A 71,214-nucleotide genomic window follows, 5' to 3' on the forward strand; every position below is an offset into this window, starting at 1 on the left:
TAAAAATAAAAATTTACACCATGATTTAATCCTGTTTTTATCTAACGTTTAATTTATTATATGTGAGTCATTTCTCTCTCACTATATATATATATATATATATATATATATATATATATATATATATGGGTAAGGATATTGTGACTACCAAGTTGTGTTACTACCAAGTGACTACCAATCAATCTCACCGTTAGATCGATTATATTGATCAAACGGTTATATTTATTTCTATCTTTGTATGGTCATGATTCCTCATATAAAGATGGAAATAAATATAACCGTTGGATCAACATAATTGATCTAATGGTGAGATTGATTGGTAGTCACTTGGTAGTAACACAACTTGGTTGTCACAATATCCTTCCCCTATATATATATATATATATATATATATATATATATATATATATATATATATATATAAGTTACATTCTCTCTCAATTAAAAAAAACATATTTCTTTTGTATCACTCAAATAAAAAGGGTATACTTTAAAATTTAAAGCTAATTTAATATTTGATTTAAAAAATCAATAAAATAATATTGTTTTTTAAAGAAAAAATGTTAGAATTGATATATATATATATATATATATATATATATATATATATATGCTTATGATTTCTCAAGTTGTTTGAGATAACTTTATTTCTGTCTACTAAATCATAACTATACAAAGATAAATCGATAGTGATAAAGGAAGAGAGAGAAAAAGTGAATCACAAGATTCTTAACCATTCAAAGATGAATCAATTAATATAAATAAATAAATAAAATGAGGTAATTTTGGGTTCGACGAAGATAAATATATCTTAAGTTGCTTGAGAAATATTTTTCTCATATATATATATATATATATATGTATATATATTTCTCCCGCCAGTTGAGATAAGCTTATCTCAAGCTACCCCTTTTAATTATGTTTTGCCGGTAAGACATATTTATAACTAGGGGTGTTCGAGGTCTGGATTGGATTAATTTTGAAAGCAAAAATCATCTAATCCAATACCTTCGGTTTGATCATGCAATCATCCATTTAGTTTGATTTTTTTTTTCAAATCCAATCCGATCTAATCCAATTTTTTTCGGTTTGGATTGGATCGGTTTTCGATTTTTTAAAAATTCTAAAATTTGTTTCATGATTATTGTGCAAATAACTTCTTTGGTATATATTGACTTAGTAATTTATTTATTTTTTGAAATACTATCAGTAAACTATAATATAATTTTTTTTTGGACAATTAGATATGAAGCTCTACATAGATTAAATTTTGTTGATGAGATGTGACTAGATTTTTTCTTGGGTTTAGTTGATGGGTTAATAGGTCTTGGGTTTAGGAATTTTTGGGCTATGATTGGGGAAAGACCCAAGTAGGTAGAGAAAAATTAATATATTGGATCGGTTTTCATCAACCAATCAAATCCAATTAGAATTTGTGGATTTTTTTCGGTTTTTGATTTTTTGATTTTTGATTTTTCGGTTATCGATTTTTCGGTTCGGTCACCGCGGTTTGAATCGGTTGATGAACACTCCTAGTTATAACGTTAAAATTGTTTTCTCTCTCTCTCCACGTTAGCAGACAAGTTCTGAAAAGTGAATAAGGAGAGAAAAAAATAACTTTAACATTATAACTATGTCTTACAGTAAGATATATTTAAAAAGGGTAACTTGAGATAAGCTCATCTCAAGTGGCCGGAGAAATGTTAACCCCATTAAGGAAAAAGTATTTTTTCGGTCACTAGAGATAAACTTATCTCCAGTGAGCTCAAAACGACGTTGTTTTGGAGTTATAAGATTAAAAAATTATAACGATAAAGACTAATATAACGCTGTAATATATTAAAATTATAAAAATATTTTGATTTTTATCACAAAATGGCATCGTTTTAGGCTCATCGGATAACTTACCTCCATTGACTAGAGAAATCTTTTACCCATATATTAAATTAGAGTTTAATTACAAAAAACATTTCTTTAGCTATTACCTACTATATATGAAGCACCAACACTTCAAAAATCCTGACGTGTTGTGTCCACACTTTCCAACACTCTCTGATCCTCTGACACTCCAATACACGTTGTAGAAACTCAAAAAACGGTTCAAAGGTTGCGTTGCGTTTTTAGTTTCACCTATTAGATTCGTTGGATTACGATTATCATTTTATTGAGTTTAATATTAATATTTGAGATATCTTATGTTTCTTTGCAAAATTGATTGGTATTATAAGTTTAACATCATTTTTTTAAAAAAAAGTATTGAATATTAAATATAATATACACTAGATAAATTAAAAATATTATTTAATATCAAAACGTGTCCTAACATATCGAAATTTAACATTTTTTAGAATTAACGTGTCGGAGTGTCGTGTCATATCGTGTCACGTGTCCCGTGTCGGTATCGATGCTACATAGATTACCTAAATAATTTAAAATTTAAAATTAATTTAATAACTGATTTTTAAGAAATTAACAAAATATTTTTTTTTAGCAGAAGAAATCTATATTAAAATTAATTATGAATAAATTATCAAATATTATGTACATTCATTAATCACAGTTCAATTAAAGAAACATATTTCTGTAGTGTTACCTATATAAAAAGGGTAGTATTACTCTCATGTAACATGAGAGTAGAGTAGTTCTCTCATGTTACAGAGAGAATCTAAGTAGGGCCCGCTATTTAAAAGCAAAAAAGAAAAAGAAAAAAGGAGGGGCACGATTTTCGAAGTAAGAGAAAATGAGATAACTACCTCATGTAAAATGAGAGTAGTATTTTTCATATAAAAATGGCATATAAAAATGGCGTGCTATAAAATTGAAATCTAATTTAATAATTGATTTTTAAAAAAATCAATAAAATATTATTATTTTATAGCAAAGGAAATGTTAGAATTAATTATGAATCAACTATCATTATGAACAAGAAGTTATTTTTTTTTTCTTTTAGGCACCGAATAAGTTGGGCCAATAGGTTTATCGTTTCAAATCACAATCATTTAGATAGACCTTTCTTTCTCTTCGTCTCAGGTCGATCGATCTTCTCAATTGAAAGATCTCCTATATCGATAATACACATTCCAGTTGACCGAGCCTAATTCGAATTGTTTTGTTCCGAAGCAAAGAGATCCACAGGGCGGTTTGTCCTATTCAGATATTCACGACCAAGAAGTACTGAATTCTCTTTCTTTTCGGATAGGCCCTGAAAGGAGAAGGAAGGTTGGAATGGTAACAGCTGTCTATTATTGAATTCCCTCGACCCGAGAGTACAATACCCATTTGATTTTGGAAACGTCTTGTGCCAAAGTCATTGAATGGGTAAGTCGCCAATCCCTAAAACGGACTATGTAATGTACTTTATCCGCTGGGTTATGGGTAGGTGGGCATTTTACCGGAGGTTTCTTTTTTTTTTTTTTTGTGATTCCTGTATATTCCATAAATAGGGGTGTCTACATGGCATTCGTGCAATTAGAAAATTATCCTCCTTTATTGTATATTTAAATTTCATATGTTATACCACTAAGGTTAGCCTAGTGGTGTGGGTTGTGTGTGTAGTGTATGGAGTTGTGTTTAATTCCTTATAACCTAAAAATAAAAATAAAAATCATATGTTATATCTATGCATATATTCTAGAACGCTGAGTTGAAGGGCTTCTTCTAGTTTGAAAATATCGCGTCTCGGGAACCATTATTGGTTCTATTGTAATACCATATATATAAAGGAGACAATTTATCTAAAGTAGAGAACGCGTATTCTAAGATATATCTGTCCATTTATCTTGAATATTATATAGAGGATACAATTTATTTTAAGAGACAACGCGTTTTAGTTGGACTTGAATTATTAATTTTCTTATTCATATAACTAAGTGTAAAAAAGAAGAAGTGTAACATTCAGTTTTGACCTATCCAACAATTCAAATAACTAAAAATAAAGTCGTTAGATACAAAGAATATTAACGACTAAAATTTAGAATATAACTACATGAATGTAAAATAATCTTTATCCATATATATAAATATATTCAATTAGAGTTAAATTGAAAAACATATTTCCTTAGTCTTACCTATATAAAAACGGCGTACTTAACCGGTTGGTACGTGGTTGGGTCCATTATATATACTGACAGAGATTTGATCACTAGTTGTGTATATAAAAAATACTTTATTGGTAGAGAAAATCTACTTCGGTAATCTCTATGCTTGAAATGCATTAATTTTCAGCTATCAAGTAAAAATACCTTAAGGAAACTCAAAAAAAAAAAAGTGTACTTCAAAATTTAAAGTTAATTTAATAATGGATTTTTTTATAAAAAAAAAAACTATTTTTTTAGCAGAAAAAATTGTGAATTAATTATAAAAAGTATCATATCATATTATAATGTATATATATATATATATATATATATATATATATATGTAATTAGAGTTCAATTAAAAAAAAACATATTTCTCTAATGTTGACTATATAAAAATGGTATACTTTAAAATTTAAAGCTAATTTAATAATTGATTTTTAAAAAAATCAATAAAACAATATTATTTTTTAGCTGAAGAAATGTTAGAATTAATTATAAATTAATTATCATTATGAATAAGAATTTAAAAGAAAATTATCTTTTGCGTACCGAATAAGTGGGATCAAGAGGAATAACCTTTTTTTTTCGAAAAAAAAAAAGAGGAGTATCCTTTTAAATTGTAGTAATTTATACTTCATAAATATATAGGGGTGTCTGTGGGATTTATGCAATAAGAAAATTATCCTCCTTTATTGTAAATTTAAATTTCAAATGTCATATTTATATATATATATTCTAGAAAGAACGTGCATTCTAAAATATATATATCCATTTATCTTGAATACCATATAAAAGAAATAATTTATCTAAAGAAAAGAATGCGTATTTTAAAATATAAATATCCATTTATCTTAAATACCATATAAAGAAGAGAATTTATACAAAGAAGAGAAAACATATTTCACGCGTATATTTGTAAGATTTTTTTTTATAAGTGATGAAATAATTTATAAACACATATTTATTCCCTTTCATTATTTTTGCAACAAGAAATTTCATCGAAATAAACACAGCTTGGCAAGTCTTAATTTTGTATTTTTTGACGATCTCTATCTAATGTATAAAATTACAGTATCATATATTAATTGTTCTGTGTTCCTGACACTTGGTGAAATCAATAAAAATATTTCTTTGGTCACGGATAAAGTTATTTTCAGTAAACTCAAAACGATGTCGTTTTAAGGTTATAAAATTAAAAAATTATAATAATAAAGACTAATATAACCTTGCAATATATTATAATTACAAAAATACATTAATTTTTGTTCCAAAACAACATCGTTTTGAACTCAGCAGAAATAAATTATCTCCAATAATTAATTATAAGTTAATGTAGGGAAGTAAAGGCCTAAGAAAAAACAAGCCGCATGTCTCGTAGTGAAAAGGATTTCCACCAATCCAAGATTCCAAACAGCAACCATAGCTTCTTATAAACTAGATCGACTCATCACTCCTCACTCATTATAAAACGCCAACGTTACTAAGCAAACACCATCTATCTCTGTTTTCCTCTTGTTCTCTCAATCCATAACTATTCTATACTACATACACCCGCTTTTCCCCATGGCCTTCGCATCCTTTAATTCAGTTTTCAGAAACTCCATTTCATTGCCAACTATGGTTGTTTCTGATATGTCTGATAACGTCAGGAACGGGTTTTCATTTCCAAAAAAGACGTCCATTTATAAAGGACAGCGCAATCTTCAAGACTTGACCGTTGCGAATGTTGCAAGTCCATTGCCTGTGACTGCTCCACCGCCACCAACACCGCAGGAACCGTCAGGGACCACCGGCGGCCGCCAGCACCATGTTGCATGGACTAGTATCCCCCAAGAGAGATGGCAAGGAGAGTTACTTGTTCAAGGACAAATACCACTCTGGCTTGTAAGTCACCCTACACAAATTATTTGTCTTTCTCCAACACTCTCATGTTTTTCAGGAACAAATATCTTTACATGAGATGATAAAAAAGATAGGGTAAGATAATTTATCATATCTTACTTTCATTTCTTGTTTGGTGGATCGATAGGATATGATTAGCTCTCATTTTATTCTATCCAATACATGATTTCTTATTCTATGGGAAGAGGGCTGGATTAGAATTCAACAGATATTAAATATCCAATATATCCTCACGATACTCAGTATATTCCTACTCTACCCAGATTTCTTAACTTTTTTTTTTACCAATTAAACTATAGGCTTATAATTTCTCATGTTACATGAGAAATTCAAGTTTCTCTACAAAGACAGAAAGGGATGGAGTCCACCTTAAAGAAAATAATAATAATAATAATTGGTACCAACTCGAAGTGAGAGTGGTAGGAGAAGAGACTTCTCATGCAACATGAGAAGCCTTTTCCCCTTAAACTAATTATTTCAGCGTAGCCTAACTTATTAATTAACCCATTTATATCATAATTATAAAATATTAATAAGTAGCCTCTGATTAAATTTCACCTCAGGATTGACTCCCGTTGATATATACTTGACTTTCATAAAAAAACTAGAAAAACGCATACAAAGTGGGAAAAAAAGAAAGAAATCTTCTTTTGTTTAGGAGCTACAACGAACATGAATAATAATAATTATAATAATAAAGTCGCCGAATCTACACGTAATATAGATTTGTTGGTCCAGCAGAGCATATTTCTTTATATCATTAATTTAATGTTCGAATAATTAAATAATAAATATACATAATATCAAGTGATCTTTGAATAATGCATCCTCATCATTAATAATTATTTTATACATTATATGCGTATACGCAAACGTCATGATCAGGTCGATCATTTCGTTAACTACAACGATATAATATAATTTTTTTTGTTTTGTTATTTTTGTTTGCTATGACACGATTTATAAATTACATGTATACATCTACATAATTAATAACATGTATATATATAGTAAAGCTTTGTCTTATCCAAAAAAAAAGAAAAAAACAAAAGCTATATGTCGTTAGAGTAATTAATAAATATGAATAATAACATGCAGAAAGGAACGTACCTAAGGAATGGCCCAGGCATGTGGCACATAGGGGACTACAACTTCAGGCACCTCTTTGACGGGTACGCCACGGTGGTGAAGCTTCACTTCGAGAACGGCCGGTTAATCGCCGGCCACCGGCAACTCGAATCTCAAGCCTACAAAGCTGCAAAACAGAACCAGAAGATATGTTACCGTGAATTTTCTGAAGTGCCTAAGGCTGCAAATTTCTTGTCATACGTTGGGGAGCTTGCAAGCTTGTTCTCCGGCGCCTCGCTCACCGACAACGCAAACACCGGCGTGACGAAGCTCGGTGATGGCAGGGTGGTTTGCCTGACGGAGACTCAAAAAGGGTCCATAGTGATAGACCCTGAAACATTGGACACACTTGGAAAATTTGAGTATAGTGACTCTTTGGGGGGTCTTATTCACTCTGCACACCCCATTGTGACAGATAAAGAGTTTTTAACGTTGTTACCTGATCTAGTGAAACCAGGTTACCTTGTTGTGAGGATGGAACCTGGTACCAATGAGAGGAAGGTGATAGGTCGGGTCAATTGTCGGGGCGGGCCAGCACCCGGTTGGGTCCATTCTTTCCCTGTTACTGAGCATTATGTTATTGTGCCTGAAATGCCATTGAGGTATTGTGCTCAGAATTTGCTCAAGGCTGAACCAACACCATTGTACAAGTTTGAGTGGCACCCTGACTCCAAAGGTTTTATGCATGTTATGTGCAAGACTAGCGGAAACATTGTAAGTTATATATATATATAATCTCTGATATATATATATGTTATCATATGTGCTGTGTGTTTTAGTTTGACTAGTTAATTTTCAATCCATATTTTCTAATTACTGTGATTTCTAATTAAGGTGGCAAGTGTGGAAGTGCCTCTGTTTGTTACTTTCCATTTCATAAATGCATATGAAGAGGAAGATGAAGATGGGAGGGTGACGGCAGTTGTTGTTGACTGCTGTGAGCACAATTCAGATACTACCATTCTTGAAAAGCTTAGGTTAGAGAACCTTCGTTCATTTAATGGCGAAGATGTTCTACCTGATGCTAGGTAATTATTGATATATCTTACTTTTTTTTATCTTAGCCTTTCCTCAAAGGTGATATAACTTTTTTATGAATGAAAATAGTGGAAAGTCATAATTTATTGATTATTGATTAAAAGGGTTGGTCGGTTCAAAATACCACTGGATGGAAGTCCATATGGAACATTAGAGGCAGCATTAGACCCAAATGAACATGGGAAAGGCATGGACATGTGCAGCATAAACCCTAATAATTTAGGGAAGAAATACAGATATGCCTATGCTTGTGGAGCAGAGCGCCCTTGTAACTTTCCCAACACCCTCACCAAGGCAAATTTGCTTCATATTTCAGTTCTTAATTTCTCTCCCATTTATCTTTTTGGTTCCCTACATACTTAATTAGTTGAACGTGTTTTGATTTAATGTATATATGTAATATGCAGCTTGATTTTGAATTGAAAAAGGCTAAGAACTGGTATGAAGAAGGTGCTGTGCCCTCGGAACCATTCTTTGTGGCTCGACCAGGAGCAACAGAGGAAGATGATGGTAAGAAGACTCTTATATAATTCAAGCTTTGTGCTCTTTTTCATCCCCTTTTTGTTCTCCATTACAATTGGCATACAACTTCTAACCTATCTTTCTGTCATATGTCAGGCGTTGTAATCTCCATAATCAGTGAGAAAAATGGAGAAGGATATGCGTTGGTGTTAGATGGTTCCACCTTTGAAGAGATTGCTAGGGCTAAGTTCCCTTATGGACTTCCATATGGGCTGCATGGATGCTGGGTTCCAAAACAGTAAGGATATGCGTTGGTGTTGTAATCATATTTGGAAACCTGCTCGGAGAACACAATGACACAATGTGACCACTTGCAAGCATTAGTGCAAGCTTATAGCATTCCATAACGTATGCATGTGTATGATAAGGTTGCAGTTGTGGAATTCGTCTTCCCACAACATTTTCGCATTATGCATCATATATTATATTATCCCATTAAAATATCTCTATTTTTCTTGGTTCTGTGATTACCAATCCTTATTCGAAATAAAATCCTTTTACACAAGATCAAAAAGTATATCGTTAGAAATAATTAAGGTTACGCAATCATCTGACTGAATACCGTTGGTCAATGCATTCACTGGCTAGAGAATGATGATAGATGTTGGGATCACCCAAAAGAGATTTCTGGACTCGGATAAGGCATCTCTCAAAACTTGATGCTCGGATCCATCATCCATGATAGTCCAATTTGATACTAGCAATTAATTATACAAACATTCTAACCATTTCAGAGAAATATCTAGAGCTACGCCATATATAACTACGTACAAACCAACTCCTCTTTATGGTCTTCCCTCATGAGTATTTCAACAGCCAATTCCTATCTTGGTTGTTCAAACGTATCGCCAAAATCACTAGTGACATTATTATATATTCTGTTTCTTGGTTTACATGCAGATATGAATATTAATATAGTTCAATTGACTAGAAACTTCATGCGTAATATATTTCTTAAAAGACCAATCATGTAGACAGAAATCCAAGGAGATAGTTGCAAAGAAATCTCTCCCTGATCAAAGTACTTCGTCAATTTGTTAGTTAAGGCAATACATAATTTAAATATCCTCACTTTCGAATCAAATGAAATTCCCTTCCCAGAAAGCACGATTCTGGGAACCCTCGCAAGTAAAAAAAGGATCAGATTATGATATGAACTCCCAGTGTCGAAGATAAACCTTGTGCTGTTTGCTGAACAGCTTTTAAAGATATAAAAAATGACTATTTCTGGTCAGTATATACAGCATCAACGTCATCAAGCTCAAGTAATTTGCTCATAAGTTCCTTGTTCAAGTCCATAGCCTCATCGTCTACCTGAAAAATCAACAGTAAGTACTGACTCACGTTTTACCCAGCACCTTGTTTTCGTTTTTATTAAAAAAAAAAGGAATAGGCAATCCCTATTTTATGTAGAAAAATAGTAAAATTACATTCCAGAGTAGAATGCAGAAGTTAAATACCATTATAATCATCATCAATATACAATAAAGACACAAGCTCAAACAATTGATGGGAAGAACGATCTCATCCTTACAAAGTATGAAGTGGGTTTGAGGCTGCATTTAATTGCCTTGAGATTTGTCTATTCACATCAAGAGTTCAAGGCTACAATTAATGAATTCTTATTCTATAACTTAAGAAGAGAATGAGAATTGAGATTTCTCCAGTCTTGTCAGGGAAACGACTTCCATCTGATCGGTGAATAAAATTGTAGAAAAGAGAACTAATAACCCTCAACAAAGAAAACTACAACATGAACATAATGTTGGTATCCATGGAGTCAAGTGACGCAAGTTTCACATTACATATATATGTATTGACTATTGAGGACCATCATTGGGTATCAACCACTGTCCCCACCTTCCAAACAAAAATTAAACGGTAGAAATAGAATTGAATCTACTTCCCTTAATTGTTTAGGTCCATTAGTTAGTTAATTTACACATATGCCAGAAGTGCAAAGGCAGTGTCGTATGGAGCTAATTTAGAGGATAAGGAGTGGCGGCATTATACATCAACAGTACTTTTTATTTTCTCTGGACATACAGTTCTTTATTATTTTCAATTAAATTCGGAATTTCTCAGAACATGAAACTTTGGCTAATAATTTCCAACTCAAGAATGTGCCTCACCAATGCTCCATTTGGATTGAGGAAGGGAACACAAAAGGGAAAGGACTTTTTGAGAAACCAGACATTCTCACTTGGATGAAGACAAAATAATGGGAAAAAAAAATATGAATGTAAAAAGTTTTAAATTTCCTCCTCGATTTTCACTTCACTGTAATTTTTTAAAATTTTCTTTCCCTTTATCCCAACAGAATGGAAATGAAGACATAGGATAAGCATAACAGAGGTAGTTTATAACATGTAAATATGGCAAACAACTGTTGGAAAAACTAGATATACTCTCTAAGAAAGCTTCGGTAAAAAGGAAAAGTTTGTCTGGTAATGGAAAAAAAATAAAAAATTGGTGCAGTAATGGAAATATTTAAAACTTAACACCTTTAGGCTCGTTTGCTTGTTAACATTTGTATGCTATGGAGAAAAGAAAAATGAAACACCAAGATATGAATATGCAATAGTAATAGCAATAGCCAATAAAACAAACCTCAATCGTGGTATTTGGAAGAAGCTCAGAACCATTATCAGGCTCAAAATTTATGCCATCCTCTCGCAGCTTCGATAGTATAGATGAATAGTTCTCTGAAGAACCTACAATTTTATAATACCTGGCAAAGCGAATTAAAATCAATTCCTAGTAGGTCTATTGATGAAGATCCAAATCTTCTTGTTGTGAAGATATAACCAAATAGAACAGCGGAAGCTGGAACTTATTTTAGCCATTATTACAGTTACCAAAGCTACAGAGTAAGGAGACTAATTTAAGCGTGTGGGACTACAAAATTAACCAACCCCATAACAGATTATGTCATGGTGTAAGAAATGCTTGCCCTATATATGTATAGGATATCCTGGGCAGATAACCAATTCGACACAAATGTAAGTTTTGATACACTTAGTCACTTATACCATCCAATAACTTTTAAAAGAAAATGATTTTCATAAATCCAGCTGTTAAATTATAACTAATTCTCATGTTGATTTTGCTTGTCAGATTCAAGAAAAATTTAACAAAAATAAGCATCTATTCAAATTATTAACATTTTCTTTTATTTCAAAAACAAATTATTTGAATAAGAGAGACCAGTGTTTCCTCTATGCCATGCCAGCCCTCATAATTATGAGATGAGAATAACTGCAGATGGCACTTGGAAAATGACCACAGGCACTAGAGAAGTCTTCGCTTCAAATATTAGAAGCTAGGGTTTCAATGCAGATAATCATTCCACCTTTATCCATAAAGTTCACTACTCAAATCAAGGTATTCTAAAGCTAGGGTTGGTTTTGGGACACTCGGTCGTGGATAATGTGCTGCATGGATGTTGATTATTGATCACACATATGAAACCAATCTAAGATTCACGGACCTGTCAAAGTCAGCCACATTATGTAAAAGTAATGCTTTTATTCAGACTAGCCAATATATTCTTCACTCGTCAGTTAAAAAAAAAATCAGAGCATTACCTTTCTGACATATCCTCTTCAGTGTCATCTTCATAAGTTGGAGGTTCAATTACATCCTCAGCTCCAGCGTCTAAAGCAATGGCAAGCAGCTGATCTTTGTCAGCATTGCTGACTTTAATATTTACTACCCGAACCCGTCTAAACTTAAACATCACAGACCCAGAATCTGCCATCTTTCCTCCATAGTTCTTTACCACTTCTCTAATCTTTGCCACAGAACGATGTATCTTATCAGTTGATACCTCAACTACCATACTAGCTCCTCCATAACCATATACCTGAAGGGTAAAATATAGAAGGTGATGAGTTACAATAATAGTCCAGGAACCAAATTCCAAAAAATATAAACCACCAAGGGATAGTCATTGGTAGGTGGTGGATAGGGTACTATAGTAGCCGAGGCAAGGCCCAAACAGAAAAATGACCCGTTCCAACTGGGCCGGGGCCATACTCAATCTAGTAACCTAGACCCACTAACCCAATTGAGCCCAAACAGGGCTATTTTCCACTGCACCCAAACCTGTTTACCTTATTCCTGTTTAAAACTTATATCTAAGAATTGAACAAATAATAATAGCAAATAAAATTGTCCTAAAAATTGTTAAACATCTCAAACAGCCAAACATAATGCTTGTTTGGATAACTGGGATGAATCTATTTGAAGGGAAATGTATTTTAGAATAATTAATACTGAAGTAATTACTTTTGAAATTTGGATCAATAACTATTATGTTCAGGAATGTTTTCCAAAATTAATTTTGTAATATATATATGGGTCAGGATCATTTTACACCAGTGTAAGTTACACTCTTAATCTTCTCCGTTAATTTCACTTATATCTAAGGGCTCAAATTTTTTAGTAATGTGTGTCATTGGATACAAGTGGATCAATAGTCAAGATTGAGTGTAAGACTTCTAACTCTTACACCGGTGTAAGAATATCCTGCCCCATATATATATATATATAGTCAAGAAAGATCATTTTACACCAGTGTAAGTCATACACTCAATCTTGACCATTGATTCTATTTATATCTAACGGCTCTAATTTATTTGATATGTGAGCCGTTAGTTGTAAGCATATTAATGGTTAACATATATATATATATATATATATATATATATATATATATAGGGTATAGGCAGGTTATTCTTACGGCGGTATAAAAATAAGAAGTCTTTCACCTCCAATCTTAACCATTAATATACTTATATCTAAGGGCTCACATATCTAATAAATTAGAGACGTTAAATATAAATAGAATAAATGATCGAGATTGAGAGTGTAACTTATACTGGTGTAAAATAATCCTGACCCATATGTATGGCATCAGGTAAAATTTATTTTAGTAGCTAATTTAAAAAATATATATATTTTAAAGTATTTTTTTAATATTAAAAGTGAGGATGGGGTTGTAAATTAATTCTGCCCAAACAGATACTTGAGATGATGAAGGCACCAGAATTAATTATGGCAATGGCAACCAAATGTTAATTGCAATACCCATTATCCCAGAATGGATTTGGTTTCTTTCCTTTACCTTAAAAAGCCTGACAGTGTCATCTTACAAGAGAGGAAGAACAAACTACTTTTGTGTAAGATTGATAGACTCTGCGTAATGTTGTGTCCCTACACAAGAAAATTTATGCCTTTCTCTCTCAAAACATGACACTATCATATTCTTAAGAAAATGGAGATGATCCAAATCCGTGAAGAATGAAGTTCTTCAATGCAAATATCATCTTGACATTCTATGCAAACATGCTTATAATGGTTAAACAACAACTAAGTTCTTAAAAACCAACATAATGCTTATTTAATATATATTACACATTTGGTTATGAGATGAGGTGCATACTATACTACCTAACCCCAGAACTTGACCTACAAAATTACCCAGACCCATCTGCTTCCCCTTAGCAATCAAATCATGAGTAATGTTACACCAACCTCATAGATTTTCTCAATATAAGCCTCTTGTCCCTTCTCAGAAGCTTTCTTGATGTTGCGCTCAACAATATCTTTAGGCACATCAAGCTCTTTGGCTTTCTCAAGTACAGCAGCCAAAACTGAATTTGATGCCACATTTGAACCACCTTTCTTTACACTGTCATTCAGTAAGAAGAAAGTTATAATATGGTTCCTTAATCAATAAAGGAAAAGAGGATATTATATAACTCATCTAGTTGGAACCAATATGAATTACAGAATATATGATTAGGGAAAATAGGGCGCCAGTCCTGCACTAAAGAAAAACCTAAAGAAGATAAAAGGATGACTAAAGCCCGGGCATTGGCAGGGTGATTTGCTAAATACCTGTGTTGCCTTAAAATAACTTTGCCCAAGAATTACGGTGATATAACAAATGCACCATACTCTTAGCCTATGAAAAGCTACGGGTTAGTTGAAGAAACTTACGCAGACACAACTTCCTTTCCAATCCTTGAGTATAGTTTTGCTTTCTTTGCATCTTGGGCTTCCTGTATTTGTGGCAAGTATGAAAATTTGGATGTAGAATATTTCAAAGAATAGGAACCACAATAATTGGAAAATCGTTCGTATCAAACTGCAACCCAACTAAAAGCCAAAGAATGACGTTGAGCCTTACTCAAAAATAGTTGGAGAACTTTTCAAAAAATGGCCATAACCACATTTTATGGGTGAACAATCACAATAATTTACAGCTATATCACCTTCATATCATATCTGTCCAACCCTTCCCCAAGTATTTTTTCCTTTTAACGATTAATACAAATTCAGTTGAAGTTGACCTCAGAGGGGAAAAAAAAGATGCGTTACACTATTACAGTAATATCAGGGAGCAAGAGAGACAACAAGGACATCAACCCGGATCCACATACATTGTTGTCTCATTGATCAACATAAAATCAAAATGACACAAGGAAGATACTCATACAGTCATAATCATACTAATACTAGTTGGGATATTGAGAAATGGGGTTTGAAGTAAGGGCACGTGTGTTAAGTATTTTCATCAAATAGGTGGCATGCATACCCGAACTAACAACATAGAAGCAAACTCAATGATGAAGTAAAAGAGTGACCTTTCTACCAGCAATTTTGCTGGAACGCCTGCCCATACAAAGAGGAGTGGAAGTCCATATCTTTCTGACTCGAGAGTTATCAGTATAGGTTGCATTTGCATCCAACCATAATAAGCTTTTGTTCCGCAAACTATTCCCTGAATCACCAACGTCTCTGATTCAGGAATAATCATCATGTAATGAAAATGAATTGAAAATGCAAAGCTTAGACAGAGAGACTCAGAGAGTACCGTGAAGAAAGAGGGAGGAGGAGAAGTACGTAGAGGAAACCCGAATTGAGAAAGTGTGAAGCTGAAGCACCACTCTCAATGCTCTCATCCTAATTTTACAAGCTATACCATATCTTTCACAGTGCTGTGTCTGTCTTATTAGATTTCTTAGAAATTTCAATTCTACATATCTAAGTAATATATATATATTTATAGTTTGAAATTTTAATATGGTTTTAGTACTTTAATTATAATAAAAAAATATTATAATTACTTAAAAAAATACATAATTTATAATAATATAATAAAATTTACATACATTTACTTTCTAAAAGTATCTTTCTTTTAATAAGTTAAAATCATTTGATCTGATTTTATTTTCAAAACTCTACATGAGATTTTCTGGATCATGTTCCCATTTTACTATTTTAGACCATTTGAAGTAGTAAATCTATTTATTACAAGTCAAGTAAAATTATAAGTAATAATAAAAAAGCACAGACAGATAAAAGAATCATATGGGAGATAAGCTATAAAATAATTTATTTATTATAAAAGTGTAAAATAGATAAATTATATAATTTTTTAACGGCATTTATGAGCACTTAGACCCAAAAAAAAAAAACGAACTGGAAAGTATTTGAATTTTATTCTTTATAATTTACATGAGTTATAAGTATGCCTTTCATACAATTTTTTTATTTAATTAAATTTAAATTTTTTAAAATATAAGTTTAACTTGTTTTTTCAATAAGTTAGACTAAAATAGACTGAAAGTGAATTAGGTCAAATATTTTGATGTTAGAATATTTAATAATGAATGAGATGAGATAAAGTGGTACGAAATAAAATAAAATAATCGTGAGTATAACGGCTGGGTTTATAAATTAAGCATTGTGTTGTTGAACACTGTAAGCTTGTATTGTCTCTTTTTCTTTTATATTTGTAAAACAAGAAAATTATACGCTCTCTTTCTGGGCTTTTGTATCCGAATATTTTATTTTTCGAATAAGGAACAGGTCGTTGGTGGAAACCCAGACGAGAATCAGCCCACAAAATCTGAAAGTAAAAGCCCAACATTATGAAATTTATTTGATCCCTTCTTTCTATGTTTTAGACTTTGTACATTCACACTAAAAGATGAAAAGGCACAGTCTTCCAAATAAAGTTACTTGATATGACAAAAGATAAAAATAAAATCTTACATGATACACCTAAAGTTCAACTGTCAATTTAAGTAACAAAAACACAAATCCATGGTCGGGTGCTATATACATTAAAAGGAAAAGGTTATATTTATAAAAAAAAAATTTTACAAATCATATTCAATATGACCGATCAGACTTCAATTAATAGTATATGACCAGTCAGATACAGTACAGTTTGTAAACAAAAAATTTATAAATATAACATCTTCCGTAGACTAAAATATAATTATTACTTTTAAGAGTAAATAATCTCCTTTTCTACTATTTTTATCTATAACCCACATGATTTTACTATTCTTTAACACCTTTTCTTTAAATAAAAAAAATCATCAAATCTTTTTTTTTAAACACAAATCCATTGTACGGTGCTATATATATACTAAAATATTATTCTTAAATTTTCTCTTTTAAGTAAATTTTTCTTTATGAGTCTAAAATTAATATTTTTAATTTTTAATTTTATGTTAAAATTTTATTTTCTATCTTATAATTAAAATTAAGAAATTTAATATTTTTATATTAGAGTTTAATTTATTCTTTCTTTCTAAATTTGGTTGTTTTTTATAAAATAATAGAATACATGATGTCGAGAATGACTTGATTTTTTAATTTATCCATTTTTCAATAATGACATATATCATCATTTTTTTTCAGAATATTTTGTATTTTCATTTGCATCTTTGTGTTTCACCTAAATATAAAATACTGCTACTTTATCTATAGCCATGTGTATAATAATTATCAATGATATAGTTAGTCAATTAAATAATGAACTAATAAAGCTGTACATAATCATATGAAAAAAAAATTAAATTCATAAACAAATTTGTGTTTCAGTGGAATGGCAGCTGGTAGTTGGCGTGATTGAAGCAAACAATAATAAAGTAGTTAAAAAAAGCCACCAAGATATTTTTTGCCAGTTATGCAATAAATTATATATTCAATCATAATACTAACCATCAGCACCTAGTATGAACATAAGTTTGGTGAATCTCTCTACGACAGTGCTGATCCATATTCACTCAGAAACACTATACAGACAAAGGTGTAAACAACAGTAAAGATTAATATAGAATAGAAGAATACCCACATGAAAGGTCCCACCACACCAGCCACCTATTCCATGAATTAAACAGCACATTGCATGGACAATCTCTTGTCTTTCCCTGCAACTTCCAAATTAACATCTTTTTCTCTTAACAGTTTACAAAAAATCATGTGATGCTTGGTTGTCTCTATGTTACGTTGTTACGTGTCTTTCTTCATTCACACGTTCCATAGTTATAACTCGTAACTTCCCTTCCTTGTTTGTCCTTAATTAAACTATAAAGTACAAACAACAAACGACCAAAGCGGCGTTGTATCTTTACTCCCCCTTGCAGTATATTGAATTTTCACCTTTCATTTATAATTTTTTATTATTCTTGTTTTATTTATTAAATATTTTTAACCATGTTAATCAGAGTTAACAGGAACATCGTTGACAAAACAAGTCATTAGTTTAATTCATTTTCATTGAAAAGTGTGACATAGTAATGAGGCAAAATTTTCTACCCTGAATATTTCGTACTAAAGAAAAATCCCTGATGGTATTTACGGAAAATGTCTTTGACAATTGAAAAATATTATATCACATATATGACATAATTTCTCAATAAAAGTAACTAAAAAGGATAAAGTTATTTACGGGCTCCAGTAGATCTGAAATTAATGAATGATAAAGTCATCCCCTTATTGTTAGAATTTTTTTAGCTCAATTTTTCTGTGTTGCCGGTGTAAAATAAATTTTGCATTAAATAACACGTCGCAATATCATTTAATAAATTTAATTATATTAACAATTAAATAAAGTGTCCAACTCATTCAAAATATGATAACATATGACTTTTTTCTTCCTTAAATATTTTCTGAGTATACTAAACGGATTTGTTATTTAATCTTTTTTAAAATATAACTTTCATTGTGTACGATTTCATAGTTTTGTTTTAAACAATATTTAAGTTGCTATAATTGCAAAAACTATAAAAAGAAAATTCTCATATAAACTACTCAAACCATTTACAACTAGTTCTAATAAAACTAGGTCATAGAACAATTTGAAACAACTTCAACTTAGAAAAAAACAAAAACATATGTCAGCTCACATTTAAATTAATCAAGGAATTACTCAATTAATCCAATTTTAGTCAGATAGGATTATATAGGTGGCAAAGTTCTTTTTATAAAATTTTTAACATAATTCCATTATGAGGTATTCATTCAAAACCAATGACTAAGTTAGAATAATTCATTACCAAATGATTCATGTGCTGAGTGCTGCACACTTTTATATATGTAGAGAAAAAATTTATTAATTAGTGTAAATTCAATTTTTGCATCATACGAATTTTGCTCGTATTTCTTCATAAAAATTCTCCAAATTGATCCTAAAACAATATTGGATGGGGAAGTAAGCATTAAAATGCATCAAAATGGTGTTAAACTGTTGAAAACATGTTAATTTTTTCCCACCCAAATTACATGTCCTAGCTATTTGCAAATCGAGTTGCATTTGACCAAATTAGTGAGGAAGAAAACACTATCACTGCTTCGATTTTTCTTTCTTCTTTAACATACCCTAAACAACATTATTTTCAATTTCATCCCCACTTAGTAAATATCTAACATCATTTTTTTATCTAAGAACCATGTAAGATTGATCTATTAGTGATATCAACAGAGTTAAGATCAGAAAAACAGAATGTTGATTTGTTAAGTTAAAGGTTTAATTCGTAACAAACATGAGTTAATTAGAAAAAAGGTTAAAGGAGTGTACCCAAAAAAAAAAAAAAAGTTAAAGGACGGATTTACCTGACGATATCTAATAACTTGTACAGCCTTCCCGTGTATTAAGTTAACATTGATTCAACATTATCAACGCTCTTTAGCAATGTGATTTTTTTTTTTTTTGTAGTACATGGTAATTCTTATTTTAGGCCACTAGGACTCACCCATCAGGGGTTTTTATTCTTTTAATTTACCAATTTGGTATATGATTCAAGGTATTTATCAACGAGGGTTATTTAGTGACGCGAGGGGGACCCAGCGTCACTGAGTGCCGCTACTAACCCCTCGCGTCACTCTCAATTTTTTATTTTTTATTTTACTTTTTTCTATTGAGTGCCGCCCCCTTCCCCTGAGGCACTCACAGAATTGTGCCAAGTGGCACAATCTGGTTACTCTTATTACCGTAAAACTTCGGAAAGTCATAACTTTTGACTCGGGTATTCAAATCAGATGATTCTTTTTTTGATTTCACATAACTTTTCGAGATTTACCCAATGACACCTCATTTGATATATTTTACCTTTCATTAATATAGTTCAAATTTGCAACACTAATTACACCTTTTTACAGATTTGAATTATGTTTGTGAGAGATAAAATATGTTAAATGAGATGTCATTGCGTAGATCTCAAAAAGTTATGTGAAATCAAAAAAAAAATCATCTGATTTGGATACCCGAGTCAAAAGTTATGCCTTTCCGAAGTTTTACGGTAATAGGAGTAACCAGATTGTGCCACTTGGCACAATTCTATAAGTGCTCCGAGGGAGGGAGGCGGCACTCAATAGAAAAAAGTAAAAAAAAAAAATAATAATAATAATAATATGAGTGGCGCGAGGGTTTGGTAGCGGCACTAAGTGACGCTGGGTCCCCCTCGCGTCACTAAATAACCCTCATTCGTAAATACCTTGAACCAAATACTAAATTGATAAATTAAAATCACAAAAAACCTCAATTGGTCAAAGAGCCCTAGGACTAGTCTAGTGGTGTGGGGGGTTGGGCAGTGGACAGTAAGTGTTGTGTTTGATTCCCAATATATTTAAACAAAAAAAGTTCTTATTTTTTATTAGTGTATGATCAATTCATCACCAATTAGGCTGGGCATGACTATATACAATTAAAGATAAAAAGATGTTCACGAAGACAAGGTATGATATATGTGTAGATGCTGAGATGTTGGATACTTGGTGAGATAGAGGATTGTAGGCGAGATGGTTGGGCAGTAATTTAGTATATCTGGGCCATGAAGGACCGAATACTTTAACGCTCAAGTCAATTTAATATTCAAAGAGGTTGGAGTATTTAAGGAGAGATATCATACATGGGCCAAATGCCTCTATATTTATAGTCCTTGAGCATCGTGTGTTATTATCGTCCTTCATGAGGTGATGTCTATGTTGATTGGTGGATAGATGTGACCTCTCTGAGTCTATTTCTTAGTGGCTAAATACCTAAGTAAAATTAATGTCTCTTTGGCGAAATTATTTGCCTTTTAAGATATGTCACACAGGATTTTGAGCCTTTTTGGGTCGTTAATAATTGAGTCTTTATATTGGATGCAGTCAGTCCAGATCAGTATATAAAAGGTTTTAGAGAGTTAAAAAAAATTAATACCATTGTATTTATATGTATGATAAGTTCAGGATTTTTAAATTTTAATTTCAAAGTCATTTTACGTTTGACACTTAGACTTGAGCATCTAAAACAGTTTAGTATTACATATGATAATAATAAATTATTTTGTATATCTATATCTATCTAACTTTATTATTCAGAATCTTCTAATCACAAAAAAAAAATAGAATCACATGTCAACAATTTCTGTTTTGCCAAGCAACCCCTTCGCTTCTCATCCTTCCATGACAATTAAAAATGATTATTTCTAATATGATTACTAGGTGAAACTTGAAAGGCTGTATTGCCTTTACCATTTTTTTAGGTGGGTGATAGTGACACCACTAAAACATATCAGTTAATCAGATTATGGAGCTCATTTTGGGTGCGAGTATCAACTTCTGTACCCAAAATAAATAAATATGGAATATAGGTGAAAATAATTACAAATATAAAGATAATATAAAAGTGTTACCTTTTGTATGACACACTACAGATTATGGGTATTGTTATTTTTATTTGATCTTTTCCTTTTTTTACGGAGATCTAATTATTGGGATGATATAGACTTTATTGTTAATTGACATATTTTCCAAACAAATGTTATAAAAATAAATTAAATTGATTTCTTATAATAAAATTAAGTTAATTTTAGTTTTAAAATATTTTGTTATATTATGATATACATTATATCATAATTTATTATTATTTTTATACATATGTGGGATTTATTATTATTTACATTACAGATGAATGAAAATTTTACATGAAAATATATTAATATTTAAATTTTATAGATAAATATTTGTAATGTAGAATGATAAATATTTTAATTAAAATATATTATTACCCAAATTACAACAAAATATACATATTAAACAGAGATATATAAAATAGTATTTACAAATATATTAAATATAATTGATAACAATAAATATTTACATAATAGTAAAATAAAAAATTAAAATAGAAACATATTAAAATTTAAGCCATATAAATAAATATATACATATACGGAATTTTTTTATAAAAGGATATTAATATTTAAATTATAAAAGTAAACATTTATATTACATGCTATAAATACATTTTGAAATTTTGCCAACATGTAAAGCGCAGAACTCAAATGTATAATAATTTTAAATTTTTTATTACAAATGTAAAATAACTAAACAAATTATTATTGTTATTATTTTTATAGATGATCTAGAGGTATCTTCACACAACCTCCTCCAACTACTTTATTCTCGGAGTACGGCTTTTAAGACTAGCTTCACATTGAAATAGAGGATGCATTGAACGATTGTGAGAGAAATGGTGAGATTAATCCCCTTCAAGGAAGACACAGTTTCGTTATTATCCCTAAAAAATTCCAAGAATCCCAAATATATTATTTTAACATATTAACCATTATAAATGAATTAGTGATAAGGGAGTTAGATAATTTATACCAGGTTACAATTCAAATTTTAATACAATTATTGTATCTAAAAGTTATTTTCATATATTTATTTCAGATATTCTAAATAAAGTTTTTTTATAAGGATTATCTGCTAATTGAAAGTTTCAATTATAATAATATTTAGCTAAATTATGATTTTAAAATACTTGAATTTATTACTTCATTAATGTTTTATTGTTTAATTTAAAAAATATCAAAAATAAAAAATAAAATAAAAAATAATATTTTAATTTTTAAAAAATGATAAATGAAGAATATTTATTTTCTAAAATAGTATATATTTAAAATGAATTTATTTTACTTGTATTAATTTTTCATAATAATAAAAAAACATTGAAAGTCAAATTCAGAACTACGCGCAATCACAAAGGTCATGATTCATAATTTTATATTGTTGTTAGACTTGCCATATGGTGTTTTGGTGTTGAAGTTTTAACGCATAATAAAAAAATAAATGTGAAGAATAAAATAAGAGAAAGAAAAGGAAAAGACCAATAAAGGTAATAGCTGGCTGGTTGTTCCTTTTGACTTTCCGCTTCTGTTATGCGTGCGTTCCTTCCTTGCTGGTCGACAAGCATTAATCCCACTCACTTTAATTTTATTTTATTTTTGGAAATACCACTCACTTTAATTTTAGTAAAGTTAATTGTTTTCGTAAATTGTCTATGTTAAAAAATTGTTTATTAAAAAAATTCCGTAAGAATCTTTTGCTTAAAACATTCTCAAACTTTAAAATAAAGGGAGCAAGGAGAGAACAAAAATTAACAACCTTAATTTATAATTAATCTAATGGTAATGAAAAATTTAGTAAGAATAGTAAGCCAATATTGATAATAAGTATAATTTCTCCCATTTTACTCTTTAATATCTGTATTACTCAAGTTTGATAATATGTTTAATAATTTTGAAGATGGTTCCAATATTTTCTCATATTTCATAGTTTTTTTATTTATTTAATCGAGTTCATAAGTCTATCATTAGTATGAGTATGGTAGTATTTTGTTTTTTATAATATATCATTTCACAACCTTACCTGCCGTATTGATTTATTGAAATATGATTCTTCTTCTTCTTTTTTCCTCTTTTCTTTAATTCCTGCAAATATCTCTTTTATTATGTTTGGCCATAGCATGATTTTTTGTAGATGGAGTCCGGTTTTCTGAACAGAGAAAAAAAGATCTTATAATGTATTTTTCGGAGTACATACTTATTTTAAAGTTATAGTAAGTTGATAGTAGAAAAATTTGATAATAAGAATGTCTTTACTCATATTTAATTATAATAAATTTTAAGTTGAGAAAAAGTATTAGAATATTTACGAAATCACCTTATAATGTCATTATTGTATCTTTTAACATTTTTTAATGTCTTAATTTGTTTTTAAATCAATTAGGATAAAAAATATGATATTAGTATTATTCGGGGTTTGTACTCAATCTTCTATATTACTTCTTTACACATTCTTTGCACCGATTTCAGTACAATTATATATATATATATATATATATATAGGGAAAAAAGTTTCTGATGTTACTTTAAATAACTTTATCTAATGTTCATCGAAACGACGTCGTTTTGGGTTGAAAAATTAAAAAATCAGAGTGATAAAGACTATTATAACCCTGAAATAAATTAAAATTACAAAAATACTATGATTTCCGTCCCAAAACAACGTCGTTTTGATGAACAGTAGATAAAGTTATATAAAGTAACATCAGAAAAAACAAACCCATATATATATATATATATATATATATATATATATATATATATTCCTCTCTTCTTACTTAAAATTATATAATTTAAGCATTATCTTGAAATAGCATAATATATGTTGTTCTTGAAAGGAAAAGTATGAAATTATTGGATAATATACATTTTGAAAATTTCATTATATTTTCCTTTTCAAATTACATGTATTTACAAAATCTCAATATATTATTTTTTGTTTTGGTCATCTCACAGTCAAAGGAATTTATAGTTAATTCAATTCAAACATTATGATTTTTCTTTGTATTATTTTAAAGCAAATATTCTCAAAGACAAAAATTACTGTTTCAGAGATATATTGTTTACTGTACCAGAAAGGAAAAAAAATGATATATCTTTTACGATTATTTGGTTGAAATATATAAAAAGTTATTAAAATAATTGCAATACGACCTAAATGAAGTGCTATATTTCGATTTTTAATTGAAACTGTGAATGTATATATTCTAAGAATTGTTACTTGACGTTTACCATTTCAATTTCTCCATAAAATTAAATTCAAACTTTTCGGATAGAAGTTGGGAAAACAAATGTGATTGAAATCCTATTACATATTCACGGTTCCACATTGACCACTTCAAAATGTAACTTCAATTGACCTTTCATATATATATATATATATATATATATATATATATATATATATATATATATATATATATATATTTGGCACATATATATATATATATATATATATATATATATATATATATATATATATATATATATGTTTGGCAGGTCATATTCGACCACGCATTCAAATCAATGTTTATACTTTTACTTGCTCCAACAACTTATTAATTTCGCTAGTTGCGATCGTAAAAGAATCATTCAATTTTGGTCCGCCTAAATTTGCAACTAGAACATATGTAATACGGATGAAGAATTCAAATCACAGTTCTATATTATTATAACTTCCACATGGAGAAAATAGATGCGAAAAACGTAATGAATAGTATTATATATATATATATATATATATATATATATATATATATATATGGAATGTCATATTTATAATCTATTTTCATTTACAACATCTTATAATCATATTTTAATGATTACTTTTCGCCAATTAATAATTATCATTTATTATGAATTAATAATTAATTAATAAATTTGATTTACGAAAAATAATAATCGTTAATTGACAAAAATCAACTATTAAGATATATTTATAAGAAATTATAATCTTCCTTTATATATTATATATATATATATATATATATATATATATATATTGATTTATTTACGAATCGTATCGAATAATATTCACCCGCATTCGTGCGTAAAATGCACCCATCATGTGCTTAGAATATTATGTGTGCGTTACTAAGTTTGAGGAAGTTTGCCTTAGATTTATGAAGACAATTACAAAAATCTTTCATGAAACGAAGGATCGTGCAATCTCACTAATTTGAGCTCCAGCCTCCAGGTTTTACGAACTTGTTGCCAATTGGTTGGTTGGGGTTATTATCATTTTTATTTTAACGAAATAAAAAATCCCATCCAATTGGTTGCGACTTGCGGTTATTGTTAAAAGACTATATCATATTACCCAAAAAAAGAAAGAAAGAAAAGACTATATCATTAATACACGCAGTTAAATATGTGAATTATTTTCCTCTTTGCGACGTGATAGATCGAATTATTTCAGAAAGTCAGAAGAAAGAAAAAATAAGATAACGACTGATAATTGACTATTAAAACAACATAATATTTAAAAGTATAAGAAGTGCATTTAAATTAATTATATAAGAATTTAATTTGGCATAGTTGTAATTTGCGGAAAGAGAAAATGCATGAAAAGTAAAAGAGAAAGAAAGAAGAGGCACTGTCCCTATCTAATCTCAACACTTTTACCGTGTATGTATGTAGTCCATACTATTGACTCTCTCTGCAATCCTTGTTTATTCTACTTCTTCTTCTTCTTCTTCTTCTTTTACCTTTAATTTATTTCTCTCTCTGTGCAATGGCGCATCTCTTCAGGGACCTTTCGTTGGGCCATTCCAAGAGAGAAACAACACCGCCACCGCCGCCGCCGACAATGCCTCCCAAATCAGCCACCGTCGCCGATGACCTTCCGTCTCCGCTGGGTCAACTCGCCGCAAACTTCTCCGATTCCGAACTCGCCCTAACCGCTTACGAGATCTTCGTCGCCGCTTGCCGTACCTCCGCTGGCAAGCCTCTCAGTTTTGTTCCCAACTCGTCCTCCAACCACACTGACTCTCCGAGTCACAACTCGCCTAACTCGCCAGCGTTCCAGCGATCTCTCACCTCCACTGCCGCAAGCAAGGTCAAGAAGGCCTTCGGGTTGAAATCGCCCGGTTCTGGCTCGAAGAAGAGCCCTGGCTCCGGTTCGGGTTCCGGTTCGGGTCAGGGGAAGCCGAAGCGGCCGATGACGGTTGGGGAGCTCATGAGAAATCAGATGAGGGTTTCGGAGGCCATGGATTCGCGTGTGAGACGAGCGCTGCTCAGGATTTCTGCTGGCCAGGTCGCTTTCATATCAATAATTTGCATTAACCAAACTCTTCATTTTTTCGCCATTGCACTTCACACATGTTCACTTTTTTCTTATGAATATTTTTTTTTTTTTCCTGTGTGTCTGTGAGTGTTGAAATGCATGTTCAAAGTGGCGTTTGATCCGGCTTTGGTAGATGCTATTCCATTTAATTTTCACTTGTTTATCGGTTTTCTTATTCGAATTCAATCATGTACTCCTTTGATCTGCTATTGGATTCTTCAGATTTTGTAATCTAAGCAGTGTAATGACACTTTGATCCAATGATAACTCATGTTGAAATATAAATTCCTTGAGCTGCTCATTAAGGTAAACAAATTATTCAAGTATAATTGACCATGGTTATGCTATCTTGTGGACTTTATAACAGGTCGGAAGACGGATTGAGTCTGTGGTAGTTCCACTTGAGCTATTGCAGCAACTCAAGGCTTCGGATTTTACTGATCAGCAAGAGTATGGAGAATGGCAGAAGAGGACCCTGAAGGTTCTGGAGGCAGGTCTAATTTTACATCCTCACATGCCTCTTGATAAATCGAATTCTGCTGCACAACGGCTGCGGCAGGTTATTCATGCTGCTTTGGATAAGCCTATAGAAACCGGGAGGAATAATGAGTCCATGCAGGTTCTTCGTAGTGCTGTTATGTCTCTTGCAAGTAGGTCATATGATGGGTCTCTCACTGATTCATGCCACTGGGCAGATGGGATTCCTCTGAATCTCCGGCTTTATGAAATGCTTCTGCAATCCTGCTTTGATGCTAATGACGAGTCATCAGTTATTGAGGAATTTGACGAGCTAATGGAACAAATCAAGAAGACCTGGGGAATTCTTGGATTGAACGAAATGTTTCATAATCTCTGTTTCACTTGGGTTTTATTTCACCGATTTGTTGCAACTGGCCAGATGGATCTTGACCTGCTGTCTGCTGCTGATGGCCAGCTAGCTGAAGTTGCAAAAGATGCAAAGACAACAAAAGATCCAGAATATTCCAAAATTTTGAGTTCTACATTGACTTCAATATTGGGGTGGGCTGAGAAACGGCTTCTTGCATATCATGAAACTTTTGATCGTGGAAATGTTGAAACCATGGAGGGCATTGTCTCTTTAGGGGTAGCAGCAGCTAAGATTTTGGTTGAAGATATATCTAATGAGTATCGGCGTAGGAGAAGAACTGAAGTCAATGTGGCCCGTGAAAGAATTGAAACTTACATCAGGTCATCACTACGTACCACATTTGCACAGGCAAGTTTTTACTGTCTGCCACTGGCTTTTTCCTTTAGTAAAAGATGATAGACAGTCTTAGACTAGAGGATTATCATCTCCTGCTATGGCAATAGTGCTTAATGTAAGAGAAATAGGTTTTTTTTTTTTTTTTTTTTAACTCTTAACTTTCAGGTTGGTTGTGCTTGACAATATAGTGACTGCACATTTTTACTTATAAAATCAGTGTGAAACTATGTTGGTATACAAACTACAATTCTAGCACTGGGTGACTGAGGAAGTGGGAAAACTTGATATCTCATATTCAACACATCCTCATTAAATAAACGCAGTCTATAAGGCATGAAAATTTGGAGATCTATATTATTATTTACTTATTTTTGTTGTTGTGTGTTGGGGGGGGGGGGGTGTTTGAGAAGGGGTTATTTTACATGTGCCCAAAACAGCTTAGCGGGGTCGGTGTAATTGCCTGAGTAGTGCAGTAGCAATGGATAGTTTGATAATGAACTAAACATTGGTACCTAGTCATTGCAAGTTAGTTGTGGGTAATATATTGTGATCTTAATTAAATTTATGACTTTAGTTTTCGTGTTAACTTCTTCATCTATCTGCCTCTAAATTTTCTGATAGACGCATGTGCTGAAATATGCTTGTTTTGCTGCTGCATAGATAATGGAGAAAGCAGACTCAAGCAGGAGAGCGTCCAAAAATCAACCAAATTCTCTCCCTCTCCTTGCCATCCTTGCAAAGGATGTAGGTAGCCTGGCTGTTAATGAAAAGCAAGTGTTCAGTCCAATACTTAAGAGATGGCATCCTTTGCCAGCAGGTCTTGCTGTGGCCACCCTTCATGCATGCTATGGAAATGAGCTGAAGCAATTCATTTCAGGTATCACAGAATTGACACCAGATGCTGTTCAAGTGTTGAGAGCTGCAGATCAGTTGGAGAAAGACCTTGTGCAGATTGCAGTTGAGGATTCAGTGGACAGTGAAGATGGTGGTAAAGCAATAATCCGTGAGATGCCTCCTTATGAGGCTGAAGGTGCAATAGCCAATCTTGTAAAAATATGGATTAAAACTAGGTTAGACAGACTGAAAGAATGGGTTGATAGAAATCTGCAGCAAGAGGTTTGCATTCATCACCTTTTCTTTTGTTATCGGTTGATGAATATTAGATCAGGAGTTTATAACCTATTACCGAAAGTCATTGCTAAATATCTGTGAGTTGTACGTATGTCTTTTAATCATGAGATTTTTTTAGTAGATAAGTGATAACATGTTCGTAGCTATGCATGTGATTAATTTTCTTGAGTTCTGATTTTATACACCAATTGATTGCCTCTATTTTGAACTAACCTAGTTTACTCTGATATCCTAGCTTTGGAATTCGCAAGCAAATCAGGAAGGATATGCCCCATCTGCTGTTGAAGTTTTGCGAATCATAAATGAAACTTTGGATGCATTCTTTCAGCTTCCAATACCCATGCATCCTGCATTGCTTCCTGAAGTGATGAATGGCCTTGACAGATGCCTTCAGTACTATGTTGCCAAATCAAAATCTGGCTGTGGTAAATGATACTGAAATTTTATCATTGAGCTCTAATGTTTGATATCTGTAGTAACTGTTGTTCTTTGTTCTAATATTCAGGATCACGAAATACATTTGTTCCGATAATGCCAGCATTAACCAGATGCACTATTGGCTCAAAGTTTCAAGGCTTTGGGAAGAAAAAAGATAAATCTCCAAATTCTCAGAAGAGAAATCCTCAGGTTGCAACAAATGGGGATAGCTCTTTTGGGGTCCCACAACTCTGTGTTCGCATAAATACTTTGCAATGGATCCTGGGTGAATTTGATGTTCTGGAAAAAAGAATAATTACGCTTTTACGGAACTCTGAATCTGCTCATGAAGAAGATTTTTCAAATGGATTAGCAAAGAAGTTTGAACTATCTCCTGCTGCATGTCTTGAAGGAATTCAGCAACTCTGCGAGGCAGTGGCATATAGAATTGTCTTCCATGATCTAAGCCATGTTTTATGGGACGGTTTGTATGTTGGGGATCCATCATCGTCCAGGATTGAGCCATTTCTTCAGGAACTTGAGCAGAAGTTGATGTTCATTTCAGACACTGTTCATGAAAGAATTCGCACGCGTATTATTGCTGAAACAATGAGAGCTTCCTTTGATGGATTCTTGCTTGTATTGCTTGCTGGAGGCCCCTCTCGAGCTTTTTCCCGGAAGGACTCTCAAATCATAGAGGATGATTTCAAATATCTTAAGGATCTATTTTGGGCAAATGGGGATGGCTTGCCTTCTGAAATAATAGATAAGTTTTCAACCACTCTGAGGTCTATCCTCCCCCTTTTCAGAACCGACACAGAGAGCCTCATTGAGCAGTTTAGACGGTTAACCCTGGAGACATTTAAATCCTCTGCCAGGTCTAGACTTCCATTACCTCCTACTTCTGGACAGTGGAATCCATCTGAACCAAACACACTGTTACGTGTTTTATGCTATAGAAATGATGAATCAGCTTCTAAGTTTCTTAAAAAGACATATGATCTACCTAAGAAACTTTAACACGCATGAGAAACAGTAAGTGAAATGGCAAACGGAGATAGTTGGAGTAGGAGATGCGTTCTGCTTAACTGTCTGGTTCGGCTTGTATTTAGTATAACATTGCCCAGCAGGTAATTTATCTTCATTGTTGAGAAAGATTTACTTCAGGATGCGGCTGTCTTGTACAGTAAGTACATTGGGAATATTGGCCAAAAGCTTTGTGCTATCGGCATATTCTTCGAGTCCAAAGAGAGGCAGCATAAATGTTGGTCATGAGTATGGCTGGCTTATCGCGAAGGTAGTAGAATATTCTTTATGATTCATTAATTATTGGAAGATTAGAGATATCTCACGATGGTTTATTCTGTGTTTAGCTTTTTTTTTTTTTTTTTTTTTTCTTATGCCTTTTGAGAGTTGTCTCTATATATTACATAAAAATGATATCCTTGTTCTCTATATTCTTTTGTTGAATTTCTTTGGATTGGGTTGTCTGTCCTATTTTTAGTAGTATAAAATGCAGGCATTGTATAGCACATTTGTTGATGAAAAAGTTTATGCCATTATTTATTACTTTTAGTATGTATGAAAAGGCCGGCGTTGATTTAACGTTTTGCTTATATGTTAATGCAGTAGTTCTCTTTCATGTTATGCATATCTCAAGTCGTACACGTTTTCATTTTCGGACATATACTAATGTAGTTTCTGGTCGGGAGTGATGACATGTGCCACGTGTGGACAGCGTGAAATACCTTTGGCTGCCTGATTGCTGGAAAGTGATAGACTTGGTACTCGTTATCCAAATGCGGCAGAGCAACTGCTCTTGCTGTACTTCCTAGGATTGAAGTTGATAGGGAATGTGACTTGCAATTTAATTTATTTATTTTTAACACTTTTGTGGGATTACCTTGCATTTTTGTACTGCTGACTGTCGGTGTCGTCTTCTTGAATGAAGGGGGAAAAAAACGCAAGAATTTTTCAAAATATGAAAGTATTCGCTAAAACTTCACCAATGCCTCATTGGTAGTGTAGTTATTTTGGAGAGAAATAGAAATAATTTTTTTAAAGAACTCATAGACACTAGTGAAAAAAAATTGATATATGCCTTTAAAAGAGTACTTGTATTTGTATGTATTTTTTGGAAAATGTTAACCATGTATAAAACAATAAAATATCTAATAATTTGAAATCATAATTCATGATATTGAAAGAACAATGTGTGAAAAACCTGTTAAATTTAGAAGTGAAAAACAACAGAGGGGTTAACATTTTATGGTGTAAAATTATGTGTAGATATAACATGGCAGAACAGTAGCACGCATTTCAACCTTGTTACCTCGCTGTAACTGTACAAACAAGGGTCCCCGAGATATCTATCCACTTCTATTTTTTTGAACTGCACACCACAATTGTTGCATTATACTTTCATTTTTCTTGTTTGAGGAAAAAAAAATGTAGTGCGTTTTAAAATGTGTTTCTTATTCTGATATTTTAAAGTGGTATAAGAATGATATAATAAAATTGGCGCGCAAATAACACTATCCATTTTGGTTTTGTTTCCGTTGGATCTACTAAGGCAGAATACACACAGATCATTCAGGTGCAAAGGCAATATTTTAAATGCGAGTGAAATAATTTTGCGGGGAATTTTACTAGATAGACAAGGCACTATTGGATTGAATTTGAGTAAATGGAATGATCAAACAGCTTCTAGCTTTCTATGTGAAATCTTTTGTTCAGAATGGGATGCATCTTGTTTTTTTTTTATAATTACTAATTTTTGACCTCTGAAGATTGGAGGCACTCCTTTATAATTTCCTTGATCCTTCTCTCCATTAGTTTATCTTTCACACCAGCAAGCATGTCACGGTAAAACATTTCCAACCTAATTAGCTTCCTATGATCTGCTGCCTCTAACATGTTCTCCCATTCTTTTGCAATGTCGAATGAACCTGAATTCTGCAATGAAACAGGGATATCTTGCTCATCAAAAGGTTTCCCAAAAATAGAACCATGAAGTATACTAGCATATTTTTCCATTATAGATAGCTTTGTTTGAAGCTGCTTCAGCTCATTCAATGCTGAGGATAATTTCTCATCTGTTTCTGTTATTACTTTGGTCTCCTTTTCTCTCGCCTTATCTTGCTCACCAGAGCTCTTTAATTCCTCTTCCTTGAAATCATTCATCATTGGAGGCCACAGCACTATGGTGGGAGTGTAACAATCCACTCCTTTACCATTTCCAAGAACTCCATTCCTTCCCCTACCCCAAGACCACACCTTATATCCCTCCTGCGCAACAACAACAGTATGTGCAGCCCCACACGCGACTTGAACTGGATCTGGAAATTTAGGTTGATATGGATTGCATGAGATAAGAAGGGGAGAGAGGGCATCACCAGAATATGTTTCAGCACGACTAGCATCAGGGCATAAGCCAAGACCCTTCTCCATTCCCCATGACCACACATCCCCAGCTGAGGAAACAACACTTGTATGAAACAAGCCACAGGCAACACAAATAAGATATATGTTCTGTGGCAATTCTTTTACAAGTGTAGGAAATAATATGCTTTGTGTTGTTCCATGTCCAAGTTGGCCATTATCCCCAAGGCCAAAGGTCCAGCATGTGCTTTCTAATGTGTCACCAGGTTTCTTTTTGTGAGTGAGCAAAGCAGTGTGAAAGGCACCACATGCTACCTCGAAAATTGTCCAAGGGGACTCCTCAGCAAATGTTTTCACAACTTCTGGATGCAGCCTGCTCTCCCTATCCCCCAAGCCTAATTGGCCATGGCTGTTATAACCCCAAGAGTAGCACACTAGATCTTCACCCTTGTATGATTCCCCAGCACTGACCAATGCTACAACATGCTCATTTCCACATGCAACCTTGACAACAGTGTGACCGTGAAAATCCCAAACTGGTGTTGGACTGAAACTGTTAACAAGAGATAACCCGCCTTCTTTGCTTTGTTGTGGGCAGTTTCCCCACATCCATAGGGTCCCACGACAATCAATAGCCAGAGACATCATTCCTCCAGCTTTGACAGCACATATCTGAGAAAGTTGAACAGGTGAAAACACATTATTGATGCTCTCACCTTGGCTTATGTCTTAGAATAAAATTAATGCAATTCATGTCATACCTTTAGTGATGCTTTGCCTTCTGTTTCAGACACACCTGTTGAAGAATCAGGAGGGTGCAACTCAAGAAATTTGTTCAGTAAGCAGGGCACTAGAGAATAATCTCCATCAGTATATTTTTTGTCATGTGAATCCTCTCCACTGATACCAAGTTGACCATCCATACAATAGTCAAGGATGTAGATACTAGATATATAATATAAAATCAACAAACTTCTAGAAGTCAAAACAAGTAATATCTGTAACTGAATATCACCACGGGACTCCAACTATATTAAGGATACAGATATTGTAACCCCAACACCAAACAGCTCCATCTTCTGTCAATACACAAAAAGACTGAATAATTAGATAGGGTAAAAAAAATTCAAATTCCAATTCAAATAAGCAAGATACTACATTTTAATGAAGTTTTTATTCGTTTTTCCCCCCCTAGTGATTTAAGAATTCAGCAAAAGAGAAACAAGGTATAGTGTATGAAAAGTTTATATTAACATCGCCAAACTACTCCTCAGTATAAAAAGAAAACTAGAAAGCTACTTGGCACAGCTGAAAGTTTGAGGAACAATGGTAATGAACCAAAGATATAATCATTTTACACTTGCTTGGTACAAGGAAAAATGATGAACAGTTGAAAATGCTACGCTCTTTATTCTCTCTTTTTATTTTATTTTTTAAATTTTCACCCCCTCTAATGAGTACCTACCCACTATCCCATTTTTCACTTATCTTCACATGTGTACAAATGCTAGAAAGCAAAAATTGAAAGGTATGAAGTGTTACAGAACCTGTTAGAGCAAGACTATGATAAGCACCAGCAGCAATTCCCACAATTTTGAGAGTGTCTCCTGTTCCATTAGGGTTTCCAAACTTGACCTCTACTGGGAAAAGCTCATCTTTTTCTGAACCAAGCCCAAGTCGCCCAAACATTCCCCTACCCCATGAGTACACGCTGCCATCCCCTACAATCAAAATTCCCCTGCTTTCAACCCTCAACAAATCACAACAAAGACATAAACTTTTCAAAGATGCAGTATAAGATTTCAATTTACATGAATTGTGAATTTCTTTTTTTTTTTTTCCAATTCACAGAAATTTGAGGTCTCTTGAATAGCCTTACCAGTAAGAACGAGAGTGTGTGCTTCCCCCGCAGCAACTGCAACGATCTTATGCGATAAGTTGCCGGAGCTCAGAAGTTTTCCGGCGTCTTCCATTACCTCCGACGAGTAAAGTATGAGAAGACACCAAACCAGAAGCTCTATCTATCCGATAAAAACAATGAAACAAACAACACAGTAAGTGGGGAAAAAATATCAGATTTATCCATGTATAATGTACTTTAACATCATATTTAATTTTAAATATTTATTTAAGTGTTATTTTTTCTTGTATACATTAAACAAAAATTTGTATGCTAGTAGTTTTTGTGTCTTGAAACAAGTTGACCAAGTGCTTTGACATAAATTTCAAAATAAAACAGATTAATGTAATATTTAAAAAATTTATGATATAATTTCTGTAAACTTTATAAAAAAAAAGACATATAATTGTTTTTGAAAGAACTATTTTCTATTTAGGGCGTTTGAAAGTGTTTTTGTTTTTCTTCAAGATGTTTTTTCTAAATAAAAATATTTTTCATTTTATCCGTGTGTTTGGATATAATCTTTTACAAAAAAATCCAATAATATATATGGATTTAATATTTCTGTAGTGAATGTAGATGAGTTATCTATATTCACTCTCAAAACGACGTCATTTAGAGCTCAATGTAGATAACTTATCTACATCAACTGCAGAAAAAAAAATGAACCTAAAATATATATATGAGGTAGAATCATTTGACACCGGTGTCAAATTTCAATTTTGACTCCTCATCTGAGAGTCGTTAGATCAAAAAAGATCAATGGTGTCACATACTTGCAAATCAAAGTCGTTGACCTTTTTTGATCTAACGGCTCTCAGATGAGGTGTCAAATTTAAAGTTTGACACCTCATCATCTGAGAGCCGTTAGATCAAAAAAGATCAATGGTGTCACATGCTTAGAAATCAAAGTTGTTGATCTTTTTTGATCTCATGGCTCTCAGATGAGGTGTCAAAATTAAAATTTGACACTGGTGTCAAATAATCTTACCCCATATATATATATATATATATATGAAAAAAATTTTCTCTTATAACATGAATATAATTACAAAAGAATATCATTTTTTTTTTGGGTTTGGAAATAAAAATAAATGATATTTTAGAAATTTTACTTCACTTTTATATCATAAATTTTGCTAAAATACCTTTTATTTTTATTTTAAAATGATATTATTTTGAAATTACAGGAGATATTACATGAAAAATCCTTATTATAATACAGTTGGAAGTGTTGCATGACTGGTATGCCGAACAAAATACATTATTTTGATATAGTATTTTAAAATTTAATTAATTGCATAATTAATTTGATAAGCAACAATTTCAGCTAAAAGCTTAAGTTTATAAGTCATAAGCTATTAATAGTTTTATATTATATCTTTATTCTAACACATCCTTTCATGTAATAAATTTTTGGGTTTGAAGTGTAGATATTATATAAACCATCTAATACCATGACATAACTCTGATAACATTATAAATAATTATCTCACCTAAAAGCTTAAGTATATAAGTGATGATTTTTGGTAATTCTGATATAATTTTTCCCTGAACTCCTAATTATTTTACCGATATTAATATATATTTTTAACTTAACTCATAATAAAGTTGAGTTAATTTAATTTTAATTTTTCGTAAAAAACATTGAAGTTGATGGTATTGAAGTTTATTGCTTGTCAGTTGTTATTGGGGGGCCATTAGACCCAAAACAAAAAAATAACTAAGACAGAACTAAACCAGAAAACGACCCTGCAATTGGAAGGGGGTCCGCACTGCACAGCCGCTGTAAGCCGTTAGATTGGAGAAGATCATTACCACTCTCTATTGCAGTTTCGAAGAAGAAGACCGCAGCTCGCTTCTTTTGTGGCCAGGTTATTCACTGTCCTTGGGGCTTCTGCCATATTGGTGCAGAGGATTTCTTCACATTTTTATTCTGATTCTATCATATAAGCAGATGCGAGATATGTGTAAAGTGATATATACATCTAACATTATTTCTTTTACTTAAAATTTAGTAAAAACTAATTGTATATAAAGTTTTTGAAAAAGTCAATACATGTTAGTCTTTCTTGCATTATTTTTTTTAATGTTATAATTCCATTTTGATAAGGTGCAACCGTGAAAGTACTTAGGTAAGAAAGGAAAAAAGATTTAAGAAAAAATGATCGTTCGACATTAATACTACATAAGTTCACAGATTCAAGTGAATAACAAGTTGATTCAAAGTGTTCGTACCAATAAAATAAGGTAGATTTAAAGTTTTCGTCTCATTTTTTCTTTCATAGAACACGTAACCACACACTCACACACACCCTATTACACACACTCACACCACTAGGCTAGCCCTAGTGGATTATTGTCTCATTTTCTCTATTTATATATATGTAGTATTTTTCCTTGGCACTGCTAATTTTAGGTATGATTGGGTTAAGGGGAAATTTAGATGATGATTCAATTTGCACTACAAGATAAAATCTTATTAGTGATGAAATTTCATGAAATTTTGTTACAAATTCTTACATCGCAATTAAATTTCGTTAAAAGTTCCTGCGTCGCAAGTTTATTTGTGACGAAATTTGATTATTTGTGTCAAAATTGTCATTTGTGACAAAATTTATGATGAAATTTTTTGTCACAGGTAAACTTTTTTCTTGTAGTGTTGTAATAATAATTTACCAATCTAACTTCTCCCGTTTCTGCTTTTATTTTATTTTAATTTCGTTTAACGCCAGCCAAAGTAAAAATTAAGCTAACCCAAAATGAAGTTTATGGTAAATATATAAATTTTAGGTGCATCAAGTATATCTTCAATGTTACGACGGCCAAATATCAACATATTTTTTCTCACTAGATATCTTGTTAGATACTCTACCTCTAGCGTGCGTGATATTTAAGGAAGTTTTCCTTAAAAATCTATGGAAAAGAAGAGAGAGAGAGAGGGTGGAATGAGAAAGAGCTAATGTATCACGAACGTTAAACCTCTAATCAAAACCTTAAATCCAAATGAGTCTATTTATTTGTGTACGAGTAACCTAATCTTTTGGTACACTTTAGTTCCAAGTGCATACGAACTCCTTATAACAAGTCACTATTACAGAAGATACATCTGAAGGACTAGATATCTGACATTAAAGTTTTCAATTTTAAATCCTCACAAGTATCTTGAAACTATATATATTTGTTTACCAAGTCATCCATAACGCGAAGTGTACTAATTACTAGTATGCCATTGACATATCTCATCCAAAATTTCACATGAAAGAGTAAATCCAGCTAGTATACATACATTGTGTAAACTTGAAGTGCGGAGCAGAGTGTCCAATTTGAGATATAGGAGACAACGTGTAAACCATATAACAACGAAAATATCGATAAGAAAACCTTGGTTGGGATACAAGGTAGCAAATAACTATATTGTGTGGATTGTACGTATCAAGTTATTGGCTTTTTGGGCCTCTTGCTAAAGCGTGCTGCATGGTTTACCACCAGTCCACAAACACAAGGGAATTAAGTCGACAAGTTAAGGTTTGGAATTCTCCACCTTACAAAGTTCCCTTGGCGAATCATGCATCCTTATTCCTTCACGTGTCCCTCAAAAATGCACAAAGAATCATAGCCACATTCCACCTACATAACCATCAACATGCTCTTCTCTTCTAATCCTAAATTGATATTATTATTCAACTACCAACTGTCCTAACAACCTTTTTTTCTTTCCATTTGAAATCAATGGAGTCTGTTGCCTCCAATTCTAGTTCCCCATCAAACCATAACCACCACCATCATCACCCTCGGTTCAAACCCAGCCAACCTATTTCAGACCGAATAGTTCGAGCCCTCCGCCACCGCCTCCGTCTTCTCCACCGTTCAAGCTCAACCTTCTTCATATTTGGTGCCACCGGAAACGTCTACACAGTTAGCTTATCCTCCACACCCTCATGCACGTGCCCTGATCGCACAACCCCATGCAAACACATCCTCTTCGTTTTCATTCGAGTCTTGGGTGTGTCCCTCGACGATGTGTGTCTAAGAAGAAGAACCCTTCGACCATGCCAGCTTCAACGCCTTCTCAATATGCCCACGTTGCCAGAAGCAATTGCAGGTGGTGTAAAGAACCAATTCAACTCAAAAGCTTAAACAATTAAAAAAAGTCATAATAATAATTTTATATCATGTTTCTCTAACAGGTGGCACCTTACGCCAAAGGTTTCACCAACTATTCTTTGATGGACGACAAGGAGGGTCAACAAGGCCAAGCATAGAGATGGAGGATGGTGCAACGTGCCCGGTTTGTCTTGAGGAAATGAAGAAAGAAGAAAAGTTGATGGCATGTGGAACATGTCGTAACCCTATTCATGAAGAATGCTTGGTGAGGTGGAAAAGAAGCAGGGGAAGAAGAACAGCTATTTGTGTGATTTGTAGAGCAAGGTGGAGGGATAGGATGGAACAGGATAAGTATCTTAACCTATCTGCTTATGTTAGCGAGGTTGATATGGCTCAGCCCAGTGGGGGTCTTTGCACTGGCTAACTCTATTTCTTCCTTAAATTATATAATAATGTTTCATGTGTTAAAGAATCAAAATCAAAGTTAACTTTAGGGAGATTTCATGGTTGTTGGACTCAATAAATGTTTCATAGCATCTATGTAAAAAAGGGCTACAAATTGTTGACGTCGATCGTAATTAGTTAGAATTATTGTCTTCAGTTGTTACTTGTTTTGATGGTGCCCATTTTTTATTTTTATTTTTTTTTGAATTGTGATGAGTTCTTTTAGTAGTACAATTATCTATCTTAATGAGTTCGAATGCTTAGAGTTATAATTTCTCATAAGAGTAGAGAGGCAGAAACACAAAAATAAATTAATCGATCATTTAATTTAGGACTTCTAACCGATTGATATAAAAAAGAAAAAGAAGAAGAGTGGTGAGCTCATAACTCTATTAAATGATGGGTCAACTAGGCTGCGCCTGGGCTAGATTTGTATAAACTAAGTGGATATGCTTATGATCTTTACAATGAATTGTACGCTCCTAATCAAGAAGAAAACTTTCCTTTGGTTTGTTTTCACCAAATACAAAGGTTTTAATTTGAGTAATACAAGTGAAACTCTCGACCTCATTACTTTGTTCAAAGTATAAATTGTACTTCTTTTGTCTTTGTTTACATCTAGTGTCTATAATAAATTTTAATTCTAAAAAAGATTGACAGATGAATAATGTTCAGCGGATGAACTTCAAAATAACATATATATTCCACGTTGCAACATATTTTAAAAACACAAAAGGGGAAATTAAAACCTTAATAATAAAATTGATTTGAAAAATGTCTAATTGAAACACTTTTCTTCTCCCTTTCAGCTTCTTATACCAAGACGTGGATCCACCATGGAAAGAGAAAACAAGAAATTAAAAAAGAAAAGACGATGCTAATTTCTAATTCAACTCTCAAATTAAGGCAAAAGTACCGTACTAGGATTATTGGGTAAAAGAATTCCTCAATTAATATTGATTGGATGAGTATTTTCATACTAATGTAGTCAAAGGAGTACCTGAAACATACAAGACTAGTCTTGTATGCTTTCCATGTCAGACTAGTCTTGTATTGATGCCATGTGTGACTAATGTAGTATTGACAAAATTTACAATATTATGCATGTTTACTCTTTACCATGGTATCCGATCTGTAGTACTGAAGAAGAAATACCACCAGCTCCTAGACCAAAGATTATCCCTGATGTGTCAAGGTTGCGTGGAAAAGAGCATCCTAAATCTACACGCATTCACAATGAAATGGATGAGATCGAGATCCAACCTAGTTCCAGTCGAACTAGTGTAGTATATGTAAACAATGTGGACATAGTAGGCGTTTATGTCGTCCTACAAGGCGTCCAACCAATTAATGTGTTGTAATGTTTCTTATTGTTTTTAATATAATATCATGTGTCGTTAGTATGAATTGCAGACAATCATAGAATGCTTGAAGCTATCAGGCACATGAAAGTTGCCTTATGCGAGGTCTGGGCACCACTTTATTCACGACCCAAAGGTTGATGAAGAAACTAAAACGAAGGGACAGATTAAGCTCCGATTCAAGACAGCCGCACGAAAAGATGTGATTTGCATAAGGTCCTTTCAACTCACACAAAAAGCCTCCAAGATGGAATACAAAGCTATTATTAATCCTCATTCTAGCTAGGTACGGTTGAAACATAAACCTTATATAACTCTTTTTTTTTTCTCCTTATACTTATTACATCATTATAATCTACTTTGTTTTGCTTTGCTCTGCTCTATCAGAAAGTTTGCCTTGGCTATAGATGCGCTAACATGAATCGAGAGATTCTCGCACTCATGGGTGTTTCAAAGGCCATTTTGGAGGATTAATAGTTTGAAGGACACTCTTAATAACTTTGTATTCCATCTTGGAGGCCTTTTGTGTGAGCTGAAAGGACCTTATGCAAATCATGTCTTTTCGTGCTGCTATCTTGAATCGAAGCTTAATCTATCCCTTCGTTTCAGTTTCTCTGGCAACCTTTGGGTCGTGAATAAAGTTGTGCCCAGACCTCACGTTCAAAGGCAACTCCCCTGTGCATGATAGCTTCAAGCATTCTATGATTGTCTGCAATTCATAGTAACGACACATAATATTATATTAAAAATGACAAGAAACATTACATCACGTTAATTCACTGAATGCTTGTAGGACATGAACTCCTATTATGTCCACATTGTTTACACATACTTCATCAAGTTCGATTGGAACTAGGTAGACCTCGATCTCATCCACTTCATTACGAATGCGTGTTGATTTAGGATGCCTCTTTCCATGCAACCTTGACACATCAGGGATAATCTTCGATCCGGGAGCTGGTAATATTTCTACTTCACAACCAATTGGGTATAGGGGTGTGCAAAAAAATTGGTTCACTTGCCCTGTCCTTGATCTGATCTTGACATGACCCATAAATACCTATATTTTTTGAACTGGTTTAAATACTGACCTACTTTTATTTGGGTCAGTTTTAGACCTGACTTGTTTTAATATTGACTCATTGACCCAAAACTTGACCCATACCCATTATGTGAAAAAAGAAAAAGAAAATCACAATTACATTAAAAGAATAGTTTTAACATAAAGCAATTACGTCAAAATATTTTACGAAAAATATTTCCATAAAAAATTTTCGCAAAAATTTTTGACGAAAAATATTTTCATCAAAATCTGTGACTAAAAACATTTCTGTAAAAAAATTTGACGGAATATTTTTTTACTGAATCTAAATTTCGTCAAAATATTTCACAAATAAATATATTCATCAAAAATTTCGACGAAACACATTTCCATCGAAATTTTTTGACGGAAAAAAAATTTCATCAAAATTCTTTACAGATTTCAAATTTCGGCGAAAGTTTTCGACGGAAATATTTTCGTTAAACTTTTTGACAAAAAAAAAAATTGTCAAAATTTTTAGCGAAACACATTTCTATCGAAAATTTTTGACTAAATATTTTCGTCAAGTTTTTTGATAAAAAATATTTCCATCAAAATTTTCAACGAAACACATTTCTGTAAAATAATTTCGTAAAATTTTTTGACAAAATATTTCGATAAAAAATTTGACGAAAAAAATATTCTGTTAAAATTCTTGAGAATCTAAATTTCGTCAAAAATTTCGAATGAAACATTTCTCTCAAAACAATTTCCATCGAAAATTTTGACGAAACAAATTTCCATCAAAAATATTTGACGGAAAAAATATTTCATCAAAATTCTTTACATATTTCAAATTTCGGCGATAGTTTTCGACGGAAAAATTATCGTTAAACTTTTCGACAAAAAAAAAAAAAAAATTTGTCAAAATTTTTAGTGAAACACATTTTCATCGAAAATTTTCAACTAAATATTTTCGTCAAGTTTTTTGATAAAAAATATTCCATCAAAATTTTCTACGGAACACATTTATGTAAAAAAATTTGGTAAAAATTGACAAATAATTTTTCTATAAAAAATTTTGACAGAAAAAATATTCTGTCAAAATTCTTTAGAGAATCTAAATTTCTTCGATAGTTTCGAATGTAACATTTCTCTCGGAACAATTTCTGTTGAAATTTTTGTGAGAATACATTTCCATCGAAATTTTGAACGAAAAACATTCCGTCAAAATTTTTGATAGAATTCTTTTTTCGTTTAAAACATTTGATAGAAGAAATCATTTCCGTCAAAACTTTTGACGGAAATTAAATTTCGATAGAAAATTTATTTTTGTAAAATATTTTATTAGCGAAAAAATTTCGTCGCTTTTCGACAAAAAGTATTCCGACGAAAAAATAATTTTGTGACGAAATTTACGCCATTTGCAATGTAAAAATTTTGACGAAATTTTGTGAGGAAACCAAGTCAAAAACGGGTCAGGTCAGATTTGACCCTCTTCAGAAACCAAGTCAGACCCACTTCAGAAACCAAGCCAGGTCAGATCCGACCCGATTATGAACTAGTTCAACAAAATCCAAATCAAGTCAGACCTGACTTGGATCAAATTAAAGCGGGTCGGGTCAAAATACCTGACCTATAAAAACCAAGTTGGGTCGAGTCGGACAAAAACCTGACCCGACTTGACCCATGCACAACCCTAATTGTGTACCATGATAAAGAGTAAACATGCATAATATTATAAATTTTGTTAGTTCTACATTAATCACGCATGACATCAATACAAGACTAGTCTCGCATGGAAAACATACAGGACTAGTCTCGCATCGAAAGCATACAAGACTAGTCTTGCATGTTTTAGGTGCGCATTTAACTGCAATAATATGAAAATACTTATTCAATCAATATTAACCAGACAATTCTTTTACCATCGATCCTAGCATGGTGATTTTGCCCTCGGCCTGTTTGGTGTGACGTATAAGGTATGATAGTATAAGTTTATACTATACGTTATGATATTTTCAGTTGTTTGGTGTGACCACCGTATAGTATAAGCTTATACAACATAATCTTTTAATACATCAAAACGATGTATAACTTAATCCGGCTTAAGGGTGAGGGATAAGGCCTGATAAGATATTGATGTATTAATATCGTTGACCAATGTAATTCTCAAAAATTAATATATTATTTTAATATTAATCTATTAAAATAAAAATTTATTTTTCAATATATTAATTTTTAAAATATTGAATATTGAATATTTTTATTTTTATAAAAATAATTTATATTTTAGACACGCTCATCAATAAATTTTTATAAAAATTAATATCATATGACATTTTTTGAAGAATTATATAAATTCTTTATTAAAGGATATTTTTATTAAAAATATTTATTTTTATCATATATAATATTATACAGTGCGTTACCAAATACTTGATGATATTATTTTATACAATATATTATTTTATACAATACCGTTTGGATAGTATTAAAATTCAATCAGGTCTTATACAATCAGATCTTATATTATCAGATCTTATACAATCAGACTTTATCCTATACTATACACCAAACATTCCATAAGATTTCATTTGTTTTTATGACATGAAGCCCCGATATCTAACCGTTGTAGAAAGGAATAAGGCATAATTGCATGGCTTTAAAAAATTTATATATTACTTTTTTCTAAAGTCAAAATAAAGTTTGGAATCTTTGGATCCTATTTTTAATTACTCGCTTTTTTAATTTCCTCATAAAATTACTGGAAAAAATTATTAGCTGTTACGAAAAATGTAATTATATCAATTAAAAAAGAAAAGGAACTTAATCCTAAACTCTTCTGCGGCGTGTTCCAGTGGTGAAAGCGAACACCTTCTCAGTCTCCGCGTAATCTTTCGTGCAGAGAATAAGAAAGTAGGAGTTCAAGTTCAAAAATTCAACCTTTGCCCATTCATGTCTCTGTGTCTTTGAACACCTCAATGTTCCTTTCCATCCTAAAATCTACTAAACCTGGTGACCAGGTTCGTTTATGTTTTTCTCTCTCCTCTGCGTTTTTATTCCAACAAAAAATGCTTCCTTTTTTTTCTCAAATGGTTTAATCAGCCTCTCCTATAACCACGCACCTCTCTCCCAGAGAATGGGTAGTCCGAATTTCAGTTATGTGTTTTTTTTTTTTTTTTGCCCCTTAAATTGAAACCATGTCAATTTCATATAGTGAGTTTAGATAAGATATCTACCTTGAATTGAATCTGTATTTTGTTTGCAGCAACAAAAAAAGCAAAAAGGAGAATGGTTAGCAGGAAGTTTCAAGCCAGAGAACTTCATTCCAGGTCTCGTTATAGGTTTCATTTTTGGGTTGTTGTTTGATTTATCAAAGCCCAATAGAAATCACTTGCCCAAGAAAAATTTCTCATCTTGTAAGCTTCAACAGCAACTCTCAGTCTCAAGCAATGGTGATCAGGAGCTTAAGATGGTTAGTCCTCAAGTCTGTTAGTTCATTTCATCATCACTTTCTCATGCTATGGGAGTCTTACCTTTAAATGGTTATTCAATGCATGTCATTCTGATGTAGTTGAGTATTTGTTCATTATGTAAATAAGTTATTCTAGTTTGTTGGTAGTATATACGTTATTGAAGTGGTGGCTTTACTGTCAATCTTTCATTGGCTCATTGAGAAGGAAAATTTGCCTAATGAAATCATTTTATGATTGCTTTAATGCAGTGTAAATATCAAAAGTTCTCTCTGCAACTTATTTTTCTAATCAAATGAACTGTTGAGGATACAAATTGGTATTGATGCTTAAAAGAACTCAAATTACTTAACAAAAAGCAATAGTAGTAAACTTCTGTTGATGATTTTTTACTTTTTCTAAAGAAATTATATACAAAAACTTTCTGTATCCGTGCATGTTGTTGAACAGCTAGTTTATTTGAGCTCCTCTTCTGTTGCAGAAATGTTATGGGGAAGGTAAATAGAATTAATATGCATTCCTTTTAATTATTAGGAACTTCTTTCATTGGATGTTGAGAAATTTCTGATTTCAATAGTAAACTGTCTCAGGTTCTGGTAGTTAGGCAAGACCTCAAGATGAAATCTGGAAAGATTGCATCCCAATGTGCTCGTAAGATATGAAACTATTGTTAATTTTCTGGATCTTTACCTTATCTCAAATTTGACAGGGATCTCTTTTCACCCATTATAAACTTCCTTATTTCCTCTTCCCATCCTTTTTTGTTTATTAGTTTATGCCTTTGCATTTACCTTCCTTTGCAGATGCTGCCACTGGCATGTACGCCGAATTAATGCAAAGGTACTTTTGTTCTTGTAAGTGTCCATTTCAGGGCATTGAGATATCTTCTTGTTCTGTACTGGTAGCACATAGCACTCCCTGCTTAACCACCCACCAGCATCTTCTCCTTTGAAAAAGCAAGACCACAAATAGCTTAACTTAATGTTGAAAAGATTGCTACATGTTAAACTTTCAAGCCAATTTTTGTAGGAACCATATGATGTCCTTTTTGGTTGTGACTATTCATATAAGCCCGTATTTCGGTGACTTGGATTTTTTTTTATTCTTACTCTTTTTTGGGCGGGGAGGGGGGTTGTGGGAGAGTTGGTGACACTTTTAGTATTGTGGAGACACTTTTAGATACATATTGTAGAGTTGGTTATGCTCAAGGAAATAAATTCCTTTACCTCCAAAGCAAATGCAAATGGGAAGCTGACATGTTTAGCTTTAAAAAAATTCATATTAAACATGAAGATGATGATTATTCTTCATGGACATGATTATGTATCATTAATAGTGATGTTCGGTCAGGTATATATTCTTTGGTTTTTAGCCTTATTGGTGTAATAAACTCCACCACTGAGTACTTTTGCAGTAACCGGTCTCTTTTAAGACAATGGGAACAGTGCGGCCAGCCCAAAATTGTTTTGACGTGTAGGAATCAACAAGAAATGTGAGCATATGATTTTATTCTGAATACTGTAAATTCACTTCTTGGTCAGGGACCTACATCTATTACTTTACTTTTAATCAGGAATAAGCTGAAGGAAGCAGCTGAGAGTATTGGCCTTCCTACTTTTGTTGTTGCTGACGCTGGGCGAACACAGGTAATACATGACATGTGGCATAAAAATAGAGAATAATACCGCCTTAAAAAACCTATTACAGAGTTGATACGTGGTAACAAACTCCATGTGGAATTACTATTCGAAACTTCTTTGGAATGCATCAATGTTGAAGTTGAAGTTGAAGGGTTAACTTCCATATGCGTACTCTCATTGTTGGTGTTTGTTAGTATTGTAAAATAACCAATTCAACCCAAGAACTTAAGTGATTAGATGAAGGCGTATTAATGATCTTATATTTCATATTATATCTCTCTAACAAGTATTATTGCTGAAACTCTTATTTCTTCAGGTTTTGGCAGGATCAAAGACTGTTCTTGCTGTTGGACCTGGTAAGCTTCTTTTTGCTTTGTACTTGAGTTGGTTTTGTTGCTTTTAAATGTATGACCAAAAGCATGTGCAAGAAAATCAATATACTTATGTAAATAACAGAACAAGTGAATGTTACTATCTTGGATTTGATGCTGATGTTTATCCGAATTCCGCTTTTCTTGAAAGCTTTTGTCTTAATTGCTTGACAAATAATCTGTTTTTTTTTTTTTTCTGATTGACTGCCTATACATATTACTGCCTTTGTTTCAGGACCAAAATCATCTGTGGATTCGGTGACTGGAAAGTTGGCGCTGCTTTGACATCATTCAAGAAACAAGCCCTAATATGATAAATCACCCAAGCTTTGTTACCACTTGGTCTGCGTTTAGAGGCATTACCTGGCATTTATTGGCTGAGTATTGTATCTTTATTGTGCCTATGCAACATGACTAAAGCTGGTTTATAATTTGTAACATTCAGTAGGAGTAATTCTCAGTTGGAGCCCGTTTACATTCCCTCCCCCCGCCCCACCACACACACACACACACACACTATTAATCTCCTTTTTATACCTCAGATCCTGGCTACCAGGGATGATTAAAACCCTTTATTTTAGGATATATTGGGTAAAAATCTGTTAGGAAACTATTTTTCCCTATAAGGCAGCGTCTGCCCTCCTTATGTCACGTGTCTGCATTCTTTACAAGTTCATAATCCTTTTTATCAACACTCCCAATTGGTTTTGAACCAGAGTTGACTTGCCTTTGTTGGCTGAGATTCAAGGCTTCATTCAACTATAATTCTGACCATTTTTTTGATATAGAATTGTTGAGTTTTGATTAGACAACAATTTATAGAAATAATTGAACCATCAAAACCAAGGATAAACCCCGAAGGAGTGTGGTGCTGGGGCGGTAGCAATTGTTTATCATGCAGCATTAATTGAAAGGATTTACCTTCTGAAAAGTGAGTGGGTGAATTTTAAATGAAAAAGTGTTGATTTATAATCGTTCATGGGAAATTAATATTGATTTTAATGGATATAACTTTATTTTTTCTCTCTCTTTAAAGTGCATCATTTACAATCACAAAAAAAAGGTGCATCATTTACTATGAAAGAGTCAAATTCAAAAAAGAAGTAATATTTTTCCTTTATTTCTTTCGTGTTGCTATTCTGAGGATGATAGTAACAATATAGTTAATAATCTACCAAAATCAAAGATTGCTCATATGAAAAAGTAACATTTTTTTATAGGTTTTTTCACCGATTTATTTATTAATCGATTAATCCGGTGGAATATAAGGGCGGCAAAACCTTTCTTACTATAAATAATATTGTTTGATTTAGGATAAAATGGAGAGAATAATTTTGGGAGGAATGAAAAATATAAATCAAGATTGTAAAATTATTTTGTAAAAAACTAAAATGTGAGGGAATGAAAAAGAGAAAATTTAACACAAAGTAAATTCATAAATTTGTTTTTAAAATATTTAACAGCAAAAACATTAGTTTTTTAAAATTTAAAAAAAACTATTCTAATTTTAAGAAATTACAAGTGTTTGTCATTTCAGTCCTCAAAAATTGATGACCCTGGTGTTTAAGAACTAATATGACTGACATTTTGATTTTTTTTAAAACCAAAGTGAAATTTTGATATTATTACAAACTAATGTATTTTGTTGCAAAATTTAAAATTTAACATATACTCTCTCTCTCTTTTTGGCTTTCCAAGGATGTCTCCATTGATGAGATTATTTCTTTTTGTGAGATATAGCTTAAAGTTTTTTACTACTGGCCCAAAATGCTTTGCCTATTGAACCAACGAATTTTTAACCACAACAGATTGAGACACAACTCCCTTACCAATTATGCCACTCCTTATGGTTAATTTAAAGAGGAGGTTATATTTTTAACCTATTTTCATTTATAATTAATATTTTAATTGTTAATTTTTGTCAATCAGCGATTATCATTTATTGTGAATGAATAATTAATCAATAAATTTTATTTGCAAAAATCTTAACCGTTGATTTAGAGAAATCAACGGTTAAGATATAGCTTGTAATAGGTTATAAGTATAATCTTTTCTTAATTTAAAATGTACTTTAACATTAATTTAATCTTAATTAGTCTCTTTAATCCTCAAATTGATTAGTCTGGATAAACTTTAAATGCGAACCAACAGGATTAAGATATTTGTTTATTATTAAGCAAAAACCGCAGATAATGTTTATGGATTAATGAATTAAACATTATTTAACAATGTACTCACACTGTGATAGCGCTAAGCCACTAAAATCAATTTTTTCTTTTAAAAAAAAAGAAGACAAAAACCTCCACAAAACCCTTTCCTTCCCTTCATTTTGTGTTGACTCAGGCCTTGAAACTTGAAAGCCCTAACTGTGAAAATTGGGTGGTGGTGATTTCTGCAATGGCTTGTCGTTATAGATCTGTTTGCCAACCAGCATTTTCCCTAATTAAATCCACCATTACCAAACCGGCTACTAATTCCAAGTTCTCACCTTTTCTCCTCAAAACTCGTTCTTCCATGAGGCAAGTCCATTTCATTCCCTCCCCTTTTGAGATAAAGCTATATCTTTTCTTCGACCCAATTGATTTTAATGTTATGTTGTGTGTTCACTTTTCAGGTCGGTTGCGGTTGCTGAACTTGGTTGCGTGCAGTCGCTGCTTCCACTGCACTCGGCGGTTTCATCAGCACGCCTCACATCTTGTCTTGGCATCGATTCGAGGAGTTCGAGGTCGTTGTCTCAGGGTATGCTCTGCAGTGCCAACCCCGGAGTTTGATATCTCTCAATAGCTTTTTTTTATTTCCTATCCGTAAGCAATGCAACCTTCACTCTTATTATGTATATTTCAGTCCATGCCATCATGTATAACTAAAATAGGATAAGGCATGGCATTCCAAATGTGGTGGTGATTAATAGGATAATTAAATTGTCTGTGTAAGCTCATTGTCATCTTTTGTTGGCAAATTTATTAGCTATAACTTTGAGTTTGATGGAGGGTTGAAGCTTTGATGTTGAATTCCTTGGATGGTGGTATGTGTACAATTGTACATTATCAAATAGATAAATGATGAGTTGTACATGTAAGTTCTGTTATTACAATTTTCTATTTCAAATTTAAGCAGAAGAGAAATGAAAACATCTTTGCATGTTTAGCTTGAAACAGATGTAGAACGGTTTCCTCTTGAGTGGGGTTACTTCCCTGACTAGTAAACCTAGAGTACTCCTCTGACATGGTTTCAGATACTCTACTCAAGGAAACAAAATATTGATAATCAATTATGCAAAGGGTACTTATAACCCAAAGATAACAAAAATCCTTATTAGATTCATAATTTTAATAAGATATGATTGTCTTTAAAATAGATATCTTATCAAAGATATCATGAAATCCCTAAAAACAAGAAAATATATCAAAATCCTAAACAACATAGTTATCATCAAATCCATATATTAAAAATAACACAACTAATCTGAATCTATTATGTAACGCATAGTCTCAGCTTTTTAATTTTCTATAAGCCTATACAGAGTTTACACTTTTTGCAAAACCAGCAAGTTGCTATCAGGTTACCTTTAACCTATATAAGATATATTTTGCTTAAGGAGTGGCCTGTGAACTATTATAATCCATGACTTAAACGTAAGTCATATAGGTATTGTGAACAACTGATGATCAGAGGAAAGTACAGATGGAGTTCCGTTCTGCTTGTAAAATACTTGCAGAAATGAAATTTATATTGAGAAAACAATTTGTCAGCGTTAGAAATTATGATGGTTCATTCCCTCTGTGTCCATTAGGTCCTTTTAAGTCTTTTATTTCTTGTTATATTTTGTTTTTTATAATGATTCAAAATGTCTAACAATGTGATTGCAGTATGATTCCAATATATTGAAGCTCTGTTATTTTTGCTTGCTTGTTATGTTGAGTGTCTCACTTTTGAAGGCCATGCACAGGAAATAGAAATGCCTTGATTTTTCATGATGATTAAATGATTTATCTATTGCTCTCTTTGGTGCACACATGCTCACTGGCTTACCCTTTGAAACCTTCCTTCTTGCCCATGGATTTTACTAAGAACTGATTACATAGGTTGCATGTGAACATGATCTGTGGATAAGTGGTATTAAAAGAGGTAGAATTGACCACTTGTTGAGCAGTAATAAATATTATTAGCTAGACCAAGATTATTGTGTTTATTTTTTCCTATCTAGGAAAGCATTATGTATATTTTGGTCATTCATATTCTAGGATAGAGCAAATGTTGGGGTAGCACTTACCTTAATCAAGGTTCGCTTTTCTACCATTATGAAGACTTTTTATTTATTTTACTTTTTGATAGTGCACGCTAAAGAACTAGTCTGGTCTAGCTGCTTCGAGGACTATTGTTTTTGACTTATTATACATAATAAATTTAATACAGAGATAAATTGTTTCAATAACTTTTTGTTATTGCAACTCACAGTTTGGAATTTTATGGTTATGACTAGTTTCATTGGTTTAACAGCATAAAGGATGCAATAACTTTTGTAATCCATTTTTTCATGAGCAGGAAGGTGATACGAACCTTGGGAGAGCCTCTGCCCTCACCCCAAAAGCTAGCCCATGAGATAGGAAAGCCCAAAGTCTATATAAACCCCACATTAGGCACCCTTATAACCAATGTGGGACTCAAGTCCCATACCTTGCAATTAGATCATGACATTCCACCACGCTCAGTAGCCCCGGCGCCCACTTGAATTGGCTTTGCGCTAGTCTTTTACTAGCCCTCCTAGGCGAACACTGCAATGCCAGCGTCACCAGCCACACCGCTCGATTGCGGCTGGAAGACATAGTGGAAGGCTCTGATACCAATTGATACAAATCTTGGGAGAGCCTCATCTCTAAAGCTAGCCCATGAGGCAGGAGAGCCCAAAGTCCATATAAACCCTATAGTAGTCACTCATATAACCAATGTGGGACTTAAGTCCCATACCTTGCAATTAGATCATATCAGAAGGGTGCAGGGAAAAGGGGACGTTGGGAGAAGAAATAGTAGTCTTCTTTTTTGTAACTTCTGCTACAGGATATTGAAACTTGACCCACTCTTTTTAGTACACTTTACCTATGCATTCTTGGAATATACCTAGATGACATCAATATTATGCTTGTAATTCATTAGTTTCATCCATGTTATTAAGCAACTCATCTGTTGTTCTCCTTTTCATTTCCTACTAATACCATAGGATGTAACACTCAAAGTGTATATATTCCTGCTCAATTCATTGGCACTCATTGTTGCAAGTTTGTCTGTAATTCAGATCCGTGGAGACATATGTATCAGTTTTTCAATACCTTTAGTCTTTTCTACATATTCGTCCTGGGTTTTTATAATGTTGTGATGATAGAGTTTTTAACTATCATGAATGTCACTGTAGTCTTGCTGTGCTAATAATGGTGTGTTAACTATGTCACTTGCTTTGCTTAGTCATTCTCTTGTTGAAGAAACTTCTCTGGTGTAAGCCAGTGCTTATATAATGTTTATCTTTTTCAATTTTCCTCAGAAATGGGTCTCAGCACACCTCGATAAGAGATTTAGAAGACCAGGGATTGATGGATTAGAGGCGACATTTGCTTTGCTGGGATGCCCTTCTATTAATTATTTTAAGTTTTCTTGACAGTTCAGTATAACGGGCATATAGTTGGAAGAATCTTTCCATCTTCTGGTTAATGCTGCAATGGTTCCTTCAAACTGTGTTGTCATTCCAGTATTAATTGTTTTAAAGATCAAACTTATGCCAACATCATCACTTGGTGAATAAAAAACAAAAAATTGCTGATTCACTTGACTATCATGTCTGCTCATGCATGTTCCTTGATATGTTAGCAGCAGAATCAGTGCATTTTTTCTATCATCAAAAAGTGTAGTTTGGGATTGATTTTTGCCTTGGGTAGGACATATATATCCGTGAGAAACAACTTAATTAGAGGGAAGGTATCTAGCCACCTTGCGAATTACCCATTAGTTATCAAATTAAATTGAGTATACTTTTTAGGCAACATGATGTGCAAGCGAAAAAGTGGGGATGTAGACAACAATGAAAATGTCTCCAATTTCTCTATAAACAGCCTTGAGGAAAGAGAATATGTCTCCATGATAACTATACATAAGCATGTGGGAGCTTAACTCCTTTGTACCTCTTAGTGCCAAGTGTTGCCACTATGTTTTCCCGCACTTGTAAGGTTTCTGTAATATTAATAATAATAAATTATAGTTTAAGCATGAATAGCTACTGACTCAGGATAATTCTGGAGAAATACAGTTGGATAATTGTCACATATACTTTGGCTCAGGATTAGTTTCATATTTATGCTTGGATCATAGAGATAATCGGGGAAACTGACTCGCACCAAAAGAATAATTAGGTCATGGAATAAAAAAAAAAAATTAGAGTAAATATTTTTTTTGATCTTCAGCAAATTTTACGATATCCGCTTTAGTTTCTAGCAAATAAAAAGATTATTTGTGGTCCTTAAGAAATTTAAAATGAACTTATTTAGTTAAAATTGTGATTTCTCACAAATTCAAAAAAGATCCACATTAGTCCCTTAAAAGAACTAAAATGGGTTCCCTTAAAAGCATCGATTATGGTCCACGAATAATTTTTTTATTTGTTAGGGACTAAAGTGAGCATCGTAAAATTTGATGAATACCGAAAAAGATATTTAATTAAAAAAAAAATTATGCGTGGGTTTCTTCATTTGGAGGGTTTCGTGGTTATGAAATTAAGGTAGCATGAACTTTTCATGAAATGGAAAAGACTTGAATACCCCATGCAGCTAAACTCTTATCATTTTATTCGAAGGTCATTGACGTGGTGTCCTGCATATTTAAATGCCATTTTGGCATGTAGCCATAATCGTAACAGTGTATATATATAAGGGTTTTATAAGAGTTATGCTGTAGGAAAAATGATTGTGTAATGTTATAGAGATTCATTTTGCGTGTCTTAATTTTTTATTTATTTTTTTTTTTTAAAAAGTGTAGGCCCCACATAATGTTGTGAGTGTAAGAAAGTTTGTTGTGTTATGTTAAAGAATAAAACGAAAACCTTATATATAAAGGGTTGTTTATTTAATTTGTGGAAATTGGAATGGGTTCAAGCAACTTCCCCTTGTTTCTACAACTCGGTCAAAGATACTGGTATGGCTTACTTATGGAGACACGAATATCTAACGTTACATTTTAATTAGATAGGACTTTCTCCTCTGTTTTTTTATATTATCATGTTAATGCCGGGCCGGGTCTGAATGGGTCATGACAACAAAATGGTGTGGTGTGGTGTGGGGAGGTCAAGACACATGAAAAACTCTTTTTGAGCCAGTGACAACAAAATTGTAATAAACTTATACATGTACTTAACCTCTTCTAAATCTTAAAACTTTGAAGGTTACTTTATTAGTTTCCTGTCAATTGCTGACTTGATTTTTCATTAAAATGCGTTGTCAAAGAATCTTTATCTGACCTTGCTATTATCTTACATCAATTATATATGTTGATCCCAATTCATAAATTTATTCTCTCTCATCTCGACGGCAAGAAGAAGCTAGGCAGGTTATTGCTCTTCGTTTCTGTTTAATTTAAAAATGCTTCATAATCATTCCAAATATAAATTATGTCAAGATTGCATGAGGGGGGGAAAAAAATACTCCGAATTCAACCCTGGGAGGGAGGGGGTGGAATACCGAACAAATTGATGAGCTTAAATAAATGCAATGTAGGTAGTGTCCCGTATATGTATACAACTATACACTGTGCTCGGAGTGGGGTGTCTCAGCAATTACTATTTTTACCAGTGGGCGGTGGTAATATATATGTAGCCTTCATTCATAAACCCACTACACTGACTAGTGACTGTTGCATGAGGCCATGGAAGAGTGTCATGTGACCACCGCAATCCTAGCTTCCTCTCACTCTAATAATGCATCATTTATTAATTTAATATACACCATCATTTATTTTTAAATATATAAGACTTGGGATAAATTAAATCACTCCCCGCCCCCTCCTCCCTTTCTTTTCTGCTTTATTCTCTGCATACCCTTTTGGGACTTTTTATAAATATATTGACTGAATAAACAAGATATTGTTTCCAGCAAAAGAAAAAGAAAAAAGACAGAAGATTGATATTTCAATTTGGCTGCTTATATTCAAATGATTAATTTAATAAAGATAATACAAGTAACTTGAGAAGACGTTATGCTTTTTAAATAATGATATAATAGTCCTCTGGATTTGTGTTGCCTGATATCGTACATACACACCCAATATTATATAAAATGTACCTATGAAATTCCTTTACTCTCTCTCCATTTCTACCTCCGCATTACTCATTCAATCACCTAATTAGTTCAAAACACTTCAATCACATGGGGCTGGAAGGGGTTGAGAAATGGCTGTGAAGTTTCCCTTTTCTATATCCTGTCACATGCATTGTTAACTTGATTGGAGGGAAGCAAGAACAAAATCTTTAACGTGCATCGCCAAGCTATTAAACTTCAAGCACTGACACTTGGAGAAGAAGAAGAAGAAGTAAAGTTTAGTCTTATATATACTGATACTAGACACACATAACTTTGAGTTTAATACAAAATCCTTCTTTCATAGACGAAGATGATAACTTGAATGATGATGAATTAACACACACAAAAAGGGGACTAAGGAACACATACGGTAGATACTGAAATCGGAGTAGTAACGGAAAACGATGTGAGATACTATCAAATCTCTCATGTTACGCATCCACTTTTTGCTTCTCTTAACATTCTCTCTGTAACTTCAACGGACTAATCAGTAATCACCACTTTTTCACTGAAATTGGCGTAGATCTCCTTCTCATTTAATCATACTAAATTCTTATTTAATAATAAATATTTAAAATTTCATTCAACAAATAAAAAGAAGAGAAAGGAACATTTACCTAAAACTGAAAAATTGTGCTGACTACTCAGGAACATGACTGGCATGTAGATTTTTCACCAGTAATGCGCGGACATGATGAATGAACGTGGGAAGTCTAGTATGTGATTTTTATTTTATCAGTTAATTATTATTAAAGTGTCGTGATTTTTTTTTTTTGTACACAGTGTCGTGATATCTTCTACGTACCTCATTAATACTTATCGTTGGTCATACGAAATAGCACATATACAATTTATTTTTAGCATTTTTTTTCAGGTTCCAAATTTACGAGTCTTCCCGTGGTACCGTATGTGGTAGTTCACCTCTTTAATTGCTCGAATATCGTTATATCAACAACGTAGAACGTACGTAGTTATTTTGCAGGAAAATATTTATAAGAATAAGCAAAACCTTGAAGTGGTCCACGAAAAATCACTGTTTATCAAGCAGCCCAGTTATTCTTGTAAAGAATTTTCTTCACCATAAATATATGATATATATAAGGAAATTAAAATATTTCATTTTGTATTTTTTAATACTAATTTTTATAGACATTGGAGCGCGCACACACACAAAAAAAAACTCCTATATCAGTAATAAAACTTATATCGCACAATAAGAATTTAACTCTCTTGATATAAATCATCATTTACCCAATTATTGTGATATAATTTACTAGTAATAATAAAGAAAGAAAAAACTTCATTAGGAAAATTTTGAGTTGTGATCTTTCAAGTCTGTTAAATAATGACTTGAAGAAGTGTAGCAGTCTACATAGAACATAAATTGAAAATTTCAAGTTACTAATTAGAAGAAAATAAATCTATAGCAAAATTAGATAGGAAATTAAGACATGTGGGTACTAGATCAAATGCGAGAAATCGGGGCCTACGTGCTGATGGATCAAGTAATCATCACCGTTGGATGGAACATCAAACATCATATTCTGATGATGTTGCAGCTGCAGCAACTGTTGTTGCTGGGCCCTCACCGTCTCCTTCTGACGCCGGAGCTCCATCACCTTACGGTGCGAGTTGGAATGCTTCGTTAGCACGAAAGTTGGGCTCGCCGCGGGCCTGTACTCGGGCACCAGCCGGCCCGACTTATACCTCACGCCGCAAGCATTGCAGAGAGTTTTTGGGCCCATGGGCCCAGTCCGCCACTGGGGGGTCTTATCCGTGGCGCAATGCAGGCACTTGCGGCCATCCCCTCCATCGGCGGTGTCCCTCCTCCTCGGCGCAGGCTTCTTTGGGGTGGCGACGGGGTCGGAGGGAGAAGACGACGTGGTGGTCGATGGGGAGAGGACAAGAAGGCGAGAGGTCCAATTGCATGGGGGCCCACGGGACCGCTTGCTGCGGGCCTTGGCCGGAACCGACACCTGTGGGTTGAATACCGGGTTGGGTTCACGGGTCTCCGATGCGGCGTCGTTTGGCGCTTTCATGCCAGATATCAGCTGCAGCTTCTGCAAGTCCTCGCTCGAAAATGATTCCTCCCCAAATTTTGAAAGCCATTCCAGCTCCGCAAGATCATCATACTGTTCGCCAAATTATTAACCACAAATTTTAGTATCTAATAATATAATTAACCAATACATACATCATATAATGTTATTTACTTAGCTTAAAGCTGCAATTAGGCTTAGGCAGCTCATGTCATAAAATTCAAAAACTAAAAACATTATTATTATTATTATTTAGTACTAGAGAACAACGAGGATTTATCTTTCCAATGCTCTGCAAATTAACGCTTAGTGGATGAGAAACAAAAAAAAATGTGGCAAGAAAACGAAATTGGGACAGTAACAAAAGCGCCTAATTTTGTTTCCCTGAAATTCTTGGAAACAAAACAAAGGGTGTGAGGATAATAAAGACAAGGGAATTGTTGTATGTGTTGGACGTTCCTTATCAATTGAAAAAAAAAACCAAGAGACTCTCGTAGCTGGGAAATTATGGACGTTACACATGGGCATGAGTTGTGTTTGTTGGTTGAAATATATGATGTATATATAAATATAAAAAAATATTAGAGACACGTGTGTACCGGGACGGAGAGGTCACTGGAGAAATGGCCGTCGGCAATGTCGGCCACAAAATTGGGGTGGCAGGAGGAGGAATTGCTGGTGCTATCGACGGGGGTTACGGTGGGAGAATCATCGGTTGAGTTGGCGGGAAGAGAATCAAAGGTGGGGTCGGTAATGGCAGCCTCGTCGTTGTCGTTGGAGAAGTCGAAGAAGTCCTCGACGATGAAGTGGTCGGAAGAGGCGTTGACGTTGTTGGTGGTTGTCATGTTGTCTGAGGGGAATTGTGGGCAGAAGCTTGTCTGGAAATATTCTTGTGCTTCCATGGCTGCTACGAATACGAGTTTGCAAGTGGAAGCAAAAATGTTACGGGGGAGGGTGAAGTGAGAAAGTATAGGGAGTTGGAGACACAAAGTGTGACAAAGTTGTGGTTTTGAGTGCAGAGAGAGAAAAGCAGAAGAGGGTTTATTTGCGTTTAAAAGGGACAAGCGGACACCTATATTGGACTCCTTTTTTTTTTTTTTTTTTCTTATCCCTCTTTTCTAGCCAAGGTGAAAAAAAAAAAAAAAAAAAAGTCTCCTGCCCCCAAAATAATAAAGCATAAAATATTCATATATAAGGCTTTAATTGAGTTAAAAGGAACAAGAAGAATTTGTGATTGAAGTTACTTTGCTGCCCTTTTTCTTTTTCTCTCACTCGGTTGTGCAAGTTTTCTCTCGCTTACGTAATGTAGGGTTCTTACTTCTTACCTCCCGGTCTTCCTCGCGTTACTCAAACAAAACGGAAAAAAGGCAACGGATGCTATTACAGTCTTAGTATATATACTATGTTCCAATGTCAAGACTCAAGTACATCAATAGTGACGCTTTGAACCTTCCTTTACATGATTGGAGATGATAGTTTTCATAATATATAGAAGCTAGTGAATGGAATCTCATGATAATCTTTGATAATGTACATGATAATTAAATATTTTGTTTCTCTCTATTAAAAAAAATAAAATATATATATATATATATATAGGCGATGGCAGTTTAATTTGGACATTGTAAAAAATTACATTATTAGTTAAAGTAACGCTAAACTCAGTGCTATACTTTTAATAACGGATAGCTAGCTAAACATGTAATAAGTGGTCAATTAAATGGAATATAGGGATATAAGGGTGATTATGTGTTAAAATTCAACCCCTTTGGTAGAGAGATCCAGCAGGTTTGTCGCTGAGACTACTGCTTTTTCTTTTTGGTTTTTTCCTTTGTTTCTCGGGAGCCGAGTTTCTTTTATTAGTATCATTATTATTATTTTTCCCTATACGCACATACTAATGTTATATTTTGTAAATTAATTAATTGGTGTATTAGTAATTAACATCTAGCTAGCTATATGCACTAATTAAGCAGTTAACACAAAAATAATAATAAAGATCAAACGTGCACTAAGTACTAGCGATCACGATGTTTACAGCTCAACTGGAAGAGATGAAAGGTCAGGATGTGGCAAGCGTGTCACCTTCTTCAGAACGCATGCCAATGAATTCGGTTTTTGCTTTTAAGTTTTAGCCTTGTGTTGCCAGGTTGATGAGCGAGTCAGCTGTTATATTATAACAGCTTGACTTATATATATAGCCTAAGGCAACATTTTAAGGGGTCACGTTAAACCAGCGCATGTAAAACTAATACACATGACAGAAGACCAAAACCATCCCCTAAAAAAAACTATAAACACAAGAGACAAAGAAAAAATTATAAAGAAAAGAGCATATGATATGATTCTTTTTTCAAGTATCAGTTTACTAATTACGAAAGCCATCAGAGTCATAAACAACACTTTAATCATTTGACTGCTTCTTAATGGAAAAGTATCAAGCGAGTTAATTAGTGCTTGACTCTTTTTTCGTAAAATATTAAATGTAATTATTTCGTTACTCCCTTCACCAATTGTAAACAAGTTCTCTTTTCAACCTTTAACATTGGATTTTGAATATCTAATCCTTCGTCCACGTACAAATTTTTTTTCGGTATTGCTGTGGAAAATAATTTTATAAGGAAGCTCCAAAAAAAAAACAATTTATTTGTATATATAGAGCTGGAATAAAAATGGGCCCACTGCAAAAACCATTTAAATTTCTAACAACACCAAATTTATTGTTGTAATTAAGCAATATGCGAGTTCGGTACTCTTTTTTATTAAAAAAAAAAAAGGAGAAAAAAATTCCATTTTAACCCATATTTTCTTTTGTAATTTCCTTTGAAGACATGCACATGATGTGAGTGTGGGCGAGCGCATGGTGCACTCTGCCACGTGGCATGCACCGACAAGTGGAAGAGTGCATAATGTCAAAATCCCTATATATACGAGCGAGCCTTCTAAATTGTAATGATATAATCCTCGTAAAGGTAGAGTGGATAACGTGTCAACGTTACTTTATTGCTTCAATTATAAGGAATACCTGATAATTTGAAACGGAAAGTGATTCATCTGTGTCACTTGATTTTTCACATTCCATATCTTGTTCAGATGGTAAAATTAAAATATAAATGAAAGGAAAAATAAAATAGTATTAAATATGATTAAATGATGAAAACTAAAAAATATGATTTGATACGTGCATATCTAGTATTATTTTTCAAAAAAGTATATACTACCGACGGTTAGTAATTTAAACGTGAGTTATAAAAAGTCCGCTTAAATTCATTGATGCATCATGCATGATAAATTCTCTTATTTTGATCTCCCTTGATTGCTACATAACACCGACGTTGAGGATTTTGACTTTTCATTATAACTTAATTACGTAATAAGTTGTTTTGATGAAAGAAAATTATAAAAAAAAAATTATTCACCCGTTTTAGTCATTATTATTATTTATTTATTTTTGATAACAAGTCATTATTGTTTTTAACAATGATTCATATTACATATATGGGAAAATACAACTTGGAGAGAACATTTTTAACTTACAAACCCATCAAAAGCTGTGTTATTCTGTTTTTTTTTTTTACTCCGTCGATCCCACAATTTTTTGTCTCATTCGGAGACAAAAAAATCTCTTCTATTATAGAGAGCAATGTTATTAAACCCGGCCTGGTTATTAACCCAGTCAAGATATTGGATCACTGCTTCAATCGCATGACTCGATAAGTATATGTAAATTTATAATTTATATTAAAAAAATTATAAATATACTTAAATACTTGTAAAAAAATATACTAATTTTAAATATTTTAATATAAAAATAATAAATTACACATCATTGTCAAACAAAAGATCAATCAAACATATAATATTTGTGATACTAGTGTTTCAGGTTCAATAAACAAAATCTCTAACTATAAATCAAATCAAAATTCTTTGCATATTGCATAATCAAGATAATATTAGTGTTGTAGGTACATAATCTATGTAAATTAATAAGCTACAAATCACTCAAATATTTTAAAAGAAAACAAATCATTTGTGTTTGAGAGTATAAAAAAAATATTAATTTATGAAAATAAATTAGTTTTTTTTTTATAGACCGGGTCGGGTCACCGGTTGAACCGACCGGGTCACCGATTTTTACGTAAACCGATCGGGTCGCACCCGGTCACACCGATTCTGTAACAAGGCCAGTCCAATATGAAAATCAGACCGATTACATGATCGGTTCATCGGTTTCCGGATCGGCCGGATTTTATAACATTGATAGAGAGTAGGGGTGTGCAAAATAACCAAAAAACTGAACAGAACCATGAACCGAACCACACAGCCCTTAAAATAATCAGTTTTTAAAAATCAATTCATGAACCGAACCGATTTTTAAAGAACCACTTAATGAAACGAACCGTTTCCAAATCGAACCTAACCGTTTTCAAACCAAACAAAATTGATTTTTATAACTTTATTTTTTTAATTTTTAATTTTTTTTCTTTTCAAAAGAGGGTCGACCCGAACCGGTTCCGAACCGAACCATTTAAATCAATTCGGTTCGATTTTTCAAAAAATCCGGTTCGGTTCGACCCATGCACATGCCTAATAGAGAGACATATTGCCCCATACATATATATATATATATATATGGGATTTAATATTTTTTATTTTATAGAAAATAATTTTATCTATACATACAAAAAAAATGTGTGGGGTCCATGTGAAGAGAAGAGAGAGAAAAAGAAAATATGAGTCTCATATATCTTTATGTATGTATTGAAGATAAAATTATCTCCTACAATATGAGAAATATTAATATTATATATATATATATATATATATATATATATATATATGTCAGGATCATTTTACACCAGTGTAACTTACACAATTAAACTGGTCCATTGATCTCACTTATATCTAAGGGCTCTAATTTTTGAGTAATGTAAGTCATTGGATACAAGTAGATCAATGGCCAATATTGAATGTAATACTTCTAACTACCGGTAGGGGTGTGCAAAAAAACTGGTTCACTTGCCCTGCCCTTGACCCGACCTTGACCTGACCGATAAATACCTATATTTTTTGAACTGGTTTAAATACTGCCCCACTTTTATTTGGGTCAGTATTAGGCCCGACTTGTTTTAATATTGACTCATTGACCCAAAACTTGACTCATACACATTATACGGAAAAAAAAAGAAAATCACAATTACATTAAAAGAAAAGTTTTAACGTAAAACAATTACGTCAAATTTTTTTACGAAAAATATTTCCATAAAAAAATTTCGCAAAAATTTTTGACGAAAAATATTTTCATCAAAATTTGGGACTAAAAACATTTATGTAAAAAAATTTGACGGAATAATTTTTTGTCAAATTTTTTTACAGAATGTAAATTTCGTCAAAATATTTCACAAAAAAATATATTCATCAAAAAATTTGACGAAACACATTTCCATCGAAATTTTTTGATGGAAAAAAATTTCATCAAGATTCTTTACATATTTCGAATTTCGGCGAAAGTTTTGGACGAAAACATTTTCATCAAACTTTTTGACCAAAAAAATTTCGTCGAAATTTTTAGCGAAACACATTTCTATCGAAAATTTTCGACTAAATATTTTGTCAAGTTTTTTGATAAAAAATATTTCCATCAAAATTTTCAACGGAACGCATTTCTGTAAAATAATTTTGTAAAAAATTTTGACAAAAAATATTTCAATATAAATTTTGACGGAAAAAATATTCTGTCAAAATTCTTTAGAGAATCTAAATTTCGTCGAAAAATTCGATTGAAACATTTTTCTCGAAACAATTTCCGATGAAATTTTCGTCAGAACACATTCCCATCGAAATTTTTAACGAAAAACATTCAGTCAAAATTTTTTATAGAATTTTTTTTTTCGTTTAAACATTTGATGGAAGAAATCATTTTCGTCAAAACTTTTGATGGAAACTAAATTTCGATAGAAAATTTATTTTTTTAAAAATTTTCATTAGAGAAAAAATTTCGTTGCTTTTCGACAAAAAGTATTCCGACGACAAAATAATTTTGTGACAAAATTCTCGTCATTTGCAATGTAGAAATTTTGACGAAATTTCGTGAGGAAACCAAGTCAAAAACGGGTCAGGTCAGATTTGACCCACTTCATGAACCAAGTCAGACCCACTTCAGAAACCAAATCAGGTCAAATCCGATCCAGTTCTGAACTAGTTCAACAAAATCCAAACCAAGTCATACCTAACTTGGATCAAAGTAAAGCGGGTCGGGTCAAAATACCTGACCTATAAAAACCAAGTTGGGTCGAGTCGGACAAAAACCTGACCCGACCTGACCCACGCACAGCCCTAACTACCGGTGTAAAATATCCTGTCACTGTATATATATATATATATATATGGGATTGCAAGTTGCAACTAAGTTGAAGCTTGCCTGCTGGCACAAATATTGTAGTGAGAGTGATAGGAGAAGAGACTTTTCCAATCGCTGGAGATATTTATTTTCTTATATATATTAGTTTCTATAGAAAAATATTAAAACTCATTCCATACACTTGACTCACAAGAGTAGATAGTAGTTTAATTCATACAAATTTGGAAGACGTTTTATTTGCATAATTTAAACATATAAATCAGCACATTAATTTTTAAACAAATTCATGTTAAAAAAATGAAACCAGCACCTCATATCATATGAGAAGACATAAATATATGAGAAGTGCGGGACATATTGACCTTAAGCCCTTGACGACTCAAGAAATATTATTTATGTCTGCACATTTAGAGATAGAGGTTCGGGACAATGTCCCCGATTTTTTTTTTTAAAGAAAGTTTTAAATATATTAAAAAACAAAAGAATATAAAAGAAAACTTGAACTTACTACAAAAATAAAGTACCTTTTGGGTCCTTAATAAAATTTACAGGACCCAATTTAATCTTTTAGAAAAAAAATTGACTCGTGATCCCTCTGAATTTCAAAATAGACTCATATTAGTCTTTTTGAAGGATTAATGTCTTCTTTGAATTTCAGAGGGACCACGATTTCGACTAACCGGATCTATTTTAAAATTCAGAGGGACTGAGAGTCAACTTTTTTTTCTAAGAGTTTAAATTGGGTCATGTAATTTTTGTTGAAGACTCAAAATATATTTTATTTTATTTTTCAAAAATTTACGTATGCCCTTGCACACACTTGCAACAATACAAGTCCGCCCATGCCTAAACCCACACCGTTACATTTTCCTTGGGACACGATGGGACTAGGAGTGAAATTTAATAAATCGTTGGCTTTATTTTTTCTCTCTTTAAATTAATTAATAGAACAAGATTATATTTACAATTTTTTTTTAATAAATTCTTAGAAACTACACTATATATTACGAGTAGTACATACTAATTGATTATGTATTACCCGTAGTACATAATGTAGTTTATAAACAAGAAATTTGTAAATATAATCTACCCCTAATTAATATTCATATTTGTTTCAATAAGTAAACAAAACTAAACAAGTAAGATTGAGTTATAAGAAGTTTGGAAGACGTATGTGAAGTGAAAATTTCGATCTTCCTCATTACTATTGTATGAGAAAGAAAATATTAAACAAAACTAATGTGAAATAATTTTAAGCTACATCAGCGCATTTAGAAATTTAGTACCTGTTTAGTTTTGATTATTTTTATAAAAGTTTTACATTTTAAATTTACTGGAAAAAAAAACTATAAACTATTTTAAACTTAAAATAAATTATTACATACTTGTTTCATGCCACTCGAGTTTTTGAGATTATTTTACAATATATATTTATGGATTTAATGTTTCTACTGTGAAAGCATATAAGTTATCTATATTTACTCCAAAAAAGATGTCGTTTTAGATTGAAAGATTAAAATATTATAATAATAAAGACTCTTATAACATTAGAATAAATTATAATTACAAAAACACCTTGATTTCAGGCCCAAAATGATGTCGTTTTGAGCTTAATGCAATAACTTATCTGCATCCTTTGCAAAAAAAAAAAAAACGAACCCTATATTTATATTAGTTATGTTATTTATAGATTAAAAGAGGTTAACATTTCTCCAGCCACTTTAGATAAGCTTATTTCAAGCTACTCCTTTTAATTATGTACTACAAGTAGTATATAGTTACAGGGATAGGTTATTCTGCCGACTTTTGAATATCCATTTTTATACCATTAGATTATAATCTCATCCAACGATAGAGATTTGGGAAATAAAATAAGGGATAAGTTAAACTACCTACCATTTTTTCTGCCTACCACTCTCCAATATTGTTATATTAGAATATAAAGAGGAGAGATAAAGATAAATGTTAATTAAGATTATGATCTAACGGTATTGGAGAGTGATAGGCAAAAGTATACAGAAAAATGATAGGTAGAAAAACATATTGCATAAAATAAAATATTTTTGCCCTTTCTTTCTCCTTAGTCCCTCCCACGCTCTTTCTCTCTCTTCTCCTTTCTCCATAAATCATTTTATGGTAAAATCAGTAATTCTAAACACCAAAACCAGTTTAAGACAGAGATAACAAAAGGGTGTAACCTCATCTCCATAATTTCAAACACCGAAAAAATGAGGAAAATTCAATAAATAAAAGGGAAATTTTTGGATCAGGGACCTCTAAAATGTTGAATGGTGCGAACGAGGGTGGAGACCTCCATGATTGAGAAATAAAACAAAAATGTTGATTGATTTATCTACAATATAATGAGTTGCAGACACAAATTCATTAATCAATTTTTTTGTTTTGCTGATTCAATTGCTACAATTCTACAATATAATTAATTGCATCATCATATGTTATAATTTAAAAGAGAAACGCTGCATACAATTATACAATACAATGAGTTCTCTCTGTCTTGGTCAATAGAGAGAAGGAGGGGGAGAAAGAAAGGATGAGAGGCAAGAAGGAGAATGAAATGAGTAAATGAGTTTATTTTATACTACAAATCTCTACTATTGGATGAGAATATAATCTAATGGTGTTGAAAGGAGTAGATAAAGATAGACAAATTAAGAATAAGCAGAATAACCTATCTCATAGTTATAATGTTAAATTTACTTCTTTTTTTTCTCTCCTTTTATATCAGTAGATAAATTCTGAAAAAATGATTGAAGAGAGAAAAAAAAAAAAAACTTTAAGAGATAGTTTTAGATAAATTTATTTAGAAGAAATGTTAATCGCAGACAAACATTTTTATATCACTTTTACATCTAAGTCGGTGTATATTTATTAATTCCGTACTTATAATTTACATGACCGATTATTTTTGTGGTGGGGCCACAAGCTGCACGTGATTGAGAAAGGATGGGTGCGGTGTCACTGTGTCAGCGAGCATGTGAGTGCGCGTAGTGTCTAAACTCTAAAGCCGAAACTACGGTGGTCAAATACACGTGGCAATAATCTATGCGCCATTACCTTTTTTTCTTCTACGATGCTTCTATGGAGTTTTGGATTCCTATGCCTATACGAGGCTAAGATAACGCGAGATCATGTGCCTACTTGTCACGTGAGGGGTGTGTGTGTTCTACATGACTTAGATGTGTTTAAAAGGTTAGAGAGTATCATCCCTGAATTCTTAGCAACGAGAGCATAGGCGAACTTGTATTGTTGTAAGTGTGTGTAAGTGCACATATAAATTTTTGAAAAATAAAATAAAATATATTTTGAGTCCTCAATAAAAATTATCTGACTCAATTTAAGCTTTTTTTTTTAAAAAAAGTTGACTCTCAGTTCCTCTGAATTTCAAAATAGATCTAGTTAGTCGAAATTGTGGTCCCTCTGAAATTTAAAGAAGACCTACATTAATCCTTCAAAAAGACTAATAGGAGTCTATTTTAAAATTCAGAGGGGTCATGAGTTAATTTTTTTTTCTAAGAGATTAAATTGGATCCTGTAAATTTCATTGAGGACCCAAAAGGTACTTTATTTTTGTAGTAAGTTCAAGTTTTCTTTTCTTTTATATTCTTTTGTTTTTTTAATATATTTAAAACTTTCTTTAAAAAAAAATTCGGGGACATTGTCCCGAACCTCCATCCCTAAATGTGCATACATAAATAATATTTCTTGGGTCCGTAACTGAATGAGAGGATAGTAATACTCGATTATTCCAGAGTCTATTTTTTGATACATAGGATTTCTTTGCGGGGCAAATGTAGAGCATATTAACTTTCTCATCTAGAGATTAACAATTGCAGTAAAACATTATACTAAGTTTTCGTAAAGAAGAGAAAACTTCTTAGAAACTCATAGGAAAATAACACACAAATTTTATTTCTTCTAAACTCATTTTGCCCATACAAACACTGAAGGTTTCCTTTTAGAGGAAAGGAAATGATAATAACAATAAACATAATAATTCTACAAAAGACACCTCATCAAACATAATAATACAAGCGACAAACAACTTTTCAGAAATCTGAATTATTCGGCACACACATTATATTACAATCATACAAGTGTCTTTTAGTTTGGCTCATTCTCAGTAGTGTCGTTACTAATGGACAAATTCAGAGTCCTTCTCTTTTCTAAGTGGAAATTTTTTTTGGTTAGGTTCGAAAAATCATTCGACTTACTAATCTAATGAAAATAGGTTTAATTAAAAAAACCACTTCGATTAGAAAAATTGTAGTCCGATTAGGTGATATTTTTTTTATTAATAAGTCATATGTATAGAAATATAAATGTTTTTGTTGAGATTTATAATATTCCTTATAGCTAATGTTTTAGACCAGTATATTGGGCCTATATAGAACGTTCAGTCAGTTTCACACTTGCACTAAAAAATGACATAAGATCCATATACGAGAGTTTCTTTGATAATACTGCCGTACTAAATATCTTTTCTAAAAAAAAATAAAATTTTGGATTTAAAGAAAAATATGATAAAATACTTGAATTCAAATTGAACTAAAATTCTTTTAATTTCGGAAAATACAATGGTACCAAAGAATTTTCTTCCATGTATACAACCGGCAACTCTCACTTTTCTATGCACATATGTTTTACTCACGTAAAAGGTTATGTTGACTTAGTAGGATTCACAGGACAACCCCTTCACATTAGGTGAATCTTCCTTCCACTATAAATACTTTGTTCTTCCATTGAGGAGGAATCTTTTGTTGGGTTTAATATGCTCTTTTCACTTAAGCCCAATAGCTTTAGTGAGAGTGAGCCCAAAAGACTAATTTCAACCCATGAAGCTTAGGGTTAGTCTTGGATCGGGCAGAGAGTATATAAACTCTTTTTTCTCTCTAGTGTCTCCAAGGTGAACAGATCATCAGAAACAAACCCAAGAGGCAGACGTTCATCATCTGAACGGTTGCCCACACAACCATCTCATCCTCCTCGAGAGATAGTCTGGAAGATCAATCATAGAGGGAACAACTATTGTTCCTGGTCACATAACTACGCCCTTCCAGGTAATCAAAAACGATGAAGGTTAATCTTTTCCCTCGTCGTGTCGGTTCGATGCGCTTCCGCATTTCTGGTGAGATTCATTCGTTGGTATCAGAGCCGGATCGCGATGAGGAAAAGAACCAGTTTTGAAATAAATTCATATGATTGTTTTTGAAAATTATTTTTTGAAAATATGGCATCTTTTTCTATATTTGTTATTTATTTCATGGTGATCATTCGTTTATAATTCTTATTCGATATAGCTTTTAATTTTAATTGGTTAATCGCTTTAATCCATGGTTAGATTCTCTCGTTTATTTCTTGATTTGTAACAAGGAGGCTAATCCCATATGAATTTTCTTCCATGTATACAACCGGCAACTCTCACTTTTCTATGCACATATGTTTTACTCACGTAAAAGGTTATGTTGACTTAGTAGGATTCACAGGACAACCCCTTCACATTAGGTGAATCTTCCTTCCACTATAAATACTTTGTTCTTCCATTGAGGAGGAACCTTTATCACAACAAACACTTTTGTATTGTTACTCAGCTGCAACACAGCCTCGCAAGCAGTCAAATCATGTCAAAATGGCCATTTTGACATGATTTGACTGCTTGCGAGGCTGTGTTGCAGCTGAGTGAGCACATGTTGAGTTTAATATGCTCTTTTCACTTAAACCCAATAGCTTTAGTGAGAGTGAGCCCAAAGTCCAATGTTAACCCATGAAGCTTAGGGTTAGTTTTGTATTGGGCAGAGTATATAAACTCTCTTTTCTCTCGAGTGCTTCCTAGGGTTACAGACATCAGAAACACACCTAAGAGGCAGACATTCATCATCTGAACGGTTGCCCACACGACCACCTGATCCCCTTGAGTCATAGCTTGGAAGATCAACCGTAGAGCGGAATTGCGACCGTTTGTGGTGCGTTGCTGCAGATCGTGAGGCTTGAGGAGGAGAACTGAACGTGAGAAATTGGCACGCTCGCTGCTTCATCTCAAGTAATCAAAGTGGTGTTCTTCATTCCTCATCGCATCGGTACGATGCGTTTCCGCGTTTCTGATGATATACCTTCACCACATTCCATTATGTCCTAGTTTATGTGGATTAAGGTCAAAAACTATATAATAATAAAAAAGGGTAAATGGATTGTTATGTTATATGATGTAATATAACATTCATACTCTCATAATTATATATGGATCTCATCCTTTAATTTTTCTCTCTCCACTCTCCTTTCTTCTCTCTCCTCTCCATTGTGAGAGTAAAAATTATTATGTTACATCATGTAACATAAATGCATACACACGCCAAAAGCCTTAGATGTTATGGTCAATCCATGGACCATTCAAAATTATAACTTCAAAAAAAAATTCTTTTATCAAATTCAACACATTCAAAATTATTTTAATAAATAAATATTTAACATTTTCGTAAAATATTCTATTCAAAATATTAATTTTTCATATTTAATTTTTTCAATGAAATAATATTTACACACAAATATATAAATAAAATATAAGCAAAATTTTAAATATTTTCCCAACAATCCTTGAACAATTAGTTCTATATAAAAAAATATTAAATTTTTCGATTCTTATTATGTAATGGAATACTGATATTTATTTTTAAGTATACTTACAATTAAGACTTTTATTATTCAGTAAAAATTTCAGTAGTGAAAAATGTAACGGTTTGATTTTTTTAGTTAAAAATAGTTAAACAAGACCCTTTTTTTCTTTTCTTTTTTGAAAGGGTTAAACAAGACTTTTGTATAGTCATCTCAATTTTTTTTCTGTTTATAAATTTTGTCAATAAAATTGTGACCATTGATGTTTATTAAATAGATAAAATTTATCTCATGACAATGACATAATTATATTAAAATTAAATATGAGAGGATTAATTCCCCTAATAAGACTTATATCCTGCGTGTAACATTAAATATTATTTATTAGATAAATAATATTTTTTAACATTTCATACAGTTGAATTCAAATTTAGATGACTCGGA

The 71,214-nt window shown here is 32.5% G+C and overlaps 8 protein-coding genes across 12 annotated transcripts; 5 read left to right on the top strand and 3 right to left on the bottom strand.

The window, feature by feature from the left end:
• The first annotated feature begins 5,642 nt into the window (after positions 1-5,642).
• On the top strand, positions 5,643-8,911 carry LOC133312445 (carotenoid cleavage dioxygenase 8 homolog B, chloroplastic). Its single transcript, XM_061513635.1, has 6 exons — positions 5,643-5,963; positions 7,080-7,823; positions 7,944-8,137; positions 8,252-8,441; positions 8,555-8,657; positions 8,766-8,911. Exons 1-6 carry the CDS (start codon positions 5,643-5,645, stop codon positions 8,909-8,911), a joined length of 1,698 nt encoding a protein of 565 aa, XP_061369619.1.
• A 702-nt stretch (positions 8,912-9,613) lies between these two features.
• LOC133312435 (probable transcriptional regulatory protein At2g25830) lies at positions 9,614-15,683 on the bottom strand. The gene is made up of 7 exons (XM_061513624.1): positions 15,553-15,683; positions 15,323-15,459; positions 14,676-14,737; positions 14,208-14,364; positions 12,257-12,534; positions 11,280-11,400; positions 9,614-9,983 (listed from the first exon to the last, which is right to left on the bottom strand). The coding sequence occupies exons 1-7, from the start codon at positions 15,638-15,640 to the stop codon at positions 9,891-9,893; spliced, it is 936 nt and encodes a 311-aa protein (XP_061369608.1). The 5' UTR covers positions 15,641-15,683; the 3' UTR covers positions 9,614-9,890.
• A 10,645-nt stretch (positions 15,684-26,328) lies between these two features.
• On the top strand, positions 26,329-31,553 carry LOC133312417 (protein unc-13 homolog). Of its 3 annotated transcripts, XR_009751677.1 has the most exons (6): positions 26,329-26,903; positions 27,301-28,170; positions 28,819-29,274; positions 29,525-29,714; positions 29,795-31,003; positions 31,336-31,553. XR_009751677.1 is itself a non-coding variant. In XM_061513600.1 (5 exons), exons 1-5 carry the CDS (start codon positions 26,382-26,384, stop codon positions 30,724-30,726), a joined length of 2,970 nt encoding a protein of 989 aa, XP_061369584.1. In that variant the 5' UTR covers positions 26,329-26,381; the 3' UTR covers positions 30,727-31,244. The 3 variants fall into 3 exon arrangements, 2 of the variants coding, with proteins under 2 accessions (XP_061369584.1, XP_061369583.1); XM_061513600.1 differs by lacking the exon at positions 31,336-31,553 and having other exon boundaries at positions 27,301-28,183; positions 28,832-29,274; positions 29,795-31,244; XM_061513599.1 differs by lacking the exon at positions 31,336-31,553 and having other exon boundaries at positions 29,795-31,244.
• A 776-nt stretch (positions 31,554-32,329) lies between these two features.
• Positions 32,330-35,109, bottom strand: LOC133312423 (ultraviolet-B receptor UVR8-like). Of its 2 annotated transcripts, none has more exons than XM_061513608.1 (5): positions 34,967-35,109; positions 34,635-34,808; positions 34,131-34,166; positions 33,849-34,006; positions 32,330-33,759 (listed from the first exon to the last, which is right to left on the bottom strand). In XM_061513608.1, the coding sequence occupies exons 1-5, from the start codon at positions 35,058-35,060 to the stop codon at positions 32,476-32,478; spliced, it is 1,746 nt and encodes a 581-aa protein (XP_061369592.1). In that variant the 5' UTR covers positions 35,061-35,109; the 3' UTR covers positions 32,330-32,475. The 2 variants fall into 2 exon arrangements, with proteins under 2 accessions (XP_061369592.1, XP_061369593.1); XM_061513609.1 differs by having other exon boundaries at positions 34,635-34,837; positions 34,967-35,084.
• A 3,610-nt stretch (positions 35,110-38,719) lies between these two features.
• LOC133312429 (uncharacterized) lies at positions 38,720-39,518 on the top strand. Its single transcript, XM_061513616.1, has 2 exons — positions 38,720-39,092; positions 39,178-39,518. The coding sequence occupies exons 1-2, from the start codon at positions 38,720-38,722 to the stop codon at positions 39,516-39,518; spliced, it is 714 nt and encodes a 237-aa protein (XP_061369600.1).
• Positions 39,519-44,778: 5,260 nt separating this feature from the next.
• LOC133312422 (uncharacterized) lies at positions 44,779-48,118 on the top strand. The gene is made up of 8 exons (XM_061513606.1): positions 44,779-44,946; positions 45,192-45,398; positions 45,987-46,047; positions 46,200-46,236; positions 46,811-46,888; positions 46,970-47,042; positions 47,353-47,392; positions 47,643-48,118. Exons 1-8 carry the CDS (start codon positions 44,905-44,907, stop codon positions 47,690-47,692), a joined length of 588 nt encoding a protein of 195 aa, XP_061369590.1. The 5' UTR covers positions 44,779-44,904; the 3' UTR covers positions 47,693-48,118.
• Positions 48,119-49,735: 1,617 nt separating this feature from the next.
• On the top strand, positions 49,736-53,184 carry LOC133312439 (protein NONRESPONDING TO OXYLIPINS 2, mitochondrial). 2 transcript variants are annotated; one of them, XM_061513630.1, is made up of 3 exons: positions 49,736-49,926; positions 50,022-50,211; positions 52,944-53,184. In XM_061513630.1, the coding sequence occupies exons 1-2, from the start codon at positions 49,805-49,807 to the stop codon at positions 50,176-50,178; spliced, it is 279 nt and encodes a 92-aa protein (XP_061369614.1). In that variant the 5' UTR covers positions 49,736-49,804; the 3' UTR covers positions 50,179-50,211; positions 52,944-53,184. The 2 variants fall into 2 exon arrangements, with proteins under 2 accessions (XP_061369614.1, XP_061369615.1); XM_061513631.1 differs by having other exon boundaries at positions 50,022-50,146.
• A 4,019-nt stretch (positions 53,185-57,203) lies between these two features.
• Positions 57,204-58,684, bottom strand: LOC133312441 (GATA transcription factor 9). The gene is made up of 2 exons (XM_061513632.1): positions 58,382-58,684; positions 57,204-57,875 (listed from the first exon to the last, which is right to left on the bottom strand). The coding sequence occupies exons 1-2, from the start codon at positions 58,682-58,684 to the stop codon at positions 57,204-57,206; spliced, it is 975 nt and encodes a 324-aa protein (XP_061369616.1).
• Positions 58,685-71,214: the final 12,530 nt, after the last annotated feature.

Source organism: Gastrolobium bilobum, unplaced genomic scaffold (assembly GCF_033153095.1).
Source record: "Gastrolobium bilobum isolate Gb01-03AN ecotype WA unplaced genomic scaffold, APGP_CSIRO_Gbil_v1 utg3492, whole genome shotgun sequence".
Taxonomy (NCBI): domain Eukaryota; kingdom Viridiplantae; phylum Streptophyta; class Magnoliopsida; order Fabales; family Fabaceae; genus Gastrolobium; species Gastrolobium bilobum.

Coding starts and splice junctions, on each gene's coding strand:
- LOC133312445 (XM_061513635.1), top strand. CDS start 5,643: ATGGCCTTCGCATCCTTTAATTCAGTTTTCAGAAACTCCATTTCATTG. Junction 8,138..8,251: donor GATGTTCTACCTGATGCTAG/GTAATTATTGAT, acceptor ATTGATTAAAAG/GGTTGGTCGGTTCAAAATAC. Junction 8,658..8,765: donor AGCAACAGAGGAAGATGATG/GTAAGAAGACTC, acceptor GTCATATGTCAG/GCGTTGTAATCTCCATAATC.
- LOC133312435 (XM_061513624.1), bottom strand. CDS start 15,640: ATGAGAGCATTGAGAGTGGTGCTTCAGCTTCACACTTTCTCAATTCGG. Junction 14,365..14,675: donor GGAAAGGAAGTTGTGTCTGC/GTAAGTTTCTTC, acceptor ACTGAATGACAG/TGTAAAGAAAGGTGGTTCAA. Junction 11,401..12,256: donor GAAGAGGATATGTCAGAAAG/GTAATGCTCTGA, acceptor TCGCTTTGCCAG/GTATTATAAAATTGTAGGTT.
- LOC133312417 (XM_061513600.1), top strand. CDS start 26,382: ATGGCGCATCTCTTCAGGGACCTTTCGTTGGGCCATTCCAAGAGAGAA. Junction 28,184..28,831: donor TGCACAGGCAAGTTTTTACT/GTCTGCCACTGG, acceptor TAATGGAGAAAG/CAGACTCAAGCAGGAGAGCG. Junction 29,275..29,524: donor ATAGAAATCTGCAGCAAGAG/GTTTGCATTCAT, acceptor CTGATATCCTAG/CTTTGGAATTCGCAAGCAAA.
- LOC133312423 (XM_061513608.1), bottom strand. CDS start 35,060: ATGGAAGACGCCGGAAAACTTCTGAGCTCCGGCAACTTATCGCATAAG. Junction 34,809..34,966: donor ACACACTCTCGTTCTTACTG/GTAAGGCTATTC, acceptor TTTTGATTGTAG/GGGATGGCAGCGTGTACTCA. Junction 33,760..33,848: donor AAGGCAAAGCATCACTAAAG/GTATGACATGAA, acceptor CAACTTTCTCAG/ATATGTGCTGTCAAAGCTGG.
- LOC133312429 (XM_061513616.1), top strand. CDS start 38,720: ATGGAGTCTGTTGCCTCCAATTCTAGTTCCCCATCAAACCATAACCAC. Junction 39,093..39,177: donor GTTGCCAGAAGCAATTGCAG/GTGGTGTAAAGA, acceptor TTTCTCTAACAG/GTGGCACCTTACGCCAAAGG.
- LOC133312422 (XM_061513606.1), top strand. CDS start 44,905: ATGTTCCTTTCCATCCTAAAATCTACTAAACCTGGTGACCAG. Junction 46,237..46,810: donor TACGCCGAATTAATGCAAAG/GTACTTTTGTTC, acceptor GTACTTTTGCAG/TAACCGGTCTCTTTTAAGAC. Junction 46,889..46,969: donor TGTAGGAATCAACAAGAAAT/GTGAGCATATGA, acceptor ACTTTTAATCAG/GAATAAGCTGAAGGAAGCAG.
- LOC133312439 (XM_061513630.1), top strand. CDS start 49,805: ATGGCTTGTCGTTATAGATCTGTTTGCCAACCAGCATTTTCCCTAATT. Junction 49,927..50,021: donor AAAACTCGTTCTTCCATGAG/GCAAGTCCATTT, acceptor TTCACTTTTCAG/GTCGGTTGCGGTTGCTGAAC.
- LOC133312441 (XM_061513632.1), bottom strand. CDS start 58,684: ATGGAAGCACAAGAATATTTCCAGACAAGCTTCTGCCCACAATTCCCC. Junction 57,876..58,381: donor CCAGTGACCTCTCCGTCCCG/GTACACACGTGT, acceptor TTTGGCGAACAG/TATGATGATCTTGCGGAGCT.